Source organism: Temnothorax nylanderi, unplaced genomic scaffold (assembly GCF_030848795.1).
Source record: "Temnothorax nylanderi isolate EJ_2023f unplaced genomic scaffold, tnyl_v1.0 TNYL_tig0648_pilon, whole genome shotgun sequence".
Lineage (NCBI taxonomy): Eukaryota > Metazoa > Arthropoda > Insecta > Hymenoptera > Formicidae > Temnothorax > Temnothorax nylanderi.
In genome coordinates, this window is record NW_027249710.1 from 28,627 (window position 1) to 90,755 (window position 62,129).

Below are 62,129 nucleotides of genomic sequence, written 5' to 3' on the forward strand. Positions count from 1 at the left end.
TACGAAAACAAAGCTTCCTCTATGAGGAAGCAATATATAATTTACCTGTTCTGAGACCCAATCACAAAATCTTTCTCGACGGAGCAAATCTTGGGGGAGCAACATTTGAGTTGTGTCTTTTGTAAGGATGCATTCTCAAATCTTTCTTAATAATTCTATGTGCCTTGTTATGGTCCATACCAAGATTATATCCGATACTTCTCGTGCTGGTGTGCGGATTTTCTGTAACTGCTTCTCTCACTTGATTGATAATTTCTTCCGGGCGATGATGATTTCGTGCGCGTGTTGACGTGTGTAACGTGCCATGCTGGATAAGGCGAGTTAATAAGGTATGGAAATACCCGTGTGCCGGGTGCCGCTTTTCAGGAAAACGCTCAGCGTACAAAATTGCGGCCTGCCTTCCATTTTTACGACATTAGCATCATATTTAAAATGTATATTTTATACTAATAAACCTCTTGTTTATGAGTTTAAGATTAAGATTTTTAAGATGCAGCAGCATCATTTATATAAAGAATTATATAATGCTCATTAGTATTGATATATTAAATTGATTATCAATTTAATGATAAATTATTTATTAATTAAACAAAATGAATATTGTAAGATTTGTTAATGGTGATTTCTGCCATTATTTAAACTTACATTGAATAAAATTTATTAGCCGACTTATAATTTAAATTTGCACACATATACTAATTGCTGACTTTTGTCCTATGCATAAACATTGTGTGCAAAAAATAATTTAAGTAATAAAATTATAATATATAATTATTATGATGGACTATGGTACGAGCTTTTTTCGTAAGAGAGAAGATGTCTTTCGTTTTCTTAATAAAATTTATTTTATAACCTGTATTGTCATCTCGACTTCTGTTTTAACGTTACTGCTACGGAAATCCGTCACAATTGTATTGCAACTTCGGGCGCTACAAAGTCCATTTTATTGTAAAAAAGATATGCGAGTGATTATAGGTGATGCACCGAAGTCAACGCAATTGTGAACGACCATGCGCGCCTGCTCGAATGGGCAACCCGCCGTACCGCTCTGTATCGTCTTGATACACCCTGTACAAATATACTTAAATAAAGTCTTTTTCTTGGATTGTATACCAATAACTTAACCTGTTAACTGCTTTGGACGAAAATACTCGCGCGACGATATTGCCCGTCAGACGCTTTGGACGAGAAAACTCGCGCAACAATATTGCCCGTCAAACGCTTTGAGCCGCAAGTTTATCAAGCAAATCTTCATTATGTGGCTACAAATATGACTAAAAATCAAAATTGTTTAATTAACAGTATTTATATTTGTTCGCAATCACTGTTATGTGCCTTTATATCATATTAGTATTGCGTTGTAATTTTAGTTCTTTACTGTTAATATTAACGAAACTGTCGTGAGTTATATTGATTTCTCAATATAGTAAGTAGCGCGATCATATATTATGACTTACATAAAATAATTACTGTAGGAAATGTAAAAGGTTTAATAGTTATTTCATGATATATAAGTGTAAAAAGATAATAAAGAATCTAATATAGCAAAATACAAGCGCATAGCTCTTGTATTCTTTGTTTAGCTTAATATCTTGTGTATCCCTCCTATTTCGGATATATAGCGCATTTTTAGTATTATTAATTGCATTATTTATTACATTACATTACATTAATAATATTTTTAAACAATTAGACTTTCATTTCATTGACTACATTTGGCAAATAATCATCGTGACGATTCGACCATTGATTTTGGTCCGATTAATCGTCAAGACGTTAATAATCTTTGATACTTATATATATAAGCATATCATTTTTAAATAATTTTAAATTAAATTAAATTATTAAATTTATTGCGAAAAATATTACCTTAGCCAGGGTTCGAACCTAGAACCTCCCTCATTCTGTGTAGGGCACCGTACCAATTCGACCACTGAGGCATATAAATTTAATAATTTAATTTTATTTAAAATTATTTAAAAATGAGATGCTTATATATAAGTATCAAAGATTTTTAACGTCTTGACGATTAATCGGACAAAAACCAATGGTCGAATCGTCATGATGATTATTTGCCATTTGTAGTCTGTTGTGCCCGTAGCCGTGAAGGAAGGACTTTGTCGGGATGTAGGCGCCCAAAGGATTAGGATCCACGCACTAATAAACGACACTCCGTACTTTACAGTAAAAGAGGATGTATTTGCTCTCACTTTATTACAAGAAATTTAAATAGTAACTTAAATCAACACGCGTTAAGTAGGATGCGCGGTTACTCTCAAAAGCGATCTGTCTGATCCTGTCGCTATTGACATATTATATTCATTTCATTAAGGCGGAAGGAGTGTGATGACCCTGATTGCGATCGGAGCACGTACGCTGCTCCGTATCTGTTCCACGCGACTCCGCCGCTGTCTCAGCATTCTGGGAACAGAACTGTAACTCGCTTTCTTCTCGTCACGTTCCTCTTTAATAATTTAATAGTCTCATCTTATATTAATATCTTTCTTTTCTACTTTGATCACGTATTGATTACACAGGACCACAAAAAATTTTTTTTGAAAAGCAACTGGGATCAGAGTAGGTGTTTCTTATAGATTTTGGGTCACTGAATCCGAATTCGTAAACCGTTTTGTTCCATCACGTCTAGATTTTTAGATAATCGAGAAAAATAGCGGAAAATCTGTGAAAATTGAAATAAACATTTAAAGAAAGAGCAAAAATATAACATCAAAATGCGGTCGCAAAACTGATTTAAATATATTTTGGTAAGTTAAATAAAGTGCAAAAAAAGAGGATGTTAAAAAAGGGACGAATTTCGCCCAAAAAGGTGTAAGTAAAAGAAATAGTGTTTTTTGTAGATCTTGATCTCCTGAATACGATAAAGCTAATAAAAAGTTCGTGGTGCTTGGGGAACACCTTGAAAATTGAGCATAAACGTGGTGTATTTACAGAAATTCGGATGATATATGCTATATCATAAAATGTACTGGTGAAAGATTTGTTGGAGAGAGAAAAGGAGGAAGAAAGAGTGTTGTGTGTGTGTGTGCGCGCGTGCGTGCGCGCGCGCGGTTGCGGGTGTGCGCGTGTGTGCGCGGGTGCGTGTGTGTGTATGTGCGCGGGTGCGTGCGTGTGTGTGTGTGCGTGTGTGCGTGCGCGGATGCGGGTGCGTGTACGTGTGTGTGTGTGTATGTGCGTGGGTGCGGGTGTATGTGTGCGGGTGTGTGCGCGGGTGCGGGTGTATGTGTGCGCGTGTGTGTGCGTGTGTGCGTGCGCGGGTGCGTGTGCGTGTGTGTATGTGCGCGGGTGCGGGTGCGGGTGTGCGCGTGTGTGCGCGGGTGCGGGTGTACGTGTGCGCGTGTGTGTGCGCGGGTGCGTGTGTGTGTGCGTGCGTGCGTGTGTGTGTGCGTGTGTGCGTGCGCGGGTGCATGCGCGGGTGCGGATGCGGGTGCGGGTGCGTGCGCGGGTGCGGGTGCGAGTGCGGGTGCGGGTGCGGGTGCGGGTGCGGGTGCGGGTGCGGGTGCGGGTGCGGGTGCGGGTGCGGGTGCGGGTGCGGGTGCGGGTGCGGGTGCGGGTGCGGGTGCGGGTGCGTGCGCGTGTGTGCGTGTGTGCACACACCCGCACACACGCGCACACACACGCGCACACCCGCACACACCCGTACCCGCACACGCACCCGCACTCGCGTACGCACACATGCACACACACACGCACACAAAACACTCTTTCTTCCCCCTTTTCTCTCTCCCCAACAAATCTTTCACCAGTACATTTTATGATATAGCATATATCTCATCCGAATTTCTGTAAATACACCACGTTTATGCTCAATTTTCAAGGTGTTCCCCAAGCACCACGAACTTTTTATTAGCTTTATCGTATTCAGGAGATCAAGATCTACAAAAAACACTATTTCTTTTACTTACACCTTTTTGTGCGAAATTCGTCCCTTTTTTAACATTCTCCTTTTTTGCACTTTATTTAACTTACCAAAATATATTTAAATCAGTTCTGCGACCGCATTTTGATGTTATATTTTTTCTCTTTCTTTGATGTTATACTTTTGCTCTTTCTTTAAATGTTTATTTCAATTTTCACATATTTTCCGCTATTTTTCTCGATTATCTAAAAATCTAGACGTGATGGAGCAAAACGGTTTACGAATTCGGATTCAGTGACCCAAAATCTATAAGAAACACTTACTCTGATCCCAGTTGCTTTTCAAAAAAAAATTTTTGTGGTCCTGTGTTATTAAACGTGTTCTTATTCCCAAAAGCTGGTCGGGCTATGACATTCCTCCCCCTTTGAAAAAAGAAAACGAATGACTTACATAAGTTTTTGTCTTACATAATTTACATCGAGTTTCTTAACTTAAATCGTTATTTAATACAATATTGCGGTATCGCTTTCCTTTTTGGGTATTATATTATTGTCGGGTGTTTCTCGGCCGCTTGCCGTATGATATACAGTACAAAAATTACCTTTTTCAAAAAAGGTAAAAAAAGGGCGCCAAGTACACGCGTGGTTGTTACCTCGAAAAATTTAGTTATTTTATTTTAATTCAATATTTTTATTTTGTTATCTTTTTAATTCTTTGTAATATTATATTTTGTTAAAAAGAATTAAAGTTTAGATTGGAATGGAAAGACACTTTGAAGGATATCAACGGACAACTGGGATTTGGTTTAACGGCTTTCTTTATTCGATACGATTTGTCACGGTTCGCGAGACATAGCCCGGTTCGGAGCCGGCAGCCGACTGACTCATCGGCGACTCGCGAGCCGACGCCGCGGTGTTGCCGTCGTCGTCGAGTACATGACATCCCTCACCCCTGGATCAGTCGTAGGGTACTGTAGACTTTTCCGTCGTCTTCCTGAGATTGTGACCGTACTTTTTGCTTGATCTGTTGCTTTCATCTTCTTTGTCGTGGTTTTCTTTCTTCCGCAATTTGTCGTTTGTAGTCAATTTGGGTACTTTACGCAGATGATCAATATGCCGTTTGTGTAACGATCCTGTGTTTTCTTCTCGTACCAAGTAGGATAGCGGTCCGGTTTTCTCTATTATCGTCCCTCTGGTCCATTTTGATCCCTTTGGTCGGTGTGTTCTCATTTGAACTTGGTCGTTTACCTTTAATTCTCGGACACCTTCAGGAGTCTTTTTGTTCTTCTCTTCCTTTGATTTATTTTTTCCCTCCGGCAAAATAACATCTAGTGGTGTCCGTAATTTTCTTTGCAGCATCAGTTCCGCTGGTGTTACTCCTGTAGCTGCCGCTGGTGTTGAATGTTGTTTTAATAGGAACCTACTGATTTTTACTTCCCAATCACCCTCTTGTAAAGTTTTGAGGGATTTTGTTGTTGTCTGAACTGCTCTCTCGGCCTGACCGTTCGACGATGGATGATACGGCGCTATGAAGACGAATTCGATTCCGTTTCTTCGGTAGAATTTTTCCATCTCCGCCGATCTGAACACTGTGTCGTTGTCCGATACGATCATCTGAGGAATTCCGAAAGAAGCGAATATTTTCCGGAATTCCCGGATTACGTTGCCCGACGCCGTAGAGGGAACGTGTCTTACCTTCGTCCATTTTGAGTAGGCGTCCACGATGATTAAAAAAATTTGTCCCTGGAACGGCCCGGTGAAATCCACGTGGAGCCGCTTCCATGGCTCATTCGGCGATTCCCATGCTTGTACTGGAGCTCTAGGTGGATTATTTCGCACCTCTTGACATTTGTCGCAATTTTTTATCTTCAGCTCGATGTCACGATTAATCCCTGGCCACCAAACGTAGGACCGTGCGTACGCTTTTGTGGTCACTATGCCGGGATGATTCGTATGTAAATAGTTCAGTACCTCTGGTTGCAAGGCTCGCCGCACCACTACCCTTGCTCCCCAGATTATGCAGTCGTTTATAATTGACAATTCGTCTTTTTTCTGCCAGAATACTTTTAGTTCCGGAGGTATCTTGCTTGGCCACCGTGTTTGCAGCCATTTCTTTATCGTCCGTAGTCCCTTATCTTTTCCTGTTTCCGCAGGTATTTCTTCTGGTGTAATCGGGTTCTTCGTGATTCCTTTGAGCATCAGCACGTCCCCGATTTTTTTGTCTTTGGCCGCCTTTTCCTGCAAGGGAAAACGCGAGAGTAAGTCCGCGTTTCCGTGGTTTTTAGCCGGTCGATAAATCAACTCGTAATCATACGCCGACAGTGTAATTTTGTACCTGTTTAATTTCAATGATATTATACCCTGATTTTTTTTCTTGTGATCGAAAATTCCCAACAGAGGTTTGTGATCTGTGATCAGCTTGAACCTTCGCCCCGCTATGAATTGGTGAAAATGTTTGACCGCCTCTACGAGAGCCAATGCTTCTCTGTCCAATTGCGCATAGTGTCGCTGTGTTTTACTCAGCGATTTGGACGAAAAAGCGATTGCTCTTTCTCGGTGATCCGGCATTTCATGCGCCAGTACAGCTCCGATTCCATAAGGAGAAGCGTCGGCTGATAATACTATTGGCAGGGCGTCGTTGAAATGTATTAACACTTCCGATCCAGCGAGTTTGTTCTTCAATCCATCGAACGATTTCTGTTCCTTGTCGGTCCACTTCCATTCCGTGTTGTCATCCAACAGTCGGTGAAGGGGTTCTGCTATACGCGCACGATCTTTTATGAACCTCGCATAGAAATTTACACCTGTTACGTCCACCCCCACCACACTCCCGGGAAAATTTAAAAACATAAATAAAATGCTAAGATAAGTTAAAACAGTAGAACTTACCATAAGTAAGACCACTTACCGACAGCAGACTTACCATAAGTAAGACCACTTACCGACAGCAGACTTACCATCTCTCTCGTGGTGGACCACCTTGGCGTGGTGAGAGGGCTCCCCGTTCGGATCCGGCGGGCTACGTCCGACATCTTCTGCTCGCAGAGGATGTTGTGGTAGCCCGTTGGTGAGGTGCGGGGTCCAAGAGTCCACCCTTCCTGCCGCCGATCTATGGATCGAAGTGGCGGGAAGAATGGGGGTCCGGCAACCCCCGTAAGGGTCTCTGGTTTTCTAGAAGACCGGAGACCCGATTTGCCGGTAGGGGATGGCGACCCTGACTTCAAACGCCCGGTCGGGACCGTGAGGGGGGAGTTTCTACTCCTCCCGCCGACCTGGAGGAAGGAAAACCTCGATAAAAAACCACCGGGGATAGGCCCCCTCTCTGCCCATTGTACGCCGGTGCTCCGGCAGGGCCAGGGAGGGTGAGCCCGTGGGGAGGGGAGGGTTACTGTTCTCTCCGTTCCCGAGGCGGGCAGGGATGCCGTCTCGCCGAAGGAGCGGGAAGACCCACTTCTCACTATACCCATTGCACGCCGGTGCTCCGGCAGGGGAGAAGTGGGTAACCCTCTTTCGGGCTGGCCCGGTACGTGGTGCCGGGTCGACCGAAGGAGAGGCCCGCATCGGTGACTCGCACACCAGGGTCGTGGACGGTGCCCACGGTGCCGCCGGTGCGGAGGGTCGTCTCGGGCCGCTCGAAAGTATTTCGAGGTCGGGGCCGGAGCGACCTGGGTGGGAGACCCGTCGGGCCGCTCGGACGTATTCCGAGGTCGGGGCCGGCGGGTCTCGTCGTCGGACGTCAGGGCCGACGGCGCGAGCAGGCACGCTGAGCGGATGACTGCATCATCTGGGGGTGTCCCTGTGCCCTGTCCTCTCGCGGGCGGCGGCGGGGGGGACCAGGATCGAGCTGGTTCTTGGCCGGATCCGCCCCCGTTGGCTTAGCGCGCGGGAGGGGTATGGTGGGGGCTCTCCCTACCCCAAGTCCGCCAGCGTGCAATATGGGGCGTCGGTGCGGACAATTGCCTCGGCCGACGGCCCTGGTTACTTCGCCGGCTCCTCCGGCGGAAAGGGCGGTGGAGAGGTTGCAGCCTCTTACGCCCGGAACGCCGGGGGAGTCTCCTCCCGTCGTGGCAACGCCCCCCACGGTGCCCTCGTTGTCGGAGGCGAGGGACCCCCGAAAGCCCGCGGTGCGTTAGCTCCTTGATGGGCTGCGCCCGCGGGGGAGTAAGGGGCAGGGACCCGTCCCGATGTAACATTCCGGGACAGCGGTGTAGTCTGTCCCCCGGGGGAACTCGGGGCCCGGCCGGCCCTCTGTTGGGGTACGGTCGGTGAGGGCATGCCCTGACAAACGGAGCCGTGGGGGGTAAGGGAGAAGATAATGTCATGTCAAATTCACCCCTTCTTCATACTCAGACGAGCTTAGGGAGCACGAGCGAGGGTCGGGATCGAGAACTCGGCCGATCCCTCGCTGGCCGGTGGTGCCGTCGACGGGCGGTCGCGCCCGGATGAGCAGCGGAGCGCTGCAAGGACTGTTCTCACCGGGAGCAGCCAAGTACCAGGCTGTAGTGCCTGGAGCGGGGGCGCCCAGAATACAAACCTGGACGGCTTCCTCCGTAATTTTGAGGGAAGTGAGTCGGCTCCTAGAGGCAACGAGACCCTCAAGAAAGGAGGCAAGAAGAGCTCAATGGCCCCTCCCAAAGGGACTCTCAATCCCAAAGGGGGAAGGTCAAAGAGCGCCTCGAGGACAACCCAAGGAAAATCCTCGGGCCCACAAAGCGCGCGCGATAGGGCCTTGAAATCCTCGCGGGGTAATACAACCCTTGACGAGGACATTCCATTGGCGCAAAAGGGTGCGGATCGGACTTCTCGGACCCCCGCTTCAAAAAAGAAGCCTGGGGCCGACAAACTCCTGGACAGATTGAAGAAGGCCCTGGCTGGGTTTAATTCGATCCTGGCGGAGCCTGAATTGGAGCTTTCGGACGCCAGTACGATCGACGTCGAAACCATCGAGAAGGACAACGATCCGGACGTTTCAGACACGTCTGTCTATGTTAATCCGGCAGACGGGAAGCTCTGGAGCAAGAATACGGAGCGTAAGAGGGGACGACCAGTCACTACGGGCGACTGGGAAATCAAAAAGGCTCTCCTCGCCCGTAAAGAAAGATTAAAAAAGGAGAAAAGACTCCGCGACCTGGAGGACCCATCCGTCGGGGTGGACCTCTCTAGGAGTAGGAAAGTTCGAGAGATCGAGAGACTAGAGGAGTTCAAGCTAGCTCCGACGAATGATCTCCCGAGTAGGATAATTGAGTCTGTCCGTAAGGTGGACAAGATATGCACTACGGCGAGACTCAGAGGACCAGAAACATTTAAACGACGCAGCAGCAACGATCACGGCTGCGGTGACGCATTTGGTCACCAGACTTGGGCAGGTAAATCAAACTGCCAGAGATGTGGAGCTAGACGAGCTCCGCTCTCAGGTAGCCGCTCTCCGCAAGGACAACGCCAAGTTACGCGGATACGTGGAAAAGGTGTGGCTCTCAAGAGAAGAGGAATTGATGAATGCGGAGGCGGAAAGAGATAGGAGCATCCCTCCATCACTGGTCATTGAAAAGCGCACTAGACGGAAGGAGAGGAAGAACGTCATCCCGGACTCGTCCGACGAAGATGACGACAACGTCGAGGCCAAGGAGAGGAAGGCCGCCAAGGAGAACAGGCGGAAAATTCTCCAAGAAATTGACAACGACGGAATGCCACCCGTGATAAGACCCGCGATAGGTGGTAAATCGACGGTCCTAGAAGGGGCGGTTGCTCCGAGGGGTGCTTCGCCAACGGAGAAACCAACGAGTGTAGATCCGGTAAGCTCCCGACTGGACAAGCTCGAGGGTATGTTTAACGCGCTGATGGCTAAACTATCGGCCACCCAAGCGCCGGCTACGACTAGTACCAGGGGCGGGACTAAGGAATCGCCGTCAACTGGCGGAACTCCTTTAAATAAGAAGACAACGGAAGTCAAGGCCCCCGCCGGCAATAAGGCTAATCAAGCCAAGAGTGGAAAAGGCAAGGCCCAGCCTGGGTCTATCTTTGCCGAGATGGCGAAGAAAGCCCCCGTAGCCAAGGGTAAGGCTTCGGGAGCGACAACAGGCACCACCGGTAAGAAGCAGAACAAGACTGCCCCAACCCCTCCCGTCCAGACAGGACAAGCCACCAAGGCTAACACCGAGGCCTGGAAAACGGTCACGAAGAAGGGGAAGGGAGTAAAGCCGCAAACTGCCGGCAAAGACAAGGGTGCGGGAGGAACTCCATCGAACAAAGGAGCATCCAACGCGGCGAAGCCCTCTCAGGCTAAGCGGGATAACACTGCCTCGACGGCCAAAGCGGCCAAGAGGAAGTTGCCACGCAGCGAGGCGGTGACAATAACCAGCGCGGACGGAAACTATGAGGAACTATTGAAAAAGGCTAGAGCCAAGATAGACCTCAGTTTATTGGGCTTTACTAAAGGCTTTAAGCCAAAGAGAGCCCAAACCGGGGCTCTCATAATTGAGATCCCCGGCAGGGAAAATGCCCCCAAGGCAGACCAGCTGGCGGAGCAGCTGGCTATGCTATTCGAGGGTCGCCCGGAGGTCAAAATCTTCAGACCATCTAAGAAGGGCGAAATCAGGATCCTCGATCTAGAGGACTCTGTTACGGAGGAAGAAGTCGCCGCAGTCGTTGTCGAAAAGGGCGGCTGCACGACATCCCACATCCAAGTTGGACCGCTGCGCAGAGGGCCCAACGGTCTAAATACAGCTTGGGTGAAGTGCCCACTCGCAGCCGTCAATGCCATCATTGGCGCCGGCGGCAAATTGCGGGTGGGCTGGTTTGATGCCCGGGTACAGGCACTGGAGACGTGACCCCTCTAGTGCTTCAGATGCCTGGAGGGGGGTCACGTCCGTGCCCAATGCACGAACCCGACGGACCGCAGTTCCCGGTGCTACAGGTGTGGCGATGGCGGACACCTGGCCCGGGACTGCGCCGCGGCCCCCAGATGCCCGGTTTGCTCGGACATGGGGAAACCGGCCGGACATCGCGCTGGGAGCAAAGCGTGCTCCTCAGCGAAGAAAAAGGGTAAGTCTAGAGCAGCCATGGGAGCGACTAGACCCAGGTCCTCGACGAATAAAGGAACGGAGAGGATGGAGGTGGACGAGACGGGGTCTTCTCGTCCACTGCCGAGAATTATAAACGTAGAGGAGACTAACATCCGCATCCCGAGCAAGCAGCCGGTCAAGAGATCGGCTCCGGTTACGGAAACAGGCGACGCGGAAGAGAGGCCTAAGGCCCAGAGGAAACGCAAGAACAGAGACCAGGATGCGGCGAAACGGTCATCATCGCTACCGCCGCCGCCACTGGCCATCGTTCAAAATCCCGAATCAACTCGGGACAACGAAGAGATGGACACGGAGCCGTTGGTGTCGCAGCAGCCAGCCCCAATGCCGACACCGGCTCCAACCGAGACCCCTGCGTCAAGCGGTCAAGCGGAAAAGGAGTCGCGGAACGAGACCCAGTCCGGCGCGACTGAACGAGAGGAGAATAAGGAGGAGGCCTTTGAAGACGGGGAATATTACTAATGCCCCTAAACCGCCTCCTTCAATCTAATTTAAACCATGCCCGCGCTTCGCAAGATGTGTTTATGCACACAATGGCGGAGCGCGGGTGTGGTCTGGGGGTGGCTGCCGAGCCGTATTGGATCCCGCCGGATCATCCGCAATGGGCGGGTAGCCGGTGCGGCTCGGTAGCCATAACGTGGAGACAAGCGGCGGTGCCCGTCGCCTGTTCTCGCTTGGAGGCAGGTGACGGGTATGTCGCGGTTAGGTGGGGCCGTGTGGTTGTGGGGGGTGTTTACATATCCCCCAACCGGGACACGGCCCACTTTGAGCAGGTATTAGCAGACCTGCTTGAGAAGGATCCTATTCACCGAGCAACAAGTTTTAGTGGCCGGGGATTTCAACGCCAAATCGGTGTTGTGGGGCTCCCCGGCCACGAATGCCCGGGGTAGGATCCTGGAGGATTGGGCGGCGGGCCTGGGTCTGTCATTGCTCAATTCGGACAATGTGCAGACTTTCGTAAGGCATAGAGGTGGATCTATAATAGATCTCACCTGGGCCAGCCCTTACATCGCGCGCAGGGTTGAGGGATGGAGGGTGGCCGAGGAGATTGAAACCCTCTCGGATCACCTTTTTATCGAGATGGGTCTCCCGGTCACCCTCCCAGAGGTCCAGGCCTGCCGCAGAGAAGCGGAGTTGCGCTTCCCGCGCTGGGCGTATAGGAGGATGGATGGAGACCTTTTAAAAGCCTCCATCCATACTTCCTTATGGGTAGACGATACGCTGAACGCAACCGAAGACGTGGATGCGGTCGCGGAGAGAATCGGTAGCATAATGAAAGCGGCGTGTGACGTCGCTATGCCCCGATCAAGGCCGCATCCGCGCAAAGCAGCGTATTGGTGGACAGAGAAGATCGCCGAATTACGGCGCTCCTCCGTCCAGGCGAGGCGTCGTTGGCTGCGGGCCAGGAAAGCCCAGCACAGACAGCCGCGACGCTTCGTGGAGGCAGGAATAGAGTACCGCTCCGCCAGGCGGGCCTATTCCTGGGCCATCAAGCAGGACAAGTCATGGCTGGAACTCCTACGGGACCTACACGAAAACCCGTGGGGGCGCCCTTACAAGATGGTCCTCAACAAGTTGAGGACCTCGGCGCCCCCGGTCACCGAGTCCATGGAGCCCGAGTTCCTCAAAGAAGTAATAGACACCCTCTTCCCAGACGATCCTGGGGAGAGGGCCGAGGAGGGTCCCATCCCGATAGACACGGAGTGGGACGAGGAGCTCGCGGTCTTCATGGACGAGATGAAAAAGGCGGCCAAAAGGTTGAAGGCCGGTAAGGCCCCGGGTCCCGATGGGGTTCCCGGAACAGCCTGGTCCTTGGTCACGGGGGAACTAGCCGAGCACTTGCGTCGCTTATTCACCGAGTGTCTCAGGCGGGGCCGGTTTCCCCATGCTTGGAAGATGGCCAAATTGGTCCTCCTCCCAAAACGGGAAACCCGCCGACCAGCCGTCGGCATATAGGCCAATTTGCCTGCTGGACGAGGTCGGCAAGCTCTTCGAGAGAGTAATTGCCGACCGAATCGTCCAGCACTTGTCCCAAACCGGTCCTAACTTGTCTCAGGACCAGTACGGCTTCCGGGAGGGCAGGTCAACAGTAGATGCGATACTACGCATCAGGGCCCTCTCGGAAGCCGCGGCGGAGGCCGGCAGGGTTACTCTGTATCGGGTTCGATATAGCGAACGCTTTCAACACCCTGCCGTGGCCGGTGATAAGGAGGGCGCTTCAACATTACTGCGTCCCTCCTTATCTGATAGCTATAATCTTCAGCTATCTATGGGACAGGCATTTGGCCTATATTGACCAAGACGGAAGAGTCAAGGTCAAACTGGTCGTGCGGGGGGTTCCACAGGGGTCGGTGCTGGGCCCGCTCCTGTGGAACCTGGGGTACGATTATGTACTCCGAGTCCCCCTCCTCCCGGGCTGTTGGCGAAACGTTTTTGCCGACGACACAGTCCTGGGAGTTGAGGGAGACAATTGGGAGGAGGCCATAGCAAAGGCAAACGTCGCAGTGGCGACGGTGGTAGCCGCGATGCGTGAGGTGGGCCTCAAGGTGGCTCCCCAGAAGACGCAAGCCGTCTTCTTTTACGACAAATCTATGGGGAGACCGCCGGAGGCCCACATCGAGGTGGAAGGTATTCGTGTTTCCGTGGAGGCCCATATGAAGGTTTTGGGCCTCTGGTTGAATGGCACCTGGAGTTTCGGCGAGCACTTTGCTCGCCTAACTCCCAGGGCTAAAGGGGTAGCCAACAGCTTGGCTAGGCTTATGCCCAACCTGGGAGGGGCGAGCGGTCGTGCTCGCCGGCTCTACGCCGCGACCGTGCACGCCGTGACACTCTACGGCGCACCGGTCTGGGCGGACGCTGCGGGAAAGTCGCAACACATACAAAGGCGGTTGCGGCAGGTGCAGCGTCCACTAGCCCAGAGAGTGTCACGTGTATATTGCACGGTCTCGCATGCGGCGGCGACGGTCCTGGCGGGGCTTCCCCCCTTGAAGCTCGCGGCGCAACAATACGCCGAAGTTTATTGGCGGGTGAAAGCGCTGCGGGCCGGGGGAAGACAGATAGTCCCCAGGGCCAGTCGACTAATCAGAGCCCAGGAAAAGACGGTCCTCGTGGAGAAGTGGCAGAATTATCTCGCCGACTGCGAGTTTGGCCAGAGGACCGTCGACGCCATCCGACCCTGTCTAGCGGAATGGCTAGACAGTCGGAAGCACGGGATGTCATATCACGCGGTGCAGGTGCTGACCGGACACGGATGTTTCGGGAAGTACTTGCACCAAATAGGAAAGGAGGCTACCACAGAGTGTCACCACTGCGACGAGGAGAGGGACACGGCGCAGCACAGGCTAGAGCACTGCCCCGCGTGGGCTGAGCAGCGCCGTGTCCTACAGGGAGAGGTCGGAAATAATCTCTCCCTCCCGGCAATAGTGGCGGCTATTGTCGGGGACGAGAAGAGGTGGCGGGCATTCCTGGCCTTTTGCGGCCAGGTAATGTCCGCCAAAAAGGAGGCAGAGAGGATTCGTCGCGGGGAGGCTGTTCCCCCTGATGCGGCGAATCCTGCCTAACAACCATGGTTATTGGGGGTCTTTGAAGGCCTGCTCTCCCCCCTCTAGGGGGAAAGACGCCACGGTTGTCGAGTAATGGGAGCACACGTGCTCCAACCGGATAAGCTCCCAGCGAGCCTTGAGCTCAGCTGGTCTCTCCATCAAACGGGGAGCAACGTCGCTCCCTTTTCAAACGACGCGAGAAGTACAGCACCTCCGGGATGTCCGTAAAAAGGCATCCCGGAAGATGGGAGGTTCGACGTCCTGGCGGGGATGACGGGAGAGGCGCACTTGTACACCGTTCATTTGGACACGGTCATTTGGACACGATCAAATGGACACCGTTTATATGGACACGGTTCATTTGGATACCGTTCATTTGGACACGGTTCATTTGGACACGGTTCATTTGGACACGGTTCATTTGGACACGACTCATTTGGACACGGTGAATTGGACACCGTTTGTTTGGACACGGCGAATTGGACACAGTTCGTTTGGACACGGGTTATTTGAACACGGTTCGTTTGGACACCGTTTATTTGGACACGGTTTATTTGAACACGGTTCACTTAAACACGAAAATGCGCGGCCTGTTCACTTGGACACGAGAATGCGCGGCCTGTTCACTTGGACACGAGAATGCGCGACCTGTTCACTTGCACACGAAAATGCGCGGCCTGTGCAGTTGGACACGAGAATTCGCGACCTGTTCACTTGGACACGAAAATACACGATCTGTTCACTTGGACACGAAAATGGGCGACCTGTTCACTTGGACACGAGAATGCGCGGCCTGTTCACTTGGACACGAGAATGCGCGACCTGTTCACTTGCACACGAAAATGCGCGGCCTGTGCAGTTGGACACGAGAATTCGCGACCTGTTCACTTGGACACGAAAATACACGATCTGTTCACTTGGACACGAAAATGGGCGACCTGTTCACTTGGACACGAGAATGCGCGGCCTGTTCACTTGCACACGAAAATGCGCGGCCTGTGCAGTTGGACACGAGAATTCGCGACCTGTTCACTTGGACACGAAAATACACGATCTGTTCACTTGGACACGAAAATGGGCGACCTGTTCACTTGGACACGAAAATGCGCAGCCTGTTCACTTGGACACGAGAATGCGCGACCTGTTCACTTGCACACGAAAATGCGCGGCCTGTTCACTTGGACACAAGAATGCGCGACCTGTTCACTTGCACACGAAAATGCGCGATCTGTTCACTTAGACACGAAAATGCGCGGCCTGTTCTCTTGGACACGAGAATGCGCGACCTGTTCACTTGCACACGAAAATGCGCGGCCTGTGCAGTTGGACACGAGAATTCGCGACCTGTTCACTTGGACACGAAAATACACGATCTGTTCACTTGGACACGAAAATGGGCGACCTGTTCACTTGGACACGAAAATGCGCGACCTGTTCACTTGCACACGAAAATGCGCGGCCTGTTCACTTGGACACCGAAATGCACGATCTGTTCACTTGGACACGAAAATGCGCGATCTGTTCACTTGGACACGAAAATGCGCGACCTGTTCACTTGCACACGAAAATGCGCGGCCTGTGCAGTTGGACACGAAAATTCGTAACCTGTTCACTTGGACACGAAAATGCGCGGCCTGTTCACTTGGACACGAGAATGCGCGACCTGTTCACTTGCACACGAAAATGCGCGGCCTGTGCAGTTGGACACGAGAATTCGCGACCTGTTCACTTGGACACGAAAATACACGATCTGTTCACTTGGACACGAAAATGGGCGACCTGTTCACTTGGACACCGAAATGCGCGATCTGTTCACTTGGACACGAAAATGCGCGGCCTGTTCGCTTGGACACCGAAATGCACGATCTGTTCACTTGGACACGAAAATGCGCGATTTGTTCACTTGGACACGAAAATGCGCGGCCTGTTCACTTGGACACCGAAATGCACGATCTGTTCACTTGGACACGAAAATGCGCGATTTGTTCACTTGGACACGAAAATGCGCGACCTGTTCACTTGCACACGAAAATGCGCGGCCTGTTCACTTGGACACAAGAATGCGCGACCTGTTCACTTGCACACGAAAATGCGCGATCTGTTCACTTGGACACGAAAATGCGCGGCCTGTTCTCTTGGACACGAGAATGCGCGACCTGTTCAATTGCACACGAAAATGCGCGGCCTGTGCAGTTGGACACGAGAATTCGCGACCTGTTCACTTGGACACGAAAATACACGATCTGTTCACTTGGACACGAAAATGCGCGATCTGTTCACTTGCACACGAAAATGCGCGGCCTGTGCAGTTGGACACGAAAATTCGTAACCTGTTCACTTGGACACGAAAATGCGCGGCCTGTTCACTTGGACACGAGAATGCGCGACCTGTTCACTTGCACACGAAAATGCGCGGCCTGTGCAGTTGGACACGAGAATTCGCGACCTGTTCACTTGGACACGAAAATACACGATCTGTTCACTTGGACACGAAAATGGGCGACCTGTTCACTTGGACACCGAAATGCGCGATCTGTTCACTTGGACACGAAAATGCGCGGCCTGTTCGCTTGGACACCGAAATGCACGATCTGTTCACTTGGACACGAAAATGCGCGATCTGTTCACTTGGACACGAAAATGCGCGGCCTGTTCACTTGGACACCGAAATGCACGATCTGTTCACTTGGACACGAAAATGCGCGATTTGTTCACTTGGACACGAAAATGCGCGACCTGTTCACTTGCACACGAAAATGCGCGGCCTGTGCAGTTGGACACGAGAATTCGCGACCTGTTCACTTGGACACGAAAATACACGATCTGTTCACTTGGACACGAAAATGGGCGACCTGTTCACTTGGACACGAAAATGCGCGATCTGTTCACTTGGACACGAAAATGCGCGGCCTGTTCACTTGGACACCGAAATGCACGATCTGTTCACTTGGACACGAAAATGCGCGATTTGTTCACTTGGACACGAAAATGCGCGACCTGTTCACTTGCACACGAAAATGCGCGGCCTGTGCAGTTGGACACGAGAATTCGCGACCTGTTCACTTGGACACGAAAATACACGATCTGTTCACTTGGACACGAAAATGGGCGACCTGTTCACTTGGACACGAAAATGCGCGACCTGTTCACTTGCACACGAAAATGCGCGGCCTGTTCACTTGCACACGAGAATGCGCGACCTGTTCACTTGCACACGAAAATGCGCGGCCTGTTCACTTGCACACGAAAATGCGCGATCTGTTCACTTGGACACGAAAATGCGCGGCCTGTGCAGTTGGACACGAGAATACGCGACCTGTGCATTTGGACACGAAAATGCGCGACATATCGTTGTGATTGAGAATACTCGGGTTAAAAATTGCAAGTTTTCACTATTTTTACATGTTGGCAATGTTCTTTGGGATCAGAAGTGATTCATAGTATATGGGTAAGGATAAGAATAGAAAAGGATAAAAAATTACATAACACACATTAAGATTTATGTACGGAAATAAAAGTTACAAACTCTATTTATGTTTAATAAAACGTATGTATATTTGTGACAATTTCCGCAATTTTTTATTTTATACCTGCCTCCTGCGCAATAGCGGTATAACAATACTTGTACTTATATATTTTAAATCAAATACGAAGAATTATAATATATAGTGTTGTCTCCGATAAAACGTTACAAAAAAAAATCGCATATAATCACAGCGCTTTGTACTATACGTAACAATATTAAAAGAAATAGTTATCACAATATCTTGTGTATCATAAATCCGCAATTTGCCCAATTTTATTTTATATCTGCCTTCTGCGCAATATAGCAGTATAATAATACTTATACTAAACATTTGTAATGAAATACGAAGAATTGTAATACACAGTGTTATCTTTCCGATAAAACGTTACTAAAGAAAATCGCATATAATATCTTTGGTATCATAAATTCGCAATTTTTATTTTATACCTGCCTTCAGCGCAATATAGCGGTATAACAATACTTATACTAAACATTTTAAATCAAATACAAAGTATTATAATATGCAGTGTTATCTTTCCGATAAAACGTTATAAAAGAAAATCGCATGTAATCACAGCGTATGTGTAACAATATTAAAAGAAATAGTTATCAAAATATCTTTCTTATCATAAATCTTTGGTATATAAAATAAAATGCCCATGTTTGGTAACAGAGAACTTACGTATACTAATTATGATTAAGTTTAATTAGGAACTATAGTTTCTATAATCAGGCATGTTAAAAGATATTAATTATTACAACAAATCATAAAAAATGCAAAATGTCTTGTTATAATTGATTTATAGCTAAATTTAGAAAACAATTAATTTCAACGAAAACCATGCATGACTATAGCAATAAGTTACATATAACATTAACATTTGGCTTTGGTATCTTTATCTGTTTCCATTTTTTTGTTTAGGATAAAAAATATCTGTATGCATTACACAATTTGTAGACTTATTATATATCGGCACTTCATAGTGCATAACTTTGCCTGTAAAATTCGAATTATAAGTAGATATTTCAGATGCAATCAAAGTAATATTGCACATACAGATATTTAAGATACATTCTAAATAATGTAAGAAATATGAGTCAATTTGTTTTTAAAACAGAGTAAATAAAAATAATAAAGCGTTTTCTGTTCTATTCTAAAATTCTACTGTTCTAAAATTAGTAGACAGCAGTGTTTGTAAACAAAAAAATATTGCTTGACTCAAAGACAATTTTTATGGTCTTCTAACTCGAAAACAGTTTTCATAAGTAGTATTGCAAATCGGACATCGATTTCTTTCTAATTTTTCAATGTATTCAATGCAACAAGCAAGATGACCACATGGTATGAAAACATGTGTTCGTTCATTAGTAAGACACACCGTGCAGGTTTCTTCGGAAGGTTTTGCTCCTGACACGTTAGAATTCTGGTAATCTCTGTTAATAGCATGGAATGGAAGGTCTTCTCTATGAGTATTGTTGTTATCCTCATACCAATATCCATAATCATCTTCTGGCACCTCATATATGGATGAATCATCTGTAAGAAAAAGAGGAAAGTTGAAAGTATTGCTGTTCCATCTTTATGCAAAAAATCTTATTTTAAAGAACCTATGAGCTGCTAATAAGAACATTAGCTTACGTATCAATCAATTTATTTTCTAATTAGAAATAATTATTAATGCTGTAGTTTCCTTAATTATATATTCCTTAATTCCTTCTTGTTACCTGCATTTTCTTCTTCATTTTCTTCTTCTCTTGGACTAAATAATGGAATATCATATTCGCGTTCAAATCCAGTCTCTTCCTCTCTTGGACTAGATAATGGAATGTCATGTACGTGTCGAGATCCAGTTTCTTCCTCTCTTGGACTAAATAATGGAATGTCATGTACGCGTCGAGATCCAGTCTCTTCCTCTTTTGGACTAGATAATGAAGTGTCATGTACGTGTCGAGATCCAGTTTCTTCCTCTCTTGGACTAGATAATGGAATGTCATGTATGCGTCGAGATCCAGTTTCTTCCTCTCTTGGACTAGATAATGGAATGTCATGTACGCGTCGAGATCCAGTCTCTTCCTCTTTTGGACTAGATAATGAAATGTCATGTACATGTCGAGATCCAGTTTCTTCCTCTCTTGGACTAGATAATGGAACGTCATATACGCGTTGAGATCCACTTTGTCGGTCTAAAATTAAAATATAAAATAGTTATTTGCAAGTTTAAGCTGTAAAATTATTATATTATATAAAAATTGTACCAAAATTTGCTTTTCATACAAGATGTTTTCAATTATCCTAGTGAAGTGAAGTATGAAAAAGAATTTGGAATAAAATTATAGACTTTAATATACTTATTAAGTTTTTGGATCCAAAGAAAATAATAAAAATAGTAATATTTACCTGTCTCGAACGTTTCGTTTAAATTCTCCAAGAACTCCCGTACAGTTTGTGTGTCACTTGACAATTCATGTTCTGAAAAGAAGAAACAATTATAGGCATAGTTAGAGGCTGCTAATAATATTATCTGGCGTATTAATCAATTCACTGTCCAATTAAAAATAATGACTAATGCTGTAGATTCCTTAATTTTATGTAAATATTTATTGCGTGCTATATAAGTCTCAACAAATGTGCAAGCATTATTAACTATAAAATTTTTTAAAACATAAAAAATTGTTTGTACAACAACGTATAAAACATTAAAGTAATGGCAAAGTACTTCTTCTTACCTGTATTTGCTTCATTTTCTTCCTCTCTTGCACTAGATAATGGAATGTCACGTATGCGTCGAGATCTTCTACGTCTAGTATTTGTGCGTCCAGTTTGTCTGTCTAAAATTAAAATATAAAATTATTTCAAGGCAAGTTTGAGCTGGAAACATATTATTAAAAACTTGTAGCAAATTTTGCTTTTTATACAAAATGTTTTTAATTAAGCTAGTGGAGTAAAGTATAAAAAAAATTTTGAATAAAATTACAGACTTTAATACATTTATTAAGATTTTTACATCCAAAGAAAGTAGCATTATTTACCTGTCTCAAATATTTCGTTTAAATTATCCGAGAAGAACTCTATGTCTGCATTCTGTACATCACTTGACAATTCATCTTCTGGAAAAAAAGAAAAATAGTTATAGATATGTTTAGGGTAAGTTGATTATATTAATTGATCAAGATTTATATTTGTATTGAATGTAATAAAAAGTAAAACTGGAACTATGAATGGATGTAATCATTATTGTAATTTCTAGTAAAAATATGTTAATTTACCGTCAAATGATGTCAATCGTTCCATTTCAAAGATTTTATTGTCCGTGGTAAACATCAGCAAAAATTGTTTCAGTGGCAATCTTAAAAAGATTAAAGATGAGTTTTATTATAATCTTATAATAATTATCTATTAGTCAACTCGTATTAATGTAAATTAAAAAAAAAATTACAAGGAAGATTTAAAAATAATACCTTTTATGAACTAGATCTTCCTGCATATTATGTATTTTGATATCACGTTCTCTACTTGCCCGGGTACGGTTTCGTCGAGCTCGAACACCAATTTGCAAGCGACGAAAATCTAGTTCTTGATCGAGTATTAAATTTTTTAATTTTTCTAAGGAGAAGAGGTAGAATAATTAGAACACATAACATTAATGTATAAATTCTTAAGAATATAACATTAGAACAGAAAATAATTATTCTGTAAAAGTATGTATATTTTGATATAAAATTACCCAAAAACGTCCAAACATTTATATTTCTTGTGCCTAATTTGTACACTGCAGCATTATGAAAACTTTCTACTATGTTATTAGTGCGTATTGGACAATCAAAAGTACTAATTTTTGATGCCATATTTGACCAAGTAAGCCTCAGATAGGACGTGAAACATAAAATATCCGGATATTCACGAGAAAGTAGGTCAGCTTCAGCTTGTATAATGTGTAAAGCTTCTTGAAACATGTTTGATGGCAATAAAGGCAATACCATTGTCATTGATAGTATAGTTCGTGGAACCTCTGAAAGGCGTAGTTTTCGCCACTTACGCAGGACAGCCTGCAAGAAAATGAAAGAAATATAATTGAAATTAAGTAATGTAATGAAATCACATTTGTAATGATCATGATGAATAAAAATACGGTAGTATCTCGCGCCATATACACGGAGGCAGAAGAAATAATAATTCTGAATTGCGTGATAAAATACTATTTATAGTTTTTATATTTTATTTTTGTAAAAAGTATATCACTGTGAAAGTATTTTTAAAGAATATAAGAAAATGCCAGGGAATACCCCTCTGAAAATGTGTGATATAGAAAGTTCCTACAAAATGACATAAGGATGTTACGGTAACAAAAATGAAAAAAATATGAGAAAGTTACGCTGACGGAAATTAAAAAATTAGGAAAAGCTGTTGAAAACAATCAAAAATAGAATGATATACAAAAAATGTATGTAAAAATGCAAACTACATCAAAATAAAGTAAAAAGTAATAGAGCATAATATAATGAAAAAGATTACAATTTTTAAAAATATTTTAAACCTAATATTTCTTAATTTAATGTTTATTAACTTGACAATTCCTACATTTTTTAAATTATATGCATCTGATTGTATGTACATATTAATACAATACATTAAATATATCACTGATAAATGATTGTATGTACCTGATTAAAATGGAACCAACATCCACTTAATTTTGCTCTGGGAAATTTTTGACTCAGTGATTTTATTGCAGCCATTTCAAAATCGCTCATTATAAATTTAACGTTTTCTTCAAGTTGTGGTACCAACTGTATAATCTTATCCCATAAAGCATCATACAAAGTAGCTGTACGTTTTTCACACATAACGTATAATGTTGCAATACCCTGGAAATTTATTTCTGGTGCTTTAAAAACTTAATGATTTGAATAAATAAAATATCTTACTGTATCCATGTATCGTATATGTACAGAGTAAAGCTGTCCAATATGAGGCTTGCGAGGTAGAACCTTCAGAATGATAAGTAGATTAATATTTTTATAACTGTAGTCACAAGATTAAACTATGTGCAATTTCACACAGAACAAAATATGTAATACATGCGCATGTATATATTAGATGTATAAATCCATGGAACATCTATGCCTATTAAAAGCAGTTTCTGTATGTTGTAACAATGCGTCCTTTTTCAAGGCATCGTTCCCGATCACCAACCGCCGGATGCCGCCCGACCGATTTTTTTAAACGTAAAACGCGGCACCGGTGCTTTCCCCGCGCGGCGCCGACAAGCCGATCCGCGCCGAAGGCGAGCGCGCCTAAGCGTACCCCCGCGCGACTCGCCTGGAGATCGGCCTCCCTCCCACCAGACCCACCGCGCCGGCATATATAAGCCGGCGCTCCGGCGAGAGATTTGACTTCGTCTTCACGCCAGCGTTCCGCTGCTCCCGACGAAGCCGACCTACCGAATCCTAGGGCGACACACCAACGGGGTCCAGAGCTCTGAGCCTCGATCGAGCACTCTCGGGTCCCCGAACTCCCGCACACGAACTCCCGACGGCACGGTTACGCGGGGTCGAGCACGCTCGGCCTCGTTACGAGGACTCTCGTTACCGTAGCCCCGGGGCTCCTATACATCTCCCGCGATACACTCTACAGTACTGCGTTCCGTTGCATGCCGCGTGCATATGCACAACCCTGTAAATACCGTATTCCATTTCGTACCGCGTTACATTGTAATATACCGCGCCGAGTGCACACGCACTACCTGCCGTTGTAATATACCGCGTTCCGTCACACCGTGTAATACCGCGTTCCGTTCTCTCGTTATACCGCGCCGAGTGCACATGCACTATCGTCTGCTGTAAATATCGCGTCCGCCCCGTATCGTAATACCGCGTTCCGTCACCGTAGTTTTAATTGCAATGCACACGTAATGGTTTAGCGTCCCGTCACCGTATTGTAATACCGCGTCCCGTCACTTGCTGTATGTACAAGATCGAATAAACTCTTGAGTGTGCGGTAAACTGATTGTTGTCTCTGGGTCTTCTATCGAACTCCTGATCCGGCGAGCTAGTCCGCGTTCGATCCACAAAGATAGGCCGTTACAATGTATAATATACATATATCTAATGTTAATTAATACATGTATATGAATGCACATGTATTAAATGTATAAAACATATATAAAACGTATATACAACAATATGTAATTTACGCTGATATTTATTTGACATATAAACTACGAACGTAAGGTCTATATACTACCCGATATAGACGTAAGGTCTATATACTACCCGATGCTATCCAAAGTCTAACTAATATTCCTATCTTCTTTTCCCCTTAGAACCAAACAACTTTTGTCGAAAACGTTTTCTTCTAAAACTTACGGGTTTTGAGATATTTAGGTGTCAATTTAAAAAATTCACCCTGTACATAATTTGCTCGTTTGCTGCAACAGTGATATAACTCAAAAATGTGATTTTTTAGGAGACGATTTAAAGTTTTGAATAAAAATTGCAAATAAGTAACAAACAACTGCAAATAAGTCACTCATTTTGCAACTTTTACGATATTCTCACTACAACGACAAAGTGACAACTGAGATAAGACAGTATTGCAACCAACATAATTCACTACATGATATAGCACGATAACGAACAACTGTTCCTTCGTGGTGAGTTTGTGAGGCTTAAGCATCGTCGATTTAACTCTAAATAGTACATGCAACAACCTTTTTCCCTGTATAAATAATTCAAAAAGACTCTTGAGTTATGCCACTGTTGCAGCAAATAAGCGATATATGTATATATAATATATAATAAAATCTACATGCAGTTACAGATACTTAAAGAAAAATTAACTAGATGTAGATACAGATGTAAATTTTAAATAAGTAACTAGATACAATTACAATAATTTTAAAATGTATCTACATACGTTTCATATTCTTTTCAAATACAATGTTCAATAAAAATGTATAATAATATACAAAATATAATATTATATCTATACTACATATGTATGTATAGAGGTAATTAAATGAGAAAAGAAAATAGATATATTGATTATTATTTTATTATTGGTTATTAATTACTTATTAATTATTAATTGTATAAAGTTATTTTAGTGTTATGTAATATCTTAGTATATATAAATTATATATCTTATTCAGCCTATCTATATAAGTCTATGGTCATAGCTAATCTTTGATTAAGAAGCAAAAATTATATCTTGTATCTAAAACATAATTTTGAGATAAGATATAGAAAACAATGTAACTAGTTAGGGCTCAGATACAATGCGAGGAATAAGGAACAAGGAATAAAATTCATAGTCGCATCCTTTTTCAATAGACGTGCATTGAAAAAGGATGCGACTATTAATATCTATTCCTTGTTCCTTTTATTCCTTGCATGGTGTCTGAGCCTTTATAGTTAAGCCCCTTGCACAATAGGCGATAGCGATAGCGATAGCGACAGCGACAAGGTTGCCGACAAAGGTATAGCTTTGTCGGCAACCTTGTCGCTGTCGCTATCGCTATCGCTATCGCCTATTGTGCAAGGAGCTTAACAGTTAATAAGAAGATGTAACTAATGATAGTCATAGATACACAAAAAGTATGTAGATAACGTAACTAAATACATGTAACTAAATATCTTATACCACTGCCTGCATACATACATATGTATATATACATATATATATATATATATATATATATATATATATATATGTATGTATGTATGTATGTATACAGGATAATTCATAAGTACATGTAAATACTTTATGGGTGTAATGTAAAGGTAAAAATACGACTAAAATGTTGTATACAACTTTTTCTAAGTCAGAGTATGTATCAGAGTAATGATGCAATACATAATGTAATACCTAGCTAGGCATAAACAACATGAGGGCAGTACAAGCTTTAAGATGTGTCATGTATTCATATATTATAAAAATTGTACTAATTTGTGAATTGTGGGAGAAATAACTTAGTTTGTATTGAGTTTGTTATCCCTTCTTTGCTGCACATAGCTCTGAAATAAAGCAATTTCAGAAAAAGTTGTATAGAACATTTTAGTCTTATTTTTACCTCTACATTACACCCACAAAGTATTGACATGTACTTATGAATCACCCTGTATACTAAGATATTACATAACACTAAAATAACTTTAAACAATTAATAGTATCTAATTAATAAGGTAATTAATAACCAATAATAAAATAATAATCAATATATCTATTTTTTCCCATTTAATTGCCTCTATCATATATAGTATACATATAATATTATATTCTGCATAGTATTAAACATTATATTAAACATTAAAGAAACAGTCGTACTTACAGAAAATGTTCCATCCACATAAATTTCGGTAGCGGAAGATAAAGCATCTATTAAATCATTGGTTGATAAAATTATCGCTGTATTTCCACAACTTGTAATTATGCTTCCTTTATAGAAATCTTTCAACATATCAGAGTTTTCCAGCATATCACGTAATGATGCTAATGTATCGGGTAAAGATGGTCTACTCTTTCTACGTTCACGATGCATGGCACATCTTATAGATGAAAAAGATAAATATTGTCCAATATTTGGATTGCTAAAAAAAAGAAAAAATTATAAAGTATAACTAAAAAGTACAATAAATATATCACAAAATTATCTTACCTTCTGCAAACTGAATCAAAAATTTCCTTTGGATCTCTATAAGTCTCGCGTGCAAGCTTTAGCATTTCTTCTTTCATTTCATATTGACCCGCGACTAATTGTGATGTTGGATGATTATGCTTTTCCAAAATTTTAACACTATTACCTTCAAGGACTATTAAGCCTTGACATTTCATTGTTCGACGTGTGCTGCATCGAAAGGTATCATCATAGCGACTGTCTTTGTGGTAAACATAATCATCATATATGTAAAGGCTTGACCCTTTCTTTGTTTCACTTACAACTTGCATCTGTAATTAAGAAAATTAGTAGCGCTAGACCACGTGTTGATAAAATAATTCATACAATAATTTAGAAAAATAATAAATAGACAATAGTCAATATTTGTAATAAAAATTTAAAAAAACAAAATGATAATATACATTAATTATTTAAGCATATGTCTTTGAAAGTATTATTTTCATGAAATTCTCGAGCAACACTAATCCAATATTATAATTATTAATAAAGCATAATAATAAATTTTATCAGTTTATTTAGAAGTTTCTCAAAACATAGTTTTTTGTATTACATATGCAAAATAATTTCTGACATTATGTATGTATGTAGTATAAAAACTATAAAAAATGCCGCACATGCATTATTTTTTTCACATCAGAATTTGGGCCTAGCAAAATTTATATAAAAATCTATGGCGTATTTTAAATTGATCAATAGCTTATTGCTCTCAAATTGCTGGCGATTTATTCTGTTTGCAGAAGCGTTAGACTACGTACGGATAAAATATTTCATACGATAATTCAACTGATCAAGTTCTTATAATAAAATATTTAATTTGTGGAAAAGTAATACGTAGCAGATATTTTTTTCTTGCTGTTGTCGGTTACTTACATCGGTAACGATACGATGAGCATCAGATGAAAGAAAGAAGCAGCGTTAAAAAATGATCACTCCTTAGAATTAAGAATGTATGAGCAACTGAGGTTACAATTACGACACGAGCACGATCGTTACCACAAAAGCAATTATTACGACAAGGAACATCAAAAGCAGATCAACGACATGAGCGCACAACCGTTACAACAAATACATAATTATTACGACAAGTACATCAGAAGCAGATGCACGTGCACGTGCACGAGCGACTTTAAAATGACGAGCGTTGCTAACTGCCGCGAAAAACGCGGGAAACATTGGGTGCATCCAGAAAGCACGACCGCTCACTGAGCCGCTAAGTAGCAATTGAATGTGATTGGTTCTTACCTTTGGATCCAAACAATCACGCTCAATTGCTACTTAAGGTCTATGGATTGGTCTATTTCCTTATGCACATGTATATGGACCAATCAATTTCCTTAAGCTATATCCACACAAACTTGCATAAGCCCATAAACATAAGCATAAGAGAATTGATTGATCCATATGCATGTGCCATGCATAAGGAAATAGACCAATCCGTTTCTTTATGCATATGGTTATGCACCTATGCAAGTTTGTCTGGATAGACCTTTATGCTTATGTTTATGCGCTATGCAAGTTTGTCTGGATTGACCTTTAAGGTCTATCCAGACAAACTTGCATAGGTGCATAACCATATGCATAAAGAAACGGATTGGTCTATTTCCTTATGCACATGCATATGGACCAATCAATTCTCTTATGCTTATGTTTATGGGCTTATGCAAGTTTGTGTGGATATAGCTTTAAGGCGGGGAGCACAAACTTCTGCATAAGGGCCCGGACACACACTTTTTCGTAACAGTAACAGTAGGATTTCGACCAATCGCGTTGCTCGATTCGGGAACGTACGGCCGTACGTTTCCGAATCGAGTAACGCGATTGGTCGAAATCCTACTGTTACTGTTACGAAAAAGTGTGTGTGGCCAGCTTAACGCATAATGCGTAAGCATAAGAAAATTGATTGGTCCATACACATGTGCATAAGAAATATACCAATCAATTTTCTTATGCTTACGCATTATACGTTGTGCAGAAGTGTGTGCTCCCCGCTTTAGACTGTCTTGAAGACATTGGCCTAGTTTACACCGATCTTTTGATACGCGTATCAAATAGTATATTTGAGCTGATCAGCCAATAATCAAACTAATTTACTAGTTATTTACTATTTAATACGCGTATCAAGTGATTGGTGTAAACTAGGTTTATGAATACCGGCCTATTGGGATATGCCCGTTCCCAACAGATAATCAGTACAGGGACCGTATTCTCGAACCTGCCCTAATGATTTTCGTATGCGACTTTCTATTTGAAAAGCATTGAATTTCGCATGCGAGTTTCATGAAAACGATTCGAGAATAGGGCCCCTGGCACTGAATATCGGAACGCAGCCTATTATGTTTTAGTTTATGTCGGTATGACAGGTTTCATAACCTGAATTGTCGTCAACTTCAACGATTTAATATTTCGCTTCGCGGGGCAGAACTGATTATTTTATCGGATATCGGATTGACGTGTTTTTGACGCCGGACGTGGTGAGAATCTTCCATTAGGCTAATATTTCATATGTCGTATATGTCGATATATATAGTAGTCTCCGCACAAGATCGTCGGGGTTATTAACACGTTACGTTAGGTTATATAAGTTCCGACCATATACTTTGATGCGTACGTAACAATAAAAGCGTGTTACGTTTTACATCTTTCTTTGTGCGTTGACCGAAATCCAAATTTACGTACAAATGTAAGTATACGGTCAGAACTTATCGTAACGTATGCACCGTGTTACGGATGTTCCTATGTGGAGGCTCTGATTTGCTACGACAAAACGTCATAAGAATCTGTAAACATTACTGCTTTGAACATGTGTTATTCTTTATCTATTGCTGTTGTAGTTGCAATTCTCACTCTTGTATTATTTAATTTGCTAGTGTTTCAGAAAACTGCTGTTTCTGTCGTCCAGTTTGCTTCTGTCGTTTACTTTGCCTCTGTCGTTTACTTTGCCCCTGTCGTTTTTGCTATTGTTGTTTTGCCTACAAATATGTCGTGCTATAATTTCCGGTAAGATTTTTAAATATTTTACAGTTATGCGAGTTTAGTTATCTATTGTCACATCGCTCAACACTTCAATGCTTTTTGTTTCAGAAAATCTGTCATTGAAGATTGCGCTGCTTTTAAAAATAATTGTTGCTTTGATCCAAATTGCAATTTTCTTCACAAATATCAATACTGTTACAAATACCAGAATACTACATGCAGCGACACGAAATGTCCGTTCTTACATTGTACCAGCTTGGAACAGCTTCGTTACGAGACATCAGGAAAAGAAACCGAGCAGCTGAAGAGGGAAGTTGGCCGAACGCTACAAAGCTCAAGCATATGTGGCAAATTTAAAAATGGTGATTGCACACTACCAAAATGCAGGTTACGACATGTTAAATATGATGTAGCACCTTTAGAGTGTATAATATGCACAGAAATAATAAATGTCGAATATTTGGGTGTAGGAGATTGTGGGCATATTTTTTGTGCCAATTGTGCAGTGCGCTGCTTAATAAATGACAGAGATGAAAACTTTGTCAAAACACAATGTCCAATATGTAGGAAAACAGTCCCGTACAAGAAATTATCATAATATTTGTACCTTTAATATTTCACTTTTGATTAATACTTCACTTTATTTCAAATAAAAATTGTTCATTTTTTATTCAACGTTGTAATGCATTCCTTCCTTTACTTTTTTTTCCTGTCATTATTGTCTTCTATTACTTTCAAAAAGTGTCATAGCAATTTCTCTAAACTGTATTGTTTTGTAATTTTCGAATATTTTATTCTCTTCAATACATTGTCTTTTTTTTCACACTCTAATTTTATTTACAAAAATACATGTTTACTTATGTTAACAAAATAAACATTACATAAAAAAATATATTCGTATATCATAAAGTCTTGTATTTTTTAATAATTATTAAATAACTGCAACTTTTCTTTCCTCTGTATCCTCTATTGCTTAATCTGCTTAATCTGCAAACAATATGTTTCATCCTCATTATAAATATATATTAATGAAATATGAATAATAATATATTTATTAATAAATTATATAATTTATTAATAGATAATACTTCTATCTTTTTTAAGTATATTGAAGATAAAATATAACATTTTAAATATATTGTGAAGATAAATCTACAATTTTGGAAGATTTAAATAAAACTTAGTCAATGCATAACGTAGTTATAGTATAAGTTCAAGTTAGAAATCTTTTTTCTACAATGTATTTACACATTACAACATTCTTCAAGCAGCATTGACCAAGTTTTTTTTTCAATTTTCAAGAATATTGCAAAAGCATTACAAAAATTATGTTCTTAACAATACGTGTTTCTCAAAACTTACACAGTATAAAAATCGTCGTCCATTTAGAGCATACTTTACAGCACCACAAGGAAAGTGGACCATTTGCTGCAAATGGAAGCCGGTTAAAGCAATATTCACAGTATATATGGCAACACCTCAAGGCCTTCATGTTGTCTTTTGTTAATAAGATATAGCAATTATTGCATACTGGTGTAGTTGCTGAAAGCAGAAAATATTCTCAATTAAATCATTTTAATAACTGAAATATTTAATTAGAAATGCCCTTATAGGCGGAATATTATAAAGTAGCTCGGAAAGACGTAAATTTTTATCACTCACCTAAAGGTTATATTTAGCAAAATTAATGAATATATTTAAGGAATCATATAATGCTTATAAGAAAGAGATAAAGAGTGAGTTAACTAACCATTGAACATAAAGTTGCTGCAAAAAAATCAATATCATTACTCCGACGAGATAATACCAATGCTCTATTCTGCATCACTTGAGGTAATTCTTTCACTTGAAGATATAAAACTTGTATACATGCGCGTGTACGTAATATGTGTACGTGTGCTGTGTAATAATCATTTTAATCATACAGTTTTAATAATCATTTTTTAAAAGAATAAAGCTCTGTTAAAATAATGAAGTGTTATCTTGAAGCATTACCTTTTTCTTATTTGATACATGAAATGATAGTTTTACATCCATGAGTTAAAGATGTCGGAGTAATGTGACAAGATAAATGTTGCAATGGTACTGGACTTGTTGATGGAGGACGGTTGCCTCCACCTGCATTGTTCGTACGCTCACTTGTACCATGTTCCAAAATAAGATACGGACTAAATCGTGTTACAACAGCATTTGATGCATCTAATATACCAAGATGATACAAAGAATTTGCTCTGATTTAAAAAAAAACACTGAAAGATCTGTAATGTGTTACATTAATGTATATTAATGTATATCCATGAGTTGTATTCTATTGACAAAATAATTACCAAATAACGTGTTGTTGATACATCATGGAAAACTGAGGGATCTTTATAATGTTGCTAAAGATGATTTACGAAAATTTTATAAGCACAAATTGCGTGACTTGATGGCTAACGATAAATTTTAGAAGTACATATCTTTATAACTCCAACGATAGCAGTTTTTACATCTTTGATATCAGCGTCCATAGAGATTGAAGTGTCTGATGTGAAAGGCTTGTTGATTATCTAAAATAAACAAAATATTTCACTATGGAATCGCGCGCGCGCACGCACACACACACGCGCACACGCGCGCGCGCGCGCACACACACACACACACACACACACACACACACACACACACACAAAGCAAAAAATTATTAAATTAACAAAAATTTATTATACCTATTAACGTAAATGACGTTAGCTAGAACATCCAAAACCTTCATTCTAATGGTCGTATGTGTTTCAATTTTATAGTAACGTTTCATCAAAGATCCTAATTTGGTCTGCCATTGATAATATGTAGGGCCTGTCATAGAAACTGTGTATTCAATTAAATTTAATACAGACCCTTCCTGGAAATAAAAATTAATAGTAACTATTTGTAAATATATTTTATACTATTTTACACTTATATGCACTTACAGGTCGAGAATCGCTACAACGTTCAACAAGATCATAAAAACGTTGAATGCAACCATTATAACTGTTTGCATCAAGCAAATTTTCAATATTAGTAATCGCCTCATGTAAACTCGTAGAAACCTGCCTGGTTGCCGACTGGTTACTGGTTTCTGAGACAAAAGTCACAATTTTATCATATATATTATATATATATATATACACGTGTGCACACACAGCCGCTATATATTATAGCTACTATTTTCTTTAATTTAAGATTACATATAACATTTTAACAAACTTTACCAGTGTGAGTAATAATTTCTTCTATGATATCAAGAATGATGCTCCATATAGGATCCCATAATTCATTCAACTTCACAATACTTATTCACCAATCTTTGCATCGACAGAGTAACTTCATACATAACTATTGGATGATTGCATTGTAGAGCCTGTTAATGTAGAAATTAGACATTTCATTTTTATATCAAATATTGCACATATATGGATGTATGCGTATAGATGTATTGATACATACTTGATGGAACGAAGGTAAAACAGATGCTGGTGTACATTCTAATTTTGATATTCTGTGCGTACCCCGTAAACCCATATTCACATAAAACACTGCACCTCGTAATAAACGAACGTCACGTTGAAAGTTCGTATCTTGTAACAAGCGACACATTGTATACAAAACACAATGACCCATATGCGTTCCGAATAAATTCCGCATAATCTGTAAAACCATTGTAATGTACATATATATTTATATATATTCTACTTACAAATTTTGTAACAAAAAACATGTGCAAATTCTTAATAAATTTATTAAAATTTTATTTTCTCCAAAAAAGAAAACTATACACGCGCGCGTGTGCAACTACATTACTTATATGTATAAATATTTGATTTGCAGCAAGGAATATTAATGAAGGAAAAGGATTTTACACACACACACACACACACACACACACATATTTTTAAATATAAATGTTAAAATATTATTTGATTGTACCTTCCAACTTGTTTGGCAATAAGTCTCAACATTTACACTTCTGCATAAAGCTATAATAAAGGTTTGTAACGAGTCAGACTGCAAATTACTATAACACATAATTGCGTCAAGAGCTTCCAAACATCCAGAAACCACTTCAGTATTATTACTATAATAATACAAATGGGAGATATACCTGAAGAAAACAATTACGATAACCGTTGAGTCAAGTATATTTTAATTTAAATTTAGAAAAGTATATAACTTGTAAGGTATTTAAGGTATTTACTGGACAAGACCAGATACAATATCCTCATCGATGTAAGTTGAGTTGAATTTGATAACAATTACAAGAAGAGACAAAAATTCGGCTCCTCTTTTCCCATATCCCGCTGTTACCATAGGCGTCCATTCCAATAGAAAAGGACCCATTCTTTCTTCCAAATGTACAATATCTTTCCCATGTTCCGTTAATGTTTGTAACAATTCCAATCTAAAATATTTAAAAAAGTGATAGACAAAATGTTAAATCACAGTATAGTAGTAGGTATCGCTTGTTTATTAGAATACCTAGAACCAATATCTTCAGGAATATCATATTCCTTCACTACCATAAAAAATTTAACACGCATCAATGATGAAAGTTTGGAATATTTTCCTTGTATACAAGGCATTTTAAAAAATTCAAAGTTAAATGTCTATGTTCACGAGGGGAATATCCTTTCGTAGCAAATCTTGAACCAAATTCCACAAACGTTCTGCCGCTCTCTATTATTAGAAACAAATAGAATAAAAATTAAATATAGAATATCACACATATTTTGTCTTTTGCATGTAGAATATTTAGAATGACACCCTGTGATTTTTTACATATATGTACATACATCTTCCCGCTGTTGATTGAGCACTGCGTCACGAAGCTCTTTAATCGCTTTCGTACGATAATGTACTGGACTATCAGGACTAATTTCTTTTTCGATATCATAAGTCAAAGTGAGCTCTTCGCGACCCTTGTAACTTCCTGCAATGCCACGGTCTATGTGATATGTGATACAAATATATACCGGATTACCGGATATAACATAATAAAACATAAAAATTGCGATTATATGAGATGTCCGAAACGTAATACATTTACCTTTATTTATGCAAAAAATTGCTTTACTTTATTGTGCAACGTTTTATTGTCTTTGTTTTTCGAATTTATTTTTGACATTTTAATCTGAAATTCAAAGAAACTTGTACCGAAACGTATCCTGTAAACATATTACACCAAACATGTCAAACGCAGAATCACGCAGAACTTAACCTGTAACATAAAATGGGTAAAATGAGAGCGGGCAGAGTGGCGGTGCAGCCAGTGTGGCCATGGTATAATAAGAAAGGTGAACATTGGCCGCGTTCAGCAGACACAACTTTTGAGTTCGTTTTATCAACATTCTGCGTTGATTGGTTGGTTCTAAAAGTAAGAGCCAATCACATTCGACTGCTACTCAGCGGCTTGGTCTGCTGAACGCGCTCATTGTGCGTAATGGCGGAGGTCTGAGATGTTGACCAATCAGAACTTGAGCTATTAGGCAACGCGCTGTTTAAAAGTATCAAAAGTGAAATAAGATTGTGTCTAACGCAATTTGGATAAAAATATGTTGTTTTTAATATAAATATGAAAATTACACACATTTCCGTAACAGTAACAGTAAGGTTTCGACCAATCGCGTTGCTTGATTTGGCCAGTACAGTTACGGACGTCTTACGTTACAGTACGTCTTACGTTACGGCTATGGCAATTGGTGTGTGGAGGCTCTTATTATTGCTTTGACAAACTTACGGGTCTACAATTACGCCTGTTCTACAATACGTCGTACTGTCGAATGTCGATACGCTGCCGATGGTTCAATGAGAAGACACGTTTTCGAAAAAAAAATCTCTCATTGGACCATCGGCTGCGTTCCGACATTTGACAGCTACATGCGACGTTGTAGAACACGCCTTAAGCCCCTTGCACAATGCCAGGCAACAGGCAATAGGAACAGGGAATAGAAATCAGAAATCATGTATAAATGCAGAATAAACAGTGACACAGGCAATAGACACAGAGTTTCCGTCACGTTGAAAATTCTGTGCCTATTGCCTGTTGCCAACCAATCATAGCATTCGAATTTTTTAGATTATAATTAACGATTTTTTGGTTATTTCCTGTTCCTATTGCCTGTTGCCCGGCATTGTGCAAGGGGCTTTAGGCCGATATTTAATGTGTCGTACAAAAAATTTTTTAGGCCCAGTTCAACAGTGGCCAGTTAGCTTAACTAGTAGGTAAAGCGGGGAGCACACACACATGTGCATAAGGAAATAGACCAATCAATTTTCTTATGCTTACGCATTATGCGTTGTGCAGAAGTGTGTGCTCACTGCTTTCACACAAAATGCATAGCTTAAGGCCGGTATTCATAGTTATTTAAGACCGTCTTAAGTTCAATCTTAAGATGTCATGAATAGCTTTTATCGATACGTGTCGCTCGACGCTATTAACGACACCGACGACCATCGGTAAACGTGTACAGAATTGGGCCCCAGAGCCGTATTAGCATCTTAAGACATTACTTAAGACGATCTTGAAGACTATAAATACCGGCCTTAGCATAAGCTTAGCATAAGCGTAGCATAAGACCGCTAAGGGCCCGGACACACACTTCTGCACAACGCATAATGCGTAAGCATAAGAAAATTGATTGGTCCATACACATGTGCATAAGGAAATAGACCAATCAGTTTTCTTATGCTTACGTATTGTGCGTTATGCAGAAGTGTGTACTCCCCGCTTAAACCAATGAGCATCCAGCATAAAGTCGCCATATTGATTTACATAAGATGCTCATTGGTCCAGCGGTCTTATGCTAGGCTTATGCAGCCTATGCAATTTTGTGTGCGATGGCCTTTAAGGTCAATCCAGACAAACTTGTATAGCGCATAAACATAATCATAATGCCCGTATCAGACTACGGATTGGGATTGAGATTGGATTGAAATTTAATCAATCAGAACAGAGAAAACTGATCTCAAGTTTAGTAAACTTTGCTCTGATTGGTCAAATTTCAATCCAATCTCAATCCCAATCCGTAGTCTGATACGGGCATAAGAGAATTGATTGGTCCATATCATATCCATATGCATGTGCATAAGGAAATAGACCAATCCGTTTCTTTAAGCATATGGTTATGCACCTAAGAAAGTTTGTCTGGATAGACCTTTAACTACTAGTTAAGCTAACTGGGACCGTATTCTCGAGCCTGCCCTAATGATTTTCGTATGCGATGCGACTTTCTATTTGAAAAGCATTGAATTTCACATGCGAGTTTCATGAAAACGATTCGAGAATAGGGCCCCTGGCCACTGTTCAACTGGGCCTTAAGCGTGTTAATTGGCTGCAGGATAAAGAAGTTCTCGAGTTTCTAGAAAACCTCTATCTTGTAGCCAATCAGTACACTCGACAAGGCTTGTCGTACGACACATGAAATATCGCTTTATAAAGGCCCTTGCACAATGCTAGGCAACAGGCAATAGAAACATGAAATAACCTCAAATTCGTCAATACAAACCTAAAAAAATTCGAACGATATGATTGGTTGGCAACAGAATATAGGCACAGAATTTCCAACATGACGGAAATTCTGTGTCTATTGCCTGTGTCATCGTCTATTCTGCATAAATACAAGGTTTCTGATTTCTGTTGCCTGTTCCTATTGCCTAGCATTGGGCGCGTTCAGCAGAACAAACCGCTCAGTAGCAATCGAACATGATTGGCTCTTACTTTTAGATCCAACAAATCAACGTAGCGTGTTGATTAGAGGCCTAGATAATCAGAGAAGCGACATTGAGGGCACGCTTGCTGATTGGCTGACCGCGGCACCAATCAAAACCGAGGCTATTGGGCCCGCAGCTGATTCCGTGTGCACGTGTGCAAAGTAACGTGTTACATCAGGTTAGGTGAGTGAAAAAGATTAATATATTTTTAATATTATTAAGAAAAGAATTGTAGACATTCGTGAAGTTTTTGGGACATCGTAAATATATGCATTTTGTGTGGATGAGGGTTATATCATACAATAATCAGTAATATTTCTGTTTACTTGTAACTAATTGAGAGAGAATGTGATCATATTTTTAAATATTTTTATAAACTTATTACATTTGTCGTCTTTACAGAAATCAAGAGTTTGTGAATAAAGATGGTAAAAGTGTGTGAGGTATTCGGTTGTACAACAACGGAAAAAGAAAGACTCTGTATGCATAAATTTCCTAAGAAGAATGTGGAACATCGAAATGCGTGGGTAGCTTGGATTACTCGTAATCGTCCCGGGTGGAGTCTGAAATGTAATAGCAGAGTTTGTGAGGTATTTTATAGGATTCATAAAATATTGAAACATGCCCTCAGATGTGTGTATGTTTGTCATGTATTGTCTATTTTGTTGCAGTTGCACTTTGTTCCTGAGGACTATGTGGAGGACACAAGAGGAAATAGAATTCTTCGAAGGCTGAAAACATCTGCTATTCCCTCATTGCAAGTAGAGGAAATTGAAGATAGTGAAAATCATTGTAATACGAAAACTATACGAAGATTTCGACAAACCGCACAATGCTTGAAAGATGTAACAAATATCCCTATTATAGGTGGTAAAGAAAAAGAGAATGAGCATGCATACTGCTTAAAAGTATTAACTTGTGATGAAGTAAGTATTCTCTCGATTTTATCATTGTTGTGCCAAAATATCATATATGCTGCGTTCCAATATTCACTGCCAGTACTAAAAATCTATAGTATACGTAACGGAAACTATAGATTTTCAGTACTGGCAGTGAGAATATTGGAACGCAGCCATAGTGTTTGTAAAAATAATTTTTTTTTCTGATCAATACATCCTTCCAGCAGGTACAGGACTGTTTAGAAGTAGGAAATACTCATAAAGGGGAAGAATTACAGCTGAGTGTAAGATGTTTGAAAGATGAACATAGTGATGTCACACATGCAATGAAAACCATCGATAATGAATATACATCTTGTTCAACGCCACCAATCAAACATCCATTGTTGACGAGTAGACTAACTGCATCGTCGGCTTTATTGCAAGAGGTCATGACAGTATCAGTGGCACAAAAAGATTCCGACAATGATTGCAATATTCAGATAAAGGATTTTTCTTTTCTTTTCCAGTTTTGTTTGAAATTGTGGTCGACCTTTTGTATATATTTGTTTATGCATTCTTTTTTAGTTGGATGCAACCACTGCTGATGTACTGGACAGCGAAAACCAAGAAACTTTGCAAACAGAAGAAGCATTGTTAAAAGAACTAACCGCATCATCGGCTTTATTGCAAGAGGACATGACGGTATCAGTGGCACAAAAAGATTCCGACAATGATTGCAATATTCAGGTAAAGGATTTTTCTTTTCTTTTCCAGGTTTGTTTGAAATTGTGGTCGACCTTTTGTATATATTTGTTTATGCATTCTTTTTTAGTTGGATGCAACTACTGCTGATATACTGGACAGCAAAAACCAAGAAACTTTGCAAACAAAAGAAGCATTATTAAAAGAACTTGAAGAAAAGAATAATATAATAAAAAGTCTAAAAAAACAAATTGCTGCAACGGATCTCAGTTTGCAAAATATTACAAAACTGTATAAAGTGACTAAAAAAAATTACTTCGATGAAAAGAAACGTTTGAAGAGACTACAAGAGTATCATTTTAAAAGCCATGCAGGTGTGTCCGCAACATTACGACCAGATCAGATTAGAGCTTTAAGTAGAAAGTCCACTAATGGTGTGAAATGGAGTCTTGCAACTATAACAGATGCTTTGGAATTTAAGTTTAAATGGGGAATTCGTGGTTATGAGTCTTTTGTGAAACGTGTTCCGATTTATCCTACGGCACGAACTTTACAGAGAAAGTTGCAGCATATACAATTTGATAGTAATATTCTAGAGGAGATATTTCATATGCTGCAATGTGAAATGACAAAATTACAACCTCACGAAAAAGACTGTGTAATAGTAATGGATGAGATGGCCATCAAGGATGAGGAGGTGTTTGATCCAAGTAGTAAACAGTTTATTGGGTCTTGTACTTTTCCTACGCATTCCGGGATAGCCAATAAAGTTTTAGTATTTCTACTGGCAGGCTTAACAACTCGTTGGAAATACACCGTAGCCTATTACTTTACTAAATCCACTGACTTAAAATATAAGGAAAGCAAAGTAAATGCAACTGGTTCAGCATTGAAGAATATTGTTCTAAACATTATTGAGAAATCAGAAAGCATTGGTTTACAAGTTCATGCAATAATCAGTGATATGGGTACGGATAATAGAGCTATGTGGAATGCTTTTGAAGTCGGTTGCTCAAGACATCATGTCAATGTTTCTGTTCAACATCCAATTAGGGCAGAAGATAAACTGTTTTTTATTCCAGACCCTGTTCACGTTTTTAAAAATATTGCTTGTATGCTAAATAGCAATAAAGTTATTACTTTGCCCCATGACATTTGTCAATCTGAAAATCTTAGCTATCTACAGGTTCACTTGCAACATTTGGATAGACTTCTAAACCTTGAGAACAATTTTGAACTAAAGATTGCCTTTAGACTTATTGAAACTTACTTGCACTGTCAAGATCAGTATAAAAAAATGAAAGTTTCAACTGCACGATCAGTTTTTAATAAAAGAACTGAAGCCGGATTGAAAATGTTAGCCAAAAGAACTAATGATTCTGCTATTGAAACTACAGCATTTTTTATTAATCTCGTTAGCCAATGGTTTGCTCTCATGACAAACAGAAAGAGATCTTTAGGTCTTAGTAAAAATAATATTGAAAATTATAACGAAGCAATATATCACATTAAAAAGACCCGTACTATTTTTCAAAACATGAGCATTGGGGTAAAAGGACAGTGGAAACCAGTGCAGACTGGTGTCATTATGGCCACTGAGAGCATTCTGCAACTACAAGATTTTCTTCTTAACAAACGGGGCTACAAATTTGTTCTGACCGGCCGCTTCACACAGGATTGCTTAGAAAATTTATTTTCGCTGCTCCGTTTTAAATTGCCTACCCCGAATGCTTTGCAAGTGAAGCAAAATTTGAAACTCATTACTATGACACAAATTTCCTCTTGCTCCAAAGTAACCAGTTATGACACTGACATTTCAGTGGATGAGCTCGAAAGTATTAATATAAATTTCTTGGACGTGTTAAAACAATTGGCAACTGAAAAATGCCAAGAAAAGGAGGTTCAAACATTCATGGAAGCTTCAGCTATTCATGTACCAGAACTGACAGATGTTTATTTAAACTTGATAGATAAGTGGGAATGGCCAATCATATATGATATTGCTGGAGCTGTGATACGTAGCATTAAGAAAGTGTACAATACTTGTGATGTATGTTTTAATGCTGTATTATGGCAAGGTCCTAATAATCATCCATACGGATTTGTTATCGATTTACATGATTATAAAGATGGTAAATTATATAAAGTGTCTGACGATTGTTTCAAAGCTATTATGAAAGCAGAAATAACGTTTCGACAACTTAGAGACACTCTAAAAACAGTAACTTATATAAACATCATAAACTTTATGGTTGAGAAACTGCAATACGTGTGGGATGGAACATATATTCCATCTTGCCATAACATCGGTCACAAAATCCTGACTAGATTTTTTACAATGAGATTAAGAATGTATTGTTTGAAACAAAAGGAGCAGTATTCCCAAGAAAAAAAAAAGCATATACAATAGCAAGACTATGGCTATGCATGCTATAGTTTAATGAAAGCCCCTGACACAATAGTACGATTTACAAGAACATAGTCGATCTCCAATCAACATAGTTTAAGTTGAGAAAGTAATTTTTTTTGCACTATTAAAGAAATTTTTTTTATTGAACAGTAACAGCATTGATTTCTAAAGAATGTTTTATGTTGCAAATATGTTAATATGTGCAATTGTTTTGTATAAGATCTTTAGATTTAGGTATTAACATTTTTTGTTAATTTCACTTTATAGTTTTCATAAAATTTATTTAAATGTTGAAGATATTCAATGCAATATGCTCATAAGGCGCTTGACTGATATACTTATAAGTTAGTTTAGGCTCTCTACTTCTCATGATGAGAAAAATACTTTTTTTTTTACATTTACTGGTCATATGTAACTGTATTTATATCGTACAATTTTATTTTTTCTTATGAGTTCGAAGTTCAGTATTACTATAATTTTGTACGAATATATATGTTATGTATTTATGTTATGACAAGGCTTGAATAAAAAAGTAAACACATTATGTATGATTGCCATTTATTTTAAAGACAGTATGAGGTATAACAAATATAACAGTTTTTTGTCAAAAAGAACTCTGTTGCTTTAGTCGTGCAAAATATGAATTTATCCCAATAAAGGATCTTACAAAATGCTTAACTGAGTTATTCATTCGCACAATGCCTGTTTTTGCATATGTGGCATAACATTCACATGATATATAACAAAGATACTGGCATTTTTTTGCAAAATGTGGACGTCGTCGAATTTTTTGATTCTTGTCTTATTCGCATGATTTGTATGTAATTATTATTGCCTATTTTGTAAACATAATTATAAAACTCGTAATCAGAAAAATATTACAAATAATGTGACACAATGAACACAAGTGTTTAGGTCTATTTCCTTGTTTTACACTTCTTGGAACTACATTTAGTAGCAGTAGACTGTAACTTTCGCAATGCCTTCTCCATTTTGGCAATCTCACTGAACATCTTACATAACTGCTGCAGGCCTAAGTCACGTTCAACTCTCAAGTCTTGAATAACTTGTGATGCTTTGCTACACTGCAATTTCAGTTCCTCAATTGTATAACATTCTGTTTTGGAAACCAGTAGAAAAGGGATTGAATGTCTCTCTTCAATAGCACGAATCTATAACATACGTTATAACACAAATGAAAATTTTGATTGACATTTTATACAATTGTAAGCACATGACATTGGGTACGTTCAGGAAACAACGGTTGCACAACAGCTGAGTAACTGGTCAATGTAATTGGTCTAAATTTAAAGATTTAATAGTACAGGCCAATAATCACTGACCGCTCACTGATCGCTTTGTTTTCCAAAAGCGGCTATTAATACTGACCTTTGCAGAATATTCATTTGATACTTGAACAGAAGTAGTATCAGTCTCGTTACATTGTTTTTCCATTTTTATTTAATGAACTGGTTCCTAGACAATGAACAAAACAAATATCACATTATGATAATAACATTACTTACTTTATCATTTCAATAAGATATAAGTAAAAGTACTAGAGTAGGCGTCAGCCCGATAAAAACAGTCACGTCACATCCACGTCGAATCCACGTAATTTACGTGGACTACGTGGATGCAGATTTATCCATAAACTATCCACATGGATGCAACGTTCTTTTCTCATCACTACATCGAAGTCTATTATCTCCGAAATATCAATGTAGATTCTCTGTGGATATATCTATTAAGAAATATGTACAGGGAATTTTTATTGACACGTCGAGGATAAAAAACTTCGATGTAATGATGAAAAAAAAACGTTGCATCCATGTGGATAATTTGTGGATAAATCTGCATTCACGTAATTTCTATTAAAGATTATAATTAATCAAAGTGATATAAAAATTATAATTAATGAAAGTATTATTATACTGCGTTTATGCGCTAACCGGATGAGGTCCCAATCATTATTTATTAGGGATGCCATAAGAAAGGTTTCCTTATTTTTGTCTAGTGAGGCCCTTGTAAGGATTTGATAAGAATGTTTTAACTTTATAAATATACTTTTTTTCATAAATATATTTACGAACACAAAATTTCATAATGAGCCGGCACTGATTTCTGACATTCACCCGACATTAAGAAATATTATATCATATATCCAATTCAAAATTTCATTACTCTTTTTAAACTGAATTTGTTTCTTAAGATAATTTTTGAAAAATTATATATTTGCGCTGGTTATGACATATGTAGACTATATAACGCTTACATCAAATTAAGAAGTAGTCTACCACGTAAGGCAGTTGGCTCACGATGCAGAGGTCCCGAGGTCTCGAGTTTGAATCCCACCAAGGTAAGTGTGTTTTTCAAATACGAGAAAATATTTATAATCATAGACTGCATCTTAAGAAATAAATTTAGTTAAAAAATAGTAATAAAATTTCGAAATAAATAATTTTTTTTATGTCGGGTGAATAATTATTCAGTGAAACATGTCACTCTTTTCAGAGTTGAAGAATCACTCCAAGTAAAGAATGAATAAGTAACTCACTTTTTCGAAAAGTGAAATTTCACTCCAATTAGACTGGCAGTATTTTCATTATTCCTAGGAGTGAAATCTCACTCTTTTGGAGTGAGATTCCACTCCAAGAAATTTAGAGAGAAAGCTCGTGGATTTCACGTCAAATCGATGATCTCATCCACGTGGACTACAGTACCGTTCTTGAGCGGATTGTCCACTCGAATGTCCACGTGGATTCCACGATGCTGATCCACGTAGCAATAACGTGGATTTCACGTACTGTTTTTATCGGGAGTGAAATAAATCATTTTTATTTCTTACTCTTACCGCTTGTAAGCGTAAGAGCTGAAGTTGGATTAAGAAATAAAAATAATTTATTTTGCTTACGCCTTTATTTTAGCTTTATTACACTTTTTACTTCTCACTTCTTACGCCTACTCTTACTTCTTACTCCGCGTATTGTAGACGACGCTTCATCAGAGGTTAGTTTCTTCACAAGCGATCAGCTGCGGGCCCGATGGGAACCATGGTGGGGGTATAGGACTCTAGGTGGGGGTAGAGTTGTCGCTTCTCTGATTATCTAGGCCTCTAGTGTTGATAACACGACACTCAACACTGCTGAACGCGGCCATTGTGCAAGGGGCTTAACGGTATCGCGAAAAAGCCGGTGGGATTAGGTTATGCTTCTTTCTATTTACTGGTTTGAATATGTGCTAAACCAAGTGTCGTGTCGTTAAATTGCTATTGTCGTTTCAGTTGCCATTGTTGTTTGCTCTTTGCTCTGTGTTGTTATTATACCGTAAATGATTTGCCGAGACTTTATGCTGCGTGTGTGCAGCAGAAAATCATGCAAAATGCTTCATGAAGTGAAAAATTGCACTCTAGCATCTTGCAATGGAGATAATACCTGTAAAAAAGTGCATCTCACAGACGATGAAGTAACTGAAGTTAATAATAATATACGACCTTTTCGGCAAAAAGTTTACCTAGAGATGACACGTTTAGCGTATATCTTAAGAGAAACTTTTCCAAAAGAACGCAGATCACAAGTCTGTACGCTCAATATGTTGGGAGAATGCCTATGGCCATGTTTGGCTTGTGGAACATGTAGGAGGAATAGTAAGTTTTTCTATAATTATTACACCCTTATAGAAATTTAATACTGTAAAGGATTTTATGGCTAGTGATTAATCATTTAAAAGCACTATTAAAAGCACTATTAACAGTGCTTTTAATAGTGCTTTTAAGTGATGAATTACTAGCCAAAAAATCACTTACAGTTGTAAATTTCTATAAAGGCATTTCTAATTAAATATTTCAGTTATTAAAATGATTTAATTGAGAATATTTTCTGCTTTCAGCAACTACACCAGTATGCAATAATTGCTATATCTTATGAACAAAAGACAACATGAAGGCCTTGAGGTGTTGCCATATATACTGTGAATATTGCTTTAACCGGCTTCCATTTGCAGCAAATGGTCCACTTCCCTTGTGGTGCTGTAAAGTATGCTCTAAATGGACGACGATTTTTATACTGTGTAAGTTTTGAGAAACACGTATTGTTAAGAACATAATTTTTGTAATGTTTTTGCAATATTCTTGAAAATTGAAAAAAAACTTGGTCAATGCTGCTTGAAGAATGTTGTAATGTGTAAATACATTGTAGAAAAAAGATTTCTAACTTGAACTTATACTATAACTACGTTATGCATTGACTAAGTTTTATTTAAATCTTCCAAAATTGTAGATTTATCTTCACAATATATTTAAAATGTTATATTTTATCTTCAATATACTTAAAAAAGATAGAAGTATTATCTATTAATAAATTATATAATTTATTAATAAATATATTATTCATATTTCATTAATATATATTTATAATGAGGATGAAACATATTGTTTGCAGATTAAGCAGATTAAGCAATAGAGGATACAGAGGAAAGAAAAGTTGCAGTTACTTAATAATTATTAAAAAATACAAGACTTTATGATATACAAATATATTTTTTTATGTAATGTTTATTTTGTTAACATAAGTAAACATGTATTTTTGTAAATAAAATTAGAGTGTGAAAAAAAGGACAATGTATTGAAGAGAATAAAATATTCAAAATTACAAAACAATACAGTTTAGAGAAATTGCTATGACACTTTTGAAAGTAATAGAAGACAATAATGACAGGAAGAAAAAGTAAAGGAAGGAATGCATTACAACGTTGAATAAAAAATGAACAATTTTTATTTGAAATAAAGTGAAATATTAATCAAAAGTGAAATATTAAAGGTACAATATTATGATAATTTCTTATACGGGACTGTTTTCTTACATATTGGACATTGTGTTTTGACAAAGTTTTCATCTCTGTCATTTATTAAGCAGCGCACTGCACAATTGGCACAAAAAATATGCCCACAATCTCCTACACCCAAATATTCGACATTTATTATTTCTGTGCATATTATACACTCTAAAGGTGCTACATCATATTTAACATGTCGTAACCTGCATTTTGGTAGTGTGCAATCACCATTTTTAAATTTGCCACATATGCTTGAGCTTTGTAGCGTTCGGCCAACTTCCCTCTTTAGCTGCTCGGTTTCTTTTCCTGATGTCTCGTAACGAAGCTGTTCCAAGCTGGTACAATGTAAGAACGGACATTTTGTGTCGCTGCATGTAGTATTCTGGTATTTGTAACAGTATTGATATTTGTGAAGAAAATTGCAATTTGGATCAAAGCAACAATTATTTTTAAAAGCAGCGCAATCTTCAATGACAGATTTTCTGAAACAAAAAGCATTGAAGTGTTGAGCGATGTGACAATAGATAACTAAACTCGCATAACTGTAAAATATTTAAAAATCTTACCGGAAATTATAGCACGGCATATTTGTAGGCAAAACAACAATAGCAAAAACGACAGGGGCAAAGTAAACGACAGAGGCAAAGTAAACGACAGAAGCAAACTGGACGACAGAAACAGCAGTTTTCTGAAACACTAGCAATAATTAATACAAGAGTGAGAATTGCAACTACAACAGCAATAGATAAAGAATAACACATGTTCAAAGCAGTAATGTTTACAGATTCTTATGACGTTTTGTCGTAGCAAATCAGAGCCTCCACATAGGAACATCCGTAACACGGTGCATACGTTACGATAAGTTCTGACCGTATACTTACATTTGTACGTAAATTTGGATTTCGGTCAACGCACAAAGAAAGATGTAAAACGTAACACGCTTTTATTGTTACGTACGCATCAAAGTATATGGTCGGAACTTATATAACCTAACGTAACGCGTTAATAACCCCGACGATCTTGTGCGGAGACTACTATATATATCGACATATACGACATATGAAATATTAGCCTAATGGAAGATTCTCACCACGTCCGGCGTCAAAAACACGTCAATCCGATATTCGATAAAATAATCAGTTCTGCCCCGCGAAGCGAAATATTAAATCGTTGAAGTTGACGACAATTCAGGTTATGAAACCTGTCATACCGACATAAACTTAAAACATAATAGGCTGCGTTCCGATATTCAGTGCCAGTACTGAATATCTGTTGAGAACGAGCATATCCCAATAGGCCGGTATTCATAGGCCTAGTCGACACAAATCACTTAATACACGTATTAAATAGTAAATAACTAGTAAATTAGTTTGATTATTGGCTGATCAGTTCAAATATACTATTTGATACGCGTATCAAAAGATCGGTGTAAACTAGGCCTTCAAGACAGTCTAAAGGCCATCGCACACAAAATTGCATAGGCTGCATAAGCATAGCATAAGACCGCTGGACCAATGAGCATCTTATGTAAATTAATATGGCGGCTTTATGGATGCTCATTGGTTTAGCGGTCTTATGCTACGCTTGTGCTAAGCTATGCATTTTGTGTGCGATGGCCTTAAAGCGGGGAGCACACACTTCTGCACAACGCATAATACGTAAGCATAAGAAAATTGATTGGTATATTTCCCTATGCACATTTGTATGTACCAATCAATTTTCTTATGCTTACGCATTATGCGTTATGCAGAAGTGTGTGCTTCCCGCCTTAAAGGTCAATACAGACAAACTTGCATAGCGCATAAACATAAGCATAAAGCGGGGAGCACACACTTCTGCACAACGCATAATGCGTAAGCATAAGAAAATTGATTGGTCCATACACATGTGCATAAGGAAATAGACCAATCCAATTAACTTATGCTTACGCATTATGCGTTGTGCAGAAGTGTGTGCTCCCCGCTTAAAGGTCTATCCAGACAAACTTGCATAGGTGCATAACCATATGCATAAAGAAACGGATTGGTCTATTTCCTTATGCATGGCACATGCATATGGCATCAATCAATTCTCTTATGCTTATGTTTATGGGCTTATGCAAGTTTGTGTGGATATAGCTGAAGGAAATTGATTGGTCCACATACATGTGTATAAGGAAATAGACTAATCCATAGACCTTAAGTAGCAATTGAGCGTGATTGTTGGATCCAAAGGTAAGACCAATCACATTCAATTGCTACTTAGCGGCTCAGTGAGCGGTCGTGCTTTCTGGATGCACCCAATGTTTCCCGCGTTTTTCGCGGCAGTTAGCAACGCTCGTCATTGTAATCGCTCAATGCACGTGCTGAATCTGCTTCTGATGTACTTGTCGTATAATTATGCATTTGTTGTAACGATTGTGCGCTCATGTCGTTAATCTGCTTTGATGTTCCTTGTCGTAATAATTGCTTTTGTGGTATTGATCGTGCTCGTGTCGTAATTGTAACCTCAGTTGCTCATACATTCTTAATTCTAAGAAGTGATCATTTTTTAACGCTGCTTCTTTCTTTCATTTGATGCTTATCGTATCGTTACCAATGTAAGTAACCGACAACAGCAAGAAAAAAATATCTGCTACGTATTACTTTTCTACAAATTAAATATTTTATTATAAGAATTTGATCAGTTTAAGCCTGATGTACAATGTGTTCTTTGCTTTCTGTTTTCTGCTCTTAACCTCTTTACGACTATCTCGTATTTCGCAATTCCGTCGCGTAACGCGATGTTTTTTGTTCTCTGTCGCCCAAGATAAAAATTGACGAACTTTAATAGAGACAAGAAACATCACGTTACGCGACGGAATTGCGAAATACGAGATAGTCGCAAAGAGGTTAAGAGCAGAAAACAGAAAGCACAAAGAGCACATTGTAGATCATCAGCCTTTAAATTATTGTATGGAATATTTTATCCGTACGTGGTCTAACGCTTCTGCAAACAGAATAAATCGCCAGCAATTTCAGAGCAATAAGTTATTGATTAATTTAATTCGCCGTAGAATTTGGATAAACTTTGCTGGGCCTAAATTCTGGTGTGAAAAAAATAATGCATGTGCGGCATTTTTCATAGTTTGTATACTACATACATAAATAATCTTAGAAATTATTTTGCATATGTAATACAAAAATTTATTAATTATGCTTTAGTAATAGCTATAATATTGAATATTAGTGTTGCTCGAGAATTTCATGAAAATAATACTTTCAAAGACATATGCTTAAATAATTACAATATTATCCATGATTTTAACAGGAACATTTTGTTTCTTTCAATTTTTATTACAAGTATTGACTATTGTCTTTTAATTTAATATTTTTTTCAGATGGAGGAAATATGTGGCAAGCAACCTGGTACAACACTTTATGTTTACGATGATTACAGTTATAATAAAGATTCTCGCAATCAGAATATTCTAAGATGCAGTACTCGCCGGTCTTCAAAGTGTCCTGGCGCTATAAATCTTGAGAATGATCAAATACGTTTAGTCCATGATCATAATCATACAAAGACACAATGGAAGATAGTGCAATCTACCATGAAACAAGAAATGTTGAAGCTGTGTCGAGAAACGTCTTTGTCTTTGAAAGATATATTTGACAATGTCTGTAGACAGTAAGTAAAATTACTCTTCGTGATTATTCCGTTACTTAAATGTATGAATCCTGATGACCCTGCAATGGGACATATGTTGTAAATATGTATGTTTTTCCTATTTTGGCTGAACCTTCTCACTAAAATTGAGAATACATAGATAAAACTTCAAAACATTATTTACAAAATAAAACCTACATAAAAAACATTGAAAAGTCACAGGAACCTATATATTCTTTCAACGTTATAGAATTGCTGTTACAGTTACGGGTTAAAATAGTGTATAGAATAACAGTATGAAAATAAAATTTAAATGCAAATCTTTCCTTTGTAAACAATCAAAATATTTTTATAAGCATGAAGCTTAAAATGTAGTGAAAATTATAACCTTTTTTATTGCTTTTTTTAATTTGTTTGCATAAAAAAGAAATATAAACTAATTAGATATTTGCATTTCATTGTTTATTTTACTTTTTATTTCAAACAGCATTGAATTTATAAAATTATGAATTTATTATAATATATATGTATTTCCAAAATGCAGTGCCGTGGTCGTGCGTTCTAGAGTAGCTGTTGCACTTGGCAGCCGACGTTTGATAATGCACAGTCACGGCGCTACATTTTGGAAATACATACATATTATAATAAATTCATAAATGTAAAAATTAAAGCAGAATTAAAACACAGAGTGAATAATTCATTGCTGTATGTAGTGAATTAAACGGAAAAATTATTTTTATTTTTTTAGTTATTGATCTTTTTAGTTACACATTTCAATATATTGAGTGCTTTTTCCGTAATCGGGTTTTTAAACCCTAATCTTTGGCAAACATTTTTATTAAATTAACTTTTAAAAAATATAATTTTTTTTATTTAACTTTTGTGTGATAAAGGTTTTTTATTATATATTTCATATAAATGAAAGAAACCAGATAAAGTAATAATATGTCTTACAATTAGTTTTACTTAAACCAAAATTTTTATTTTCAATTTTCCTTCTTTAATAAGAATCAACTTGCCTCTTTTATTAAGTTTTTCTCCTTCCTTTTTTTTCTTTTCTTCTTTTATTTTAAAATTTTTTTACCAGTCACTGCTCTTTGTATTTTTTAGTCTGTTTAATAAACTTTCTTTTTTACATTTTCCATCTTTTATATTTTTATTTATCGGCGGAAGTTTTTTCTTATTTTACCTTTTATTTTGTCAATTTTGCTACACAAGGGAAATATAAATATTCTTTCAATACATTTCTTTTTTATTTTATTAGATTAACAACAATTTTGTTCATAGTTTCTGTCATGTTTACATTACAAATTATACACAAAGAGATTACTATGTAAACAGATATATTTAAAAGTAATTTATATTTTTTTGAAGTGTTGCAAAATATGAAAAGATTGCGTAAAAAAAGTTTTCAAATTTAAAAATGTTTAACCGATTTCGATTTACATTTCCCTATTGCTTTCTAACAAGTAAATAAAATTACACTCTGAATATAGATTTGAAAACTAGAGGCCTGCTTTTAACCCTCTGGAGGTTACATATTTTTGGCTTAACCTTTTAAATTTTTAAGATGTTTCATTCATGTAATAACAAGTTTAAGATAAAAGTCTATGGGCATTTTGTAGAAGAGTAGAAGGTCTGGTGTCTCTGTAACTGATGTCTCAACATTATAATTTAGATCAACTTGTTTCGGTGAAAATTAGCATTTGTCTTATAATTGATTGTAATTGTTGCTTGTTTATATAGATATCCTGATGCAGCCATAAATTTGTCATATGCCTCATTAAAATCTACATTGTATCGTGAAAGAAGGAAACTGCGTCCTAATGTAACAAAAGACATGAACGTTCTTGCTATGAGTTTATCAGCATACGCACCTCTTGAAGGATTTTACAAAGGAAGCGTAACCTGTAGCAATGGAAAAACAGCATTAATATTTACAAGTAATGAGCTGTTGCAAGAATTACAAAAATCAACAGAACTTTATGTAGATGGCACATTTAATGTAAGCCTAGCTCATTTGCAAAACATTATATTACTATATATGTTTCTATGTTTTAATAAATAATACAAATAATATTAATAATATAAACTATTTTTAGATTGTTCCACGTGTACCATTAATGAGCCAACTGTATACTATTCATACTCGATTCGTAAACGTGGTAAGTACCAAAAGTACGCTCTAACATAGCTTTTATTATTATGAATTGTAGCTTGTTAATGTAGCATATAAATGTTGAGTAACAGTAGAAATATAGAAAAAGAATAGAGGAGCTTGTATCAATATTCTACATTAAGTTCTTTGTACAATAATATTCTTTTCATACAGATTGGCTTATATTCTTTTAAAGAATAAATATAGGAAAAGTAAGAACAATAGGAAAATAATATTCTATTTTATATGGATATCGACAGTAGGAATTTAAAAGAACGAATACATCATTATTTTTTATAAATTTATACGTGTTTTAAATAAATGTCTGATTACTTTCTTAATAGTAATAAAATAGTGAGATTTAAACAATATTTATATTAACAATTCAGTTCGTATCTTACTTCCTATATGATTCTCTTGTGAAATATCTAAATATGTATATATTACTTGATTTTAATAACAAATCTGTTATATTTTGTAGGGTATTGGTATGATCTTTGTCCTGTGTGAAAGTCGTTCAAGTAATTTGTATACAGCTATTTGGGAGAAAATTATTGAATTAGTGCCAACGCTTCAACAAAATTTAAAGTTTATAATGAGCGACTATGAGGCAGCTGCCATGAAAGCGATAAATAAACAATTTCCAACAGCAGAGGCGCATGGTTGCTGGTTTCACTTTAATCAGGTATAATAATTTATTAGAAGAAATATTGATAACTGTTGGAATAAGATTTTGTACAACAAAAATCAATGTGAAGAGTAATATCTGATTGATAATTATGTTTCTTTATTATCTATTGATAAAAGTAACGCGTTACTTGTAACATTGTTATAAAATGAAAATAATATTGGTAACGAGTTACTTTTATCAATACATAATAAAGAAACATGATTATGATAATAAAATGTTACTAATTTTTCATATTTACTTGGCGCAAATTTCCTGATATCATTTTTATTTTGTACGGAGTACGTACACTTGGCGCAAAACACTACTGTGTCTCTTGATCTTAATGAATACAAAAATCCTTATGTATAACATAAACTTATACTTGCAATAGTTGTCTCTATAATTATCGGAATTGACTGATTATAATGAATAAAAATATATTTATAGGCATTATTGCGTCATTGGCGGCGATTAGGTTTAATGGATGCACCAAGAAACGTTTTATCTATGACTATGACTATGGCGTTGATTCCTTCTGATTGCTTTGAGAAAGCATTCTTTCTTATACAGCTTGAAGCTTGTCAAATTTTGGGAAAATATCCTGCTGTTAATAATTTTCTGGCTTATGTACGGAATACTTGGTTACCGTTAGCATCAAAAGTCAGTGTTCATAATTGTCCTGTGAGGACAAATAACATAACAGAAAGTTTCCATAATATAGCAGGAAAAAAATTTGGCAAATCTCATGGAAACGTGTGGGACTTCTTAGGTAGGTAATTCATTTCCATTTTATGAAGAAATGAACAAATTTGATATAACATTCCATTTGCAGATAACTTACGAAAATTGATTGTTGATGAAGAACTAAAATTAAAACGTCTACAGACTGGTGAAATAAGTGGATATCGTACAAGCCTTAAAAACAAAAAACGGGATTCTAAAATACTGGAAGCTCAAAGAGCTTTTGCAGCTTGCAGGTTAGATAACAATAAATTATATTAATTTACTGAACTATGGCAAACAATAGTTACAATGTTTTCTTATTTTTAATATTTTAATTTCTTATTTTTAATATATATATATATGTACCTCAGAGGTAAAGGACCATATGTCTATAGTTTTATACATTTCGAGAAAACGGCGTTCAAAGTTTTAAATAAGGAAAGTGTATTTTTATTAAATGTAAAATAAAAGTAGCAATGTCATTTGTTAAATATTTATTACAGCAATGAAACTGATATGTTTTGTAGTATAATTGTCAATACATTGTACCTAACCAAAACTAAAGAACTTGCAAGAACTAAACAACTTGTTTACCGCTAAATGTAAAATCAGGTTAAAGAAACATAAATTTTAGACACTATTTTAGATAATATAGTTGTAATAGACATAAAATCTTTTACTATATTAAAATTTAAGCTCCTGGTATATTGGAAATAGTACTAACTCAATTTTGATAAAAAGTGGACATATGATCCTTTACCTCTGAGGTACAGACTACAGATATGTCACTACAATACAAATAGGTCTGTATAAAAAAGTACGTAATTCAATTAAAAAATCGTACTTTACGTAATTGGTAGTAAAATTAAACTCAAATTAATATTAATGTTCCATTTCCCAATTCAAACTCAACAATTTTATCTAAAACTATTTTAATTAAACGGTTTTAATACCAAGTATTTGGATTTATTTTCTTATTTGAAACACTGTATTTTTATTTCATATTTTTCCATACTTTTTAATATTTATGTATAGTAGTTTTAATATTATGTATGTGGTATAACAAACTGTATTTCTTATTTATTGCAGGCTAGATCTTGAATATTTCTTACGTATGTTTACTGACAGCTGCGAAAATTTTATTCTGACAGATACAGTAGTTCCTAAAGGTAAATACACATATACACACACATATATTTTTCTATTAACAATGATAAATGATATTTAAAAAAATAAGTACAAGCGGTTTAATTGGATATCATACAATTGCTCAGATTATATTTCATTAGTTTTTCTCTTATAAGTTCAATTGGACTAAACTGTAGTGTCGAAATAAATCGTGTCCAAATGAAACCCTGTTATTTTAAGTAATAATACTAAAGTATATATTTTTATATTAAGTGCTTATTATGTATTGCTAGAAATTAAGTTTATAATCTGAACAATGTAAATAATATATTTTTAATTGTATATTTTTCCAATATGCATGCTTAACGTTTTAAATTTCCAAATTAGGTTTAAAATGAATTAAGTATACATTTCACTTTAAGTTGTAAACTTTTACAATAAACATCTAAATTTAACTTTTACATAAATTTGATTTATCTCTTGCAGTACTACATAAATAAAATATGCTATAAAATACAATTTTTGAACGTAACATTTATTAGATAAACAATTTTTGCTTTCTTTAATTCTTACAGTAGTCTTCAGCTTATTGTTATTAAAATATTAATATTAATTTCACTTTTTTACAGAAGGTATCAATCACGAATCAAATTCAATATCTGATGAAGAAGATACGCCTGAAAAAACAAGATCAGAGACATTGTACGATAATGCCGAAAGTGATATTCAAGTTGATGCTCCATTCCACAAAAATACAAACAAACTGTTAAGTGCTAATAAAGGTAATAATGCAAATTTCAATGACATTTACTAGTTTTACATACATATATATATGTTCTCTATTAACAATGATAAATATTTGAAAAAGAGGAGTGCAAATGGTATGCAGTTGGAAACCATAAGATTTAGATATAAATACAATTGCTTAGATTGGATTTGATTAGCTTTTCTCTTATGAGTTTAATATGATTGAACAGTATAGTGTCGAAATGAATCGTATCAAAATAAAACACTGTCATTTTAAGTAATAATACTGAAATTTATATTTTTATATTAAGTGGTTATTATGTATTGCTGAAAATTAAATTCATAATCTGAACAATGTAAATAATATATTTTTAATTGTATATTTTTCCAATATGCATGCTTAACGTTTTAAATTTCCAAATTAGGTTTAAAATGAATTAAGTATACATTTCATTTTTAAGTTGTAAACTTTTACAATAAACATCTAAATTTAACTTTTACATAAATTTGATTTATCTCTTGCAGTACTACATAATAAAATATGCTATAAAATACAATTTTGAAATTAACATTTATCAGATAAACAATTTTTTGCTTTCTTTAATTCTTACAGTAGTCTTCAGCTTATTGTTATTAAAATATTAATATTAATTTCACTTTTTTGCAGAAGGTATCAATCACGAACCAAATTCAATATCTGATGAAGAAGGTACGCCTGAAAAAACAAGATCAGAGACATTGTACGATAATGCCGAAAGTGATATTCAAGTTGATGCTCCATTCCACAAAAATACAAACGAACTGTTAAGTGCTAATAAAGGTAATAATGCAAACTTCAATGACATTTACTAGTTTTACATAGTAAAGTATACAGTAATATATAATTAAACATTTATAATTGTCAATCAATAAATTTATTGGAAAAACTATTTTGAAATATTTTTATCATTGATATTTGGTCTAAAAAAAGTGGTATTTTATTCGTCAGAATTTTGTCGATCACTTGTGCAACTATTATAACGAATATTAGCTCATTAAAACCAATTTTTTGACAAAAAATATATTTTTTATGGCCTTCAATGAGTAACTAATAATATTTATTGACTAGAATTAAAGTTATTTTTACAGTTAATTTAATAATTTATGGAAAAAATAAAAAAAAACATCCAATAAAGCTCATAATTTTGTTATAATATGAAAAAAAAGAATTTTATCCACTTTGAACTTTAAACCTTACTATCGTCTAAATGGTATTATATTGTTATATTAAATATTATATTACTTTTTTGCAGAAGGTAACAATCAAGACCAAAATTTAACATCTGCTGAAGAAGGTACGCCTGACTCAAGGATATTGTACGATAATGCCAAAAGTGATATTCAAGTTAACGCTCCAATCCAGAAAAATACAAACAAACTGTTAAGTGCTAATAAAGGTAAGAATGCAAATTTCAATAACATTTACTAATAGTTTCATATTTTTCAAAACTAGTGAAATTAGACTAAGTCTTCAACCAACACGCATCAAGAAATATTAAAGATGTTTAAAGAGATGTCTAAACTCTATTAGATATGTCTTATTAGACTTATCTAATAAAAATTTGACATCTTTTTAAGCGTCTTTAACATTTCTTTCAGACATACGCGTTGTGTTGAAAATGTAACATCTAGGAATATCAGGTTTCTGAGTAATAAAAGTAATAATAATTTCATATGTATATTTATATATACAAGGTAGGGAAAGAAAGTCGGTCTCCTGAATAACTCAGAAAATATAAGTTTTATAGATAACTTTGAGATAAAAGTTGTAGGGTTTAAAAATATATCTATTTACTAACCTTATCAGTTTGATAAACTATGGGCCATAGGCTATAGTTGGGCTATAGTTAGAGGCCAACTAATTATCTTTCTATATTTTAAGTCTAATTTTATTAGAATTGTTTATTAAAATTTACACTTGAAAAATATAGACAGATAAATTAGTAGGCCTCTAACTATAATTAAAAAGAATAAATAAATTAAGTATACTTTAACTTTTAAGAGTTGTAAACGTCTACAATAAACATTTAAATTCAACTTTTACGATGATTTATCTCTTGCAGTACTACATAATTAAAATATTGAATATGCCATAAAATATAATTTTTGAAAATAATATTTATCACATAAACATTTTTCCTTTTTTTAATTCTTGCAATTTCTTCTGCTTATTATTAAAATATTAATATTAATTTTACTTTTTTACAGAAGGTCACAGTGATGTACATAACTCAACATCTAATAAAAAAGATATGCCTTATAGAACAAGATCTAGGACATTGTACAATAATGTCAAAAGTGATATTAAAGTAAACGCTCCATTCCAGAAAAGGACAAAAAAATGGTTAAACGCTAATAAAGGTAAGAGTGCAAATTTTAATGTTATATTTACAAGTTTATATTTTTTAAATTTAATCAAATTAGTTAAAATAACTATTTTTATTATTTCTTTCTTTCTTTCTCAATTATTAATATTAGACGTCCTATGAAATGATACTATGTCGTTGTTTCTTGTCTATATTTATTACTCAGTTGCTAATCCATCCACTTGTAAAGAAGGCGTGCAAAGACAATTAGTCGCATATATTAAAGTATTATTGACGTTTTTTATTTCTAAAAAAGGCATGTAAAGTCGATAATCAAATCTATCAAAGTATATTGTTGGCGCCTTTCCGCAATGCCAATTGATTCTCTCGTTGCGCTTACTTCGTGAGCGGCTATCATTGCATATTTTACCAGTTGATAAAGTTGTGTGTATCTAAGGGTTAATAGTGTAATAGTGTTTATAATAAAAAATAGCTTAAATAAATAAGCAGCGCGCGTTTAAAATGTCTAGTATTACATAAAATTAATTTTTTCATATATATTTTGTCAAGGTGGATCATGAAGTTAACTATATGCCCTATGTGCCCTATTAAATTAGGGCAATTTAAATTATCTGTACTTAATTACATGTAATAATATAGGTATTACTTGTGTAAATGAAATATATAAATTCGTTACTTTCCAATAACCCTTTTTCTTTTTGCTGATTCTATTTTCTGGAATATTATATTATATTATATATTAAATATATATTGTGTATATATATTATATATCTATATATATATATATATAGAATAAACAAAAATTTTATGACATATAATATTCTGTTTTCTAATTAACATTTTCTTATTAATCGTATTATATTTTTTTACAGAGAATTGCTATGAAGAGAACAAAAATGCGCAGAAACAACATACTACTTCAATGAAATTGCGAGAATTACATGTGGTTTTACACAAGATAGATGAACCATTAAAAAACGTTACAGAAGTAACAGAATTTAAATTCCATCAGGTAATGCTATTGTTGCTTAGCACTTCGTAATACTTTATACTCAGACATAACAGTTAACAAGTAATAAGTATATTACAGCAAGTTTTCATACATGTTTATGGACAATATCCTTAACGTTCTTTCCTCTTTTTCTTACAGATGATTCATCCATATATGAGGTGCCAGAAGATGATTATGGATATTGGTATGAGGATAACAACAATACTCATAGAGAAGACTTCCATTCCATGCTATTAACAGAGATTACCAGAATTCTAACGTGTCAGGAGCAAAACCTTCCGAAGAAACCTGCACGGTGTGTCTTACTAATGAACGAACACATGTTTTCATACCATGTGGTCATCTTGCTTGTTGCATTGAATGCATTGAAAAATTAGAAAGAAATCGATGTCCGATTTGCAATACTACTTATGAAAACTGTTTTCGAGTTAGAAGACCATAAAAATTGTCTTTGAGTCAAGCAATATTTTTTTTGTTTACAAACACTGCTGTCTACTAATTTTAGAACAGTAGAATTTTAGAATAGAACAGAAAACGCTTTATTATTTTTATTTACTCTGTTTTAAAAACAAATGACTCATATTTCTTACATTATTTAGAATGTATCTTAAATATCTGTATGTGCAATATTACTTTGATTGCATCTGAAATATCTACTTATAATTCGAATTTTACAGGCAAAGTTATGCACTATGAAGTGCCGATATATAATAAGTCTACAAATTGTGTAATGCATACAGATATTTTTTATCCTAAACAAAAAAATGGAAACAGATAAAGATACCAAAGCCAAATGTTAATGTTATATGTAACTTATTGCTATAGTCATGCATGGTTTTCGTTGAAATTAATTGTTTTCTAAATTTAGCTATAAATCAATTATAACAAGACATTTTGCATTTTTTATGATTTGTTGTAATAATTAATATCTTTTAACATGCCTGATTATAGAAACTATAGTTCCTAATTAAACTTAATCATAATTAGTATACGTAAGTTCTCTGTTACCAAACATGGGCATTTTATTTTATATACCAAAGATTTATGATAAGAAAGATATTTTGATAACTATTTCTTTAATATTGTTACACATACGCTGTGATTACATGCGATTTTCTTTTATAACGTTTATCGGAAAGATAACACTGCATATTATAATACTTTGTATTTGATTTAAAATGTTTAGTATAAGTATTGTTATACCGCTATATTGCGCTGAAGGCAGGTATAAAATAAAAATTGCGAATTTATGATACCAAAGATATTATATGCGATTTTCTTTAGTAACGTTTTATCGGAAAGATAACACTGTGTATTACAATTCTTCGTATTTCATTACAAATGTTTAGTATAAGTATTATTATACTGCTATATTGCGCAGAAGGCAGATATAAAATAAAAATTGGGCAAATTGCGGATTTATGATACACAAGATATTGTGATAACTATTTCTTTTAATATTGTTACGTATAGTACAAAGCGCTGTGATTATATGCGATTTTCTTTTGTAACGTTTTATCGGAGACAACACTATATATTATAATTCTTCGTATCCTTTTAAAAAAAGGCATGTTAAGTACGATAGTGAATTTATTGTTGCCGCTTTCCGCGATGCTGATTGGTTTCTCGCTGCGCTTACTTCATTGGCAGCTGTCATCGTATATTTTGACAGTGTGTGTATCAAGAATTAAAGTGTAATAGTAATAGCATAATGTTTAAAGCTAAATAGCCGCGCGCGAAGGCGCGCGTCTGTGGTGCTAGTTGATTTAAAATATATAAGTACAAGTATTGTTATACCGCTATTGCGCAGGAGGCAGGTATAAAATAAAAAATTGCGGAAATGTCACAAAATTATACATACGTTTTATTAACATAAATAGAGTTGTAAACTTTTATTTCCGTACATAAATCTTAATGTGTGTTATGTAATTTTTTATCCTTTTCTATTCTTATAGTGAACAGGCCGCGCAGTGTCCCAGTGCGAACTGACCGTCGCATTTCACTCCCGTTATCCCAAGAACATGCGCAACATGTAAAAAAGTGAAAACTTGCAATTTTAACCCGAGTATTCTCAATCACAACGACATGTCGCGCATTTTCGTGTCCAAAGAACAGGTCGCGCATTCTCGTGTCCAACTGAACAGGCCGCGCATTTCGTGTCAAAAGTGAAAAGATCGCGCATTTCGTGTGCAAATGAACAGGCCGCGCATTTCGTTGCCAAGTGAACAGGTCGCGCATTCCGTGTGCAAGTGAACAGGCCGCGCAATTTAGTGTGTCCAAGTGAACAGGTCGCGCATTTTCGTGTCCAAGTGAACAGGTCGCGCATTCTCGTGTCCAAGGAACAGGCCGCGCATTTTCGTGTCCAAGTGAACAGATCGCGCATTCGGTGTCCAAGTGAACAGGCCGCGCAATTTTGTGTCCAAGTGAACAGATCGCGCATTTCGGTGTCCAAGTGAACAGGCCGCGCATTTTCGTGTCCAAGTGAACAGGTCGCCCTTTCGTGTCCAAGTGAACAGATGTGTATTTTCGTGTCCAAGTGAACAGGTCGCGAATTCTCGTGTCCAACTGCACAAGCCGCGCATTTTCGTGTGCAAGTGAACAGGTCGCGCATTCTGTGTCCAAGTGAAACAGGCCGCGCATTTCGTGTCCAAGTGAACAGGTCGCCATTTCGTGTCCAAGTGAACAGATCGTGTATTTTCGTGTCCAAATGAACAGATCGCGAATTCTCGTGTCCAACGGAACAGGCCGCGCATTTCGTGTGCAAGTGAACAGGTCGCGCATCTCGTGTCCAAGTGAACAGGCCGCGCATTTTCGTGTGCAAGTGAACAGGTCGCGCATTCTCGTGTCCAAGGTGAACAGGCCGCGCAATTTCGTGTCCAAGTGAACAGGTCGCGCATTCTCGTGTCCAAGTGAACAGGCCGCGCATTTCGTGTCTAAGTGAACAGACGTCGCGCATTTCGGGTGTCCAAGTGAACAGGCCGCGCATTGTCGTGTCCAAGTGAACAGTCGCCCATTTTCGTGTCCAAGTGAACAGATCGTGTATTTTCGTGTCCAAGTGAACAGGTCGCGAATTCTCGTGTCCAACTGCACAGGCCGCGCATTTTCGTGTGCAAGTAAACAGGTCGCGCATTCTCGTGTCCAAGTGAACAGGCCGCGCATTTTCGTGTGCAAGTGAACAGGTCGCGAATTCCTAGTGTCCAAGTAGTGAACAGGCCGCGCAATTTTCGTGTCCAAGTGAACAGATCGCGCAGTTTCCGGGTGTCCAAGTGAACAGGCCGCGCATTTTCGTGTCCAAGGAACAATCGAGCATTTTCGGTGTCCAAGTGAAAGGCGCGCAGTTTCTGTGCCAAGTGAACAGGTCGCATTTCGTTTTTGTGTCAAAAGTGAACAGATCGTCGTATTGTCGTGTCCAAGTGAAAGGTACGAATTTTCGTGTCCAACTGCACAGGCCGCGCATTTTCGTGTGACAA

The 62,129-nt window shown here is 37.8% G+C and overlaps 3 protein-coding genes, 3 long non-coding RNA genes and 1 pseudogene across 9 annotated transcripts; 4 read left to right on the forward strand and 3 right to left on the reverse strand.

The window, feature by feature from the left end:
* Positions 1 to 19,172: 19,172 nt before the first annotated feature.
* Positions 19,173 to 21,778, reverse strand: LOC139784596 (uncharacterized). The gene is made up of 9 exons (XM_071723783.1): positions 21,749 to 21,778; positions 21,483 to 21,627; positions 21,291 to 21,370; positions 21,054 to 21,131; positions 20,751 to 20,852; positions 20,422 to 20,493; positions 19,749 to 20,207; positions 19,403 to 19,560; positions 19,173 to 19,193 (listed from the first exon to the last, which is right to left on the reverse strand). Exons 2-9 carry the CDS (start codon positions 21,506 to 21,508, stop codon positions 19,173 to 19,175), a joined length of 996 nt encoding a protein of 331 aa, XP_071579884.1. The 5' UTR covers positions 21,509 to 21,627; positions 21,749 to 21,778.
* Positions 21,779 to 29,178: 7,400 nt separating this feature from the next.
* On the forward strand, positions 29,179 to 29,698 carry LOC139784598 (uncharacterized). Its single transcript, XR_011721610.1, has 2 exons — positions 29,179 to 29,480; positions 29,569 to 29,698. It is a non-coding gene; the product is annotated as an uncharacterized lncRNA (long non-coding RNA).
* Positions 29,699 to 30,278: 580 nt separating this feature from the next.
* LOC139784597 (tuberin-like) lies at positions 30,279 to 34,918 on the reverse strand (annotated as a pseudogene).
* Positions 34,919 to 37,530: 2,612 nt separating this feature from the next.
* LOC139784599 (uncharacterized) lies at positions 37,531 to 42,068 on the forward strand. Of its 3 annotated transcripts, none has more exons than XM_071723786.1 (6): positions 37,531 to 37,585; positions 37,805 to 37,992; positions 38,074 to 38,328; positions 38,526 to 38,729; positions 38,869 to 39,030; positions 39,116 to 42,068. In XM_071723786.1, exons 2-6 carry the CDS (start codon positions 37,828 to 37,830, stop codon positions 41,393 to 41,395), a joined length of 3,066 nt encoding a protein of 1,021 aa, XP_071579887.1. In that variant the 5' UTR covers positions 37,531 to 37,585; positions 37,805 to 37,827; the 3' UTR covers positions 41,396 to 42,068. The 3 variants fall into 3 exon arrangements, with proteins under 3 accessions (XP_071579887.1, XP_071579888.1, XP_071579886.1); XM_071723787.1 differs by having other exon boundaries at positions 38,529 to 38,729; XM_071723785.1 differs by having other exon boundaries at positions 37,805 to 38,328.
* Positions 42,069 to 44,380: 2,312 nt separating this feature from the next.
* On the forward strand, positions 44,381 to 45,998 carry LOC139784600 (uncharacterized). The gene is made up of 3 exons (XR_011721611.1): positions 44,381 to 45,041; positions 45,284 to 45,463; positions 45,835 to 45,998. It is a non-coding gene; the product is annotated as an uncharacterized lncRNA (long non-coding RNA).
* A 348-nt stretch (positions 45,999 to 46,346) lies between these two features.
* On the reverse strand, positions 46,347 to 47,599 carry LOC139784594 (uncharacterized). The gene is made up of 3 exons (XR_011721609.1): positions 47,319 to 47,599; positions 46,795 to 46,924; positions 46,347 to 46,710 (listed from the first exon to the last, which is right to left on the reverse strand). It is a non-coding gene; the product is annotated as an uncharacterized lncRNA (long non-coding RNA).
* A 928-nt stretch (positions 47,600 to 48,527) lies between these two features.
* Positions 48,528 to 60,091, forward strand: LOC139784595 (uncharacterized). Of its 2 annotated transcripts, none has more exons than XM_071723781.1 (14): positions 48,528 to 48,589; positions 49,587 to 49,876; positions 51,602 to 51,860; positions 51,958 to 52,020; positions 52,495 to 52,698; positions 53,131 to 53,452; positions 53,516 to 53,660; positions 54,496 to 54,575; positions 55,164 to 55,316; positions 55,949 to 56,101; positions 56,574 to 56,717; positions 57,529 to 57,681; positions 58,520 to 58,659; positions 58,798 to 60,091. In XM_071723781.1, exons 2-14 carry the CDS (start codon positions 49,587 to 49,589, stop codon positions 58,894 to 58,896), a joined length of 2,205 nt encoding a protein of 734 aa, XP_071579882.1. In that variant the 5' UTR covers positions 48,528 to 48,589; the 3' UTR covers positions 58,897 to 60,091. The 2 variants fall into 2 exon arrangements, with proteins under 2 accessions (XP_071579882.1, XP_071579881.1); XM_071723780.1 differs by lacking the exon at positions 48,528 to 48,589 and adding an exon at positions 49,277 to 49,315.
* Positions 60,092 to 62,129: the final 2,038 nt, after the last annotated feature.

Bases quoted from the DNA above. Each gene is read 5' to 3' on its own strand.
- LOC139784595 (XM_071723780.1), top strand. The intron at 49,877-51,601 runs GTAAGTAAAATT...TTGTTTATATAG, and splicing joins TTTGACAATGTCTGTAGACA to ATATCCTGATGCAGCCATAA. The intron at 53,453-53,515 runs GTAGGTAATTCA...TTCCATTTGCAG, and splicing joins AAACGTGTGGGACTTCTTAG to ATAACTTACGAAAATTGATT.
- LOC139784596 (XM_071723783.1), bottom strand. From the start codon at position 21,508: ATGCAGGAAGATCTAGTTCATAAAAG. The intron at 20,494-20,750 runs GTAAGAAGAAGT...TCTTCTTTTCAG, and splicing joins AGAAAATGAAGCAAATACAG to AACATGAATTGTCAAGTGAC. The intron at 19,194-19,402 runs GTGTGTCTTACT...TACTAATTTTAG, and splicing joins CTTCCGAAGAAACCTGCACG to AACAGTAGAATTTTAGAATA.
- LOC139784599 (XM_071723785.1), top strand. From the start codon at position 37,828: ATGGTAAAAGTGTGTGAGGTATTCGGTTGTACAACAACGGAAAAAGAA. The intron at 38,329-38,525 runs GTAAGTATTCTC...ACATCCTTCCAG, and splicing joins AAGTATTAACTTGTGATGAA to CAGGTACAGGACTGTTTAGA. The intron at 39,031-39,115 runs GTAAAGGATTTT...ATTCTTTTTTAG, and splicing joins ACAATGATTGCAATATTCAG to TTGGATGCAACTACTGCTGA.